Source organism: Myotis nattereri, assembly GCF_964212035.1.
Source record: "Myotis nattereri genome assembly, chromosome: 6".
Taxonomy (NCBI): Eukaryota; Metazoa; Chordata; class Mammalia; order Chiroptera; family Vespertilionidae; genus Myotis; species Myotis nattereri.
Genome location: NC_138081.1, coordinates 18,775,278 through 18,847,366, shown reverse-complemented (window position 1 = coordinate 18,847,366; position 72,089 = coordinate 18,775,278). Strand labels below are relative to the sequence as shown.

Genomic DNA, 72,089 nt, shown 5'->3' with positions numbered 1-72,089 from the left:
TCCACCACACCTATTGGTGGACTTTTACCTGGCCTCCCATATTCACATATTACAAATAATTCTGCATTGGATATATTTGTGTAGATGTCATTTTGTACATGAACAAGTATATCTGTAGGTGATATTTCTTAAAAGTAGAATTGCTGGGTCAAAGGATATGTAGGCTTTAAAATTTAATAGAGACTACTGACTAGTATATATGAGACTGTTTCCTTCCACCTGTAACAGTATCATCAACCCCTTTGATCCTTGCCCACCGGAGAGGTGAAAGCTAATATTTCGTCAATTCTTTATTCTTCATTTTTCAAGTTATGCTAGATGTTTCTTTGCTTTGTGTAGCTTTCAGAACAATTTTTATCCTTATTTTGTTTATTCAGATTGCTTTGTCCATGTGTCTCTTTGATTGTGTTAAAAATGAAAGGCAAACTTTATTTAATACTTCATGATGCAGACAGTCTCTATTCAGAGTTGCAAAATGGGGTGGGAAGACAAGAAGCTTTCATAAGATCAAAAATAAAAACAAGGAAGAGAAAAATACAAGCTATCTGATATGGCTGGGGCCACATAGTCTATCTGGTTTGAGGTGAGAAGGAACAAGGAAATAAGTGGAGAGCCAGAGCTGGCTTGTGTTTGGGAATTGGCTGACTGAATATACTGCGTTTCTGCTCAAGTGGAGCATTTACGGGACATAAAAGTTATTTAAAAATTTTTGGTTTGCTGGCATGGCACCCAATGCAGAGTAGCTCCATCTTGAGCCTAGAAAGTGATTTCAACAATTGTCTTTTTTTTACTGATTTATAAGAATTACATCTTTAAGGAAAAACTCATTAATGATATGAATTAAAAATATTTTTCCAGGTAATTATTTATATTTGGATGCCATTCATTGTATTTTTTACCAAGAAGAATTTTTCCCCACTTTTTATTTCTTTTGATATTTTGGCTAAGTTTTTTCTATTTGTGATGTCTGGATTATGGTCTTACTTTAGAAAGGCTTTGTTATTAAATCAACAAATTATTTAAGGAATGCAACAGCAACAATTCCCTTGATTTCTTGTATCTTTATAGTTTTATATTTTACTAGAGGCCCCATGTATGAATTCATGAATGGGTGGGGTCCGGCCGGCCCTCCCTGATTGGGACAAGCAGCTGCACCGACTGGGTGGAGGGACTGCGGGTGGTTGGCAGGTCAAACTCCCTGTTGAACTGGTCAAGGGGACAATTTGCATATTAGCCTTTTATTATATAAGATTTAAAAAATTTTTATCCAGATGAAATGAATATTGGTATATGGTGTGGTGTACACAGTGATATAGTTTCTAACTGGTAACAGTGGGTGCCTTTGTAGACAATGATTATTGGCTGTGGAACAAGAGTAGTGGGAGACTGGTTTTTCAATAAATATATTTTTGTGATTTTGAGTTTCGTACCCTGCTCATGTGACATATACCCCAAATTCATTGAAAGAAGTAACTTTTGGGCTGTTAGGAAAAAAAGTTACAGAAGGTAGGCAGGCTCTACTCAAAGACTCAGCTCCAGTTAAATATCACCCGGCAAGAATATGGAAACTGTGTTGTCAGATCGTCCTACTTTTTTAAAAGAAGCTGAAATCTGGATTCTCATATGAAATCCCCTGATGTTTAAATGTCAGCAACTAATTCAGAGTTTTAAAAACATTGCATGGGCCAAGAAAAACACATCTGCATGCCAGATGGGGTGCACAGGGTGCCAGTTTTAGACCTGTGGTTTAGACATTTCTTCCTCTCATCCTCAAAGATTCATCTACGTGCCTTTTCTATGGTATATAGTGGGCTACTCTACTATAATGTGGTCAGCTCTTATCACAATGCATTTGAACTGATTGTTGGTGGGCCAGTCTTTCTATTAAGGTATAAGATCCTAGAAGGCAGTATTTATAGGTTTTTGAGGTCCCCAGGGCCTAGTAGTGTCTTGCACCTAGTAGACAATTAATATGAATGTTTGTTGAGTGAATAAATAAATGAATAAATGAATTCCACTGAAAGTTGAATCCCTGCCAAACATATGGGCAAAGTAGCTCAAGGTCTCAGAGGTTACCTGGTTTAGAGCACGCCCCTCCCTGCCAAGTCCCCAGTACACCATCCATCTAAACCATTCTACCCCACAGCAATTTAGTAAACAGTTGTGAATCTTGGCCACTAGATGTCTCCCTTTGCTTAAAGGACATTCCGAATCCCTGGGGTTCATTTGCAGTTTGCTAAAAAGAAACAATACTTAAGAAGAATGTCTTAATCTCAGGCCACATCCTCTTCAGATGTGTGTCCCCATGAGGAAGTTCAGTACAGCACAATGTCAAAGAAAAAGTGCTGGGACAGCATGAGAATTATTTTGTTCTGGGAGAGCTTTTCATCCGCCAGAATGCACTGTGGGGAACTGAGTGGCCTAGTCTGTTGGATTTTATCCTCAGACCCAGGACTGTTCTGAAGCCTGTTCGGGGTTACTTTTCTCTGCTGCTTTAGGCCAGCTGTGCAGAATTGCATGTCACTGTAAGGGCCTGGGACTCTAGACATGTCTATTAAAAGCAGGATTCTTGTGAGGTCTATCAGACAACTTCTCCGCTGAGGGTGCCCTACCCCCATGTGAGTTCTGTGCATCATATGAACATGGGGTATGTGTTCAGTTGCCTGTAGTTGTGACTTTTGTGCCACCACAGAACGGTTTGCTGAGCTTGGAGAGGTGGGCTATGGGGTGCTGTATAATTCTTATTTTAAAGACAGGTGGAATGAAAAAAAAAAAAAAAGCAGCTCATTACTTTCATAGTCCATAGCTTTCTCTTCTCTGCATTATCTCTGATGTTTAAATACTGTATGTTCTGGCGCAGAGAACCCCAAACAAAAGGAATCCAAAGAGGACCACACCAAGACACATCATAATTAAAATGCCAAGAGCAAAAGATAAAGAGAGAATCTTAAAAGCAGCAAGAGAAAGACAGTCAGTTACCTACAAGGGAGTACCCATACGACTGTCAGCTGATTTCTCAACAGAAACCATGCAGGCCAGAAGAGAGTGGCAAGAAATATTCAAAGTGATGAATAGCAAGAACCTGCAACCAAGATTACTTTATCCAGCAAAGCTATCATTCAGAATAGAAGGTCAGATAAAGAGCTTCACGGATAAGAAAAAGCTAAAGGACTTCATCACCACCAAACCAGCATTATATGAAATGCTGAAAGGTATTCTTTAAGAAGAGGAAGAAGAAAAAGGAACTCTTACCATTTGCCACAGCATGGATGGAACTGGAGAGCGGATAAATACCACAGGATCTCACTCATTTGTGGAATATAATGAACAACATAAACTGATGAACAAGGACTGATCCAGAGACGGAGAGGCATTGATTGGACTGTCGGGCCTTGGAGGGAAGGTAGGGGAGGGTGGGGGCAAGGGGGAAGGATCAACCAAAGGACTTATATGCAAGCATATAGGCCTAACCAATGGACACGGACAACGGGGGGGTGAGGGCATGAGCGGGGGGGGGGGGGGTAGAGGGTAACGTGGGGACAAGGACACATATGTAATATCTTAATCAATAAAAAATATATTAAAAAAATAAATACTGTATGTTCTGAACTGATTCAAGGCAATAGATGGAATCCTGCCAGGCTCTGTTAAATCAAGCCAGGGCCTTGAATTTAGTGACTTTTGAAGTTTTACTTGTTGAATGAAATGGAAATGTGGATTCTGTAGGGTTCTGGTGGCTCTCCAAATTATTATGGAAGGATCAGATGATAAGAATGCTGTCTCGTTAGAACTTGAGACATAGCCTTGCCTTTGCCTTTTCTTTGGTTATTTTGAAAGGGTTGGATATTTCTACTTGTATTGCTCATCGGTCTTTGAGAAGCAGCAGAGTATAGGTTAGGAACACAGACTCTGAAGTCAGGCTGTGTTGGGGCCCTGGCCCATCAATTACTTCACCGCTCTGTTCCTAGATTTCCTCATCTATAAAGTGGGGATGATAATGTTGACTGCCTCCCAGGTTGCTAGGAGTATAAAAGCAGATGGAAACTGCTCAGACAGCACTTGGAACATAGTAAGTGTTCAGTAAATGTGAGCTAATACTCAGTGCTTGGTAGTTCATCTCTTTTTCTAATTGATTTCCAGGCCACTTCTCATGTCTATACATTGTTACCCTTGTCTCTGATATGGATAAGATTTCCTACAGTTTTGTGACCTTTCCCTTTGTTCATTTGGATGCCCTTTATTTAATGGTAAATAGCAAGACAATTACTATGCAAAAATGTTTCTATGTTACATTGACCAAGCTTTGCTGCAAAATAGTCTAATAATTCCTCATCCACCTCTTTAAGTCCTAGTTTTGAGTGTTAAGAGACTATATCAGTTTTGATTGTCTTATTATATTAGGAAAACCTCACTCTAATTTATGTTTTATACTCAATTCTTCCCCTCTTTGCTCCTCCTCTCAGGTTTCTTAACAGTTTTACTTGAAACATTTTTTATTGGATTTAACCATTTCACAATTATGGAATAAAGCCATTTGAAACAGTTTAGGGCCTAGCACACCCTTGAATCACCATATCATTCAAAGCGTCCATTTGTTTTTGCAGCCCCTGAAACAGAGCTTCTGTAGGACCAAGCTCTTCTGAGTATAGACATTGACATCCAGGGTCCAACTGCTCTGGGTGGGTTCATGCCCCCTCCCCCCAACCCCTCCAGGTGCACCTCCTGATCTGTCTAATTCAGATACTGCCTCACACCCAGTAGTCTCTCAAGGAATCTTGATTGACATGAGAAGAATCAGAGGACTAGTTCCTTCGGGGCCTTAGGTTTGTTCTGTTCACTCCAGTGACTCTGCTCATTTGCCAGGAAATCAAACAACCAGACCATTCAGGAACCCAGCACAAACAGATGAAGCTGGAAGGCTTGACGCTCTTCTTCAGCCCCAGGGCTTCCTTCTTGTTCTTCTGTAGCATCTGTTGGATGCTGGGCCTTGCCTTGCCAAGGAAGCTCTGATGTCAAGATCACCAGAGAAAGAGATGTGAAGTAGACCAGATGGACCAAAACGCATTGGTTTAGCTGTCATTGGTTTAGCTGTCAGTCATTGGTTTAGCTGTCATTGGTTTAGCTGTCATTGGTTTAGCTGTCATTGGTTTAGCTGTCATTGTGTACTCTGGTGAGTACTGTGCTCCTGCTTCATAGGTGAGTGTGTGTGAGATTTTGTGGCAGAAGGAGCTTTATAATCGCTAGAGGAGCAATGCTTCCATTGGGGCTCAAACTCATGCTGCTTCCCTTGGTTTATTTTATGCATTAGCATGTAAGCCACCTTGGCAGGGACTAAAGAGCCCCAAAACCTAACAAGGAAGCACTAAGAAATTCAGCATTGCATGCTTTAAGAGATTATTAGGAGGAAACTAGAAGGGGTGAGTAAGCAGTTTATTGGTGAGTCACCAGTAATTGAAAAGCATACCCTATTTGTGAAACAACCTACATATTGGGCATACTATGATCTCCTTCTATTAAATAAAGAATTCACAAACTAGTAAATGCATTCATTTGTGTGGATTTAGATTGTCACCCCCAGCCAGTATACTCATGGAAACATTGATGTTTACTGGTTGCCTTATTTTCTAGAATCTGCTAAAATGTTTTTGGGCTAATAAGAAACTGTAGGGATCCCTTTGGTTCTATGGGCCAGTCCTTAGGACATTGCTGGGCTTTACAACACAGTGAGCTGAAGATGAGAACCAGAGCTTCCATCTGATTTCAAGCCCTTATCACTTTAAGCTCCATGCTGATTAGCCATTTTGTCTGCCCCACTACTGGCTTATTCCTCCCTCCTGGCCCAATCCAGTTCCACAGCCACATTTCTCCCTAAGTAAGTAATAAATTATTTAGTCACATTTATAAACACATTCCCACTAAGGTGTCAGTGACTTCTGTGCTCCTCTATGAACTTGCATTTTAATAGAGACAATAGGAAAAGGGCAGCACTGGGCTGAAAAGAAGCCCTTGACCGACCTTTTGTATTGAAAGGATATATTTTATATATCAACTTACAATTGGTGGATCCTGAAAATAGGCAAAACCCAGTGGAAAAGGCACATGAGGAGAAAGAATGGAGTTCACTTGATTAAATTGTGAGATCAACTCTATTCTGCCCAGGCTGGTTGATGGACAAAGGAGCAATGGTTGATGCCCTTAAACAACTAGGGGTTGTCAAGAAGGCTGTGTTCTCTTTAGAACTTTCCACTGGACCAGACGCAGACCTGATTGTGAAGGGTTATCATATAGACCAAGGGGCTCAGCTGGTGTTGGGCACAAGAGGATAACATTGTGTTGAAGGCTGCTTGGCACTAAAGGTCTTCAACCTGAAATTATGGGCTCCTATCTTATTAGCAGTTCACACGAAAAAAAGGTGTTTCTATTAGAATTTTGTGCTCCAAGGACCATTTTCTCCTTCCTGAGAAGATGGATGCTTCCTCTGTTCTGATAAGAACAATGCACCCAATCAGCTTTCCCTTTTCTTTGACGGCTAGGAAGCTCCATTCCTAGAGTTGAGTGTCAAACTTACACAACACTACAGATAACTCATAGGTTTTTATTTGCATTCTTTTTCTTAATTGACTCGCTACTTTTATAGTTTTTCCCTTTTTATTATTTACTTATTTTATATAGAACTTTTATGGTTTGTGTTCCTTTATTTCTATTCTAATATAATTTTATTTTATGCATTAGCATGTAAGACACCTCAAGTAACTTGTAAATATGGAATGGCTTCAAGTGTAAGCCACCTCGATCATTTGCACACATGGAGTGTTTATTTTCAAAGTTGATGACTCCTTAGAAAGGAAGAAACTTTTATTAAAGAAGTTAATAAGGTTTAGCTCAAGGTTTTCTAAGGACAAAGAACATACTGAGAACATTCACCTGGGGGCAGACGTGCACACTGCTTTTCTCTTTTGCCAGCCTCCACCCCATATTAGCCCACCAGGAAGTCCGGGGTTCCTTTGTCTGGGAAAGTAGCAAGTTCATTCTTCAGCCTTGAATGAGAAAGTTGGAAAAAAAAGTCTGCCTCTACCCTCACCCCATTGGAATTACCCACCTCTCCTCTTTGGAATCATGGACTAAGGGCTGCATTCCTTTTGCTTTATGGGGTATGACCTTGGTATCCAGAGGATGGACATGAAATTTCAACAGAGTGGCATTTTGTAGAAAACTGATTTGAGGACAGAAGTGTTCCTCATTCCCCTAGAGCAGTGGTTCTCAACCTTCCTAATGCTGTGACCCTTTAATACAGTTCCTCATGTTGTGGTGACCCCCGATTTCATTGTTACAAATTGAACATAATTAAAGCATAGTGATTAATCACAAAAACAATATTTGATTATATATGTGTTTCCCGATGGTCTTAGGCGACCCCTGTGAAAGGGTCATTCGATCCCCAAAGGGGTCGCGACCCACAGGTTGAGAACCGCTGCCCTAGAGCATGTTCCTTCTGTGGTTTCAGAAATCCATCCGTACCTGCCGGGGGAATCATCAAATCTTGGGCTCTGAGCTGCTTCCGCTTACCTGGCTGGTATGGACTCAAAGCAGGAGGGAGAGTCAGCAGGAAAGTATTTCTCTGTTCCTTCTTGAAGGGGGTGTGTCCTGGGCTCCTTGGTGCACTAGGAGTTGTTCATGAATCAGTGACCTGTATGCATGCCAGAAGGCTGCTGTGATTCAGATATTAAGATCGTCTTTCCAACCAGCTTAAGAAGTGATTGAGCCACAAGTACGCCGGAGGAAGGGCTCCCTCGGGCTGTGATGTGAGGAGAGAATCACCAGGTAAGCCCAATAGCGGTGATTTGATTCCTTAGAACGTGTATTACTATCACAGGTACGACCTGTTTGAGATTAATTTTTCCTTCTGGGGAAGACTCTCAATATCTCATTTCCTGAAGGGAGGTGAAATAAAGGAACATGGAGTGGAAAGAGCAATGAGCAGCGATAACAGAGTTCCGTGTCTCGGTGACTACATAAATTGAGGTATTGGCTTGAGACTCAAACTCCAGGTTTTCAGGATCAAGGCACAGCCTTCTCAATTATAACACAGCACCCCTATTCTTTGGATGTGCTGGGAGGTAGATCAACTGGAATAAAGAGAGCTCCACTAAAGATAATTGTTAAAAATATTAATTGTAAGGATTTCACTAGTTAGAAATATATTGATCTTAGCAATCTGTTTAAAAATACACTTGAGAGATTTAAGTTTATTTTCAGTTTAGGGTGGATTTATTTAAGCTTTGACTGAATCAGTATACATCTGGTATACATCAATTTAACTCCCTTCCTGGACTCTGAAAAATCCCAAAATTGATCCTTATAACCACTTACCCTGCTATTACCCCCAAATAAATACAAAGCAGCACACTGTATTTTTTAACTGACAGGCCTTGAAAATTCATAATTTTTCTTTTCTTTTTTTCCCATGAAAAATCTATTTATGGCCTATGTAATCTACCCGTGCCAGAAACTAAATGATGGGAAGTTACTTAAGGAGGTATAGAAAGAAGGTCAAGGTGGAAGAGGTATGGAGAATGATGACTTTGGCTTTTCCATCGTGATATCCATTAAACTAAACCTAATAACAACACACATAGGCTGGAGATCACAGACATCAGAGAACAAAAAAATAGATAAAAATATATCCGATGATTTGTCAGAATATTAGCATAGCCTTTTGTTATGCTCCTTTTTGCCGCTACTAATTATTTATAACCATAACTAAAATTAAAAGCAGCTTCACAATAATAGCCTCAGAATACTTTATTCAACTATTAACAAATAATATAACTTTGGGCAAATTATTTCACTTTTCTTGCTTCGGTCGATTAATTTGCGACAAGCATGGAGATTTAAAATGGGCGTGTATTCATGTTGAGTCGTGGAAGCTTGACTTGCAAACACTCCCATTTTGTGTACAACCACAAGTTGATATAAGCTGTTACTGACGTGCTTCATAGGTTATATATGTCTTGCTTCTTTTAAAAAATGGCAATTTTAAAAAAAATCAGGGGCAGGGTCTACATTACAGGGTGTCTCTTGCTGTGCTGAGTGAGGGTAAGGGAAGCACCATGCTTTCACATCCATATACCCTCTGATGTAATTCATTTCACAATTAAATAAATGCAAATATCCTCCTAGAAAAAAATAAGTGGACACATTCACGAAAACTCGTGTATCAGTGACTGATTTTGGCACTTTGGTGTGAACCTTTCAGTGTAAATGGGAAGAAATGAGAGGGTGCTTGGTATCCAAGGCCATTAGCAGTGGGTGGGTGGGTGTCACAGGGGTACATGGCCCCAGAAGTGGAGGGTGGCCTCCCCTGGAAAACTGTCACTGCATTCCCAGGTTTGCCGAAGGCCACTTCTTGTAAAACCATGTTCCACCCAATCTAAACACATGTGTTTGCAGCTTTCAACACATCTTGCCTTGTTCCCTTTTAGTTCTTTGGCAGGAAATACCCATAGCTACCGAGAAGGGGAAACCCTATTCCCAAACATGTCATGGTGCTCTCTTAGATTGAGCTTGAGTAGCAATGTGCTCATGGGATGTCAAGGTCTTCACAGTTCTGGACTGGATAGCTACACAGTTGTAATAGCTGTGAAAATAATCGAGAGAACTGGAGGGATGGTGCAAAAGGTCTATAGCAAGCATGTCAAACTCAAAGGCTAACATGGGCCAAATAAATGAGGCCCGCGGCCTGCAGGCCATGAGTTTGACATGCTTGGACTCTATAACGTTGAACATGCACAGCTGGTTCTAACCTTGCTGAGTGCACAAAACCAGTGTGGAGCTGAGGCCCTCTTACTAAACCTGCTCCCAGCAAGCCACGGGTAATCTCATAAAGGCTCCTATCCAGTGGTAGATGGAAAGCTGGGCGCTGACATGCTAAGAAGGAAAATCCTTAAGAATTAATACGTGTGAAAGTGTCCTGGAATTTCATAAAGTTATAGTAACTTGCCTGTGCACAGTCAGTTGAATAAATAAAGTAGAAAGAGATGAGCAGTGGCAATGAGATATGTAGCCCTCAAACTGTGCAAAATTGAGGTAAATCTTGCTGATGAGGGTTATTAGGTCCCCGTGGGCCTTTGGGTCCTCAGTGCAAATGTCAGTTTTTAATTTCCAAAGGCCCACACGACTTAGATTTTTGGTTTTGGTTTAAATAAAGCCTTTTAAAATAAACACTTTAAATTAAATTTTTAAGATAGTTCATTTTTCTTATAAAATTTAAAAAAATCTGAGTTTCTTTATCGTTTAAGGATAAATAGGCATTAACTACAAATTTGTGGTGTTAGGACAGCTTGTCACAGTGGAACAGACTTACTCCTTCAAAATTTTGGATAAAGAGACTTTGTATTAAGCAGATTTTATTTTCTATGAAAACCTTTTGCACTAGTGTTTATACTTTAGTCAAATTTTGCTTGAAGACTTCCCTATGCTCAATCTCTTAGAGAATCAGACTAATTCTTTCTCTTTTTTAAATGTTGAATTTTCTTTATTTTTATTTTTTATTGTTGACAGTATTACAGATATCCCTCATTCTCCCCCTCATCCCCCCATTCCTTCCTAATAAGAAACTTGGTGATAAACCTTTTTGACATGTTTTTGACCAAGATACCAATTAAGCTAGTAACTGGCAAGAGAAATGGTACAGAAAGCAATAGAATTTTAAAAAATTATTAGTCATAATTTTATTATATGACAAAGTGGCCTTTAAAATTGATAAAAATTATCAAGATGATCTTGATAAAGAATATTTAGTCAAGAAACATAATTGGGAAAACTGGTTATTCATTTGGAGGAAAGTGAAAGTAAACCCTTAGTTCATACTAAAACCTGAAATAACTCTAGAAGGAATGAAAATTTAAATGCATTAAAAATTTAAAGAAGAAAATATAGGATGATATTTTTACAATCTTTTTATAGAAAAAATTTAAATCCATATAGACAGATTTGATTTCATAAATATTTTAAATTTTTGTGCAGAACAAACATAAAAACTTAAAAAAACCAAAGACCAATGATGACTAAGTATTTATAACCCATGACAGAAAGTTAATATTCACGCTATATAAAAAGCTCCTAAGAAGCAGTTCTTAAGTAAAAATGAACATCCTAATAGAAAAACTTAGAATGACTTAAATAGACAAATGGCCAGTAAACATTTGAAAAATTATCTTATTGAAAGCAAAGACATGAAATTTAAAACAATTAGAAAAAATTTTGCCTATCAGTTTGGCAAATATTAAAAAGATGTTGGGGACAGTGTGATGAAATAGGCATTTCTATGTCTTACCTGGGAGCATATACAAGTACAAATTAGGTGGGCAATTTGGACAGGTCTATAAAAATCCAAAATGTAGCCCTGCTGGTATTCCCAGTGGTTAGTCAGACCATAGAGTCTGAGCACCGAGGGTTTGAGAGTTCGATCCTCTCTCTCTCTTTCTCTCTTTCCCCTCCCCTCTCCCTTCCACTCTCTCTAAAAATCAATGGGGGGAAAAATCTCCAGGTGAGGATTACCAACAAAATATTTTTAAAAAACAACTCAAAATGTATAAACCTTTTGAAGCTGCACTTTCATTCTAACCTAGAAAGATACCAGTTTGCCTGGAATTAAGGATGTACAAGAAGAAGCTGCATAGGAGGAACATTTGAGGGCAGATTCAGGGAGTCCAAAGGATGAATTTGCCTTGATAGCGTGTTTGCTCTTCATCTGTACATAGTATGAGCCTGGAAGGTTTTGTGTTTTTTTTTTAAATATATTTTATTGATTTTTTTAACAGAGAGAAAGGCAGAGGAGGGATAGAGAGTCAGAAACATCCATGAGAGAGAAACATCGATCAGCCACCTCCTGCACTCCCCACACTGGGGATGTGCCCGCAACCAAGGTACATGCCCTTGATCGGAATCGAACCTGGGACTCTTCAGTCCACAGGCCGACGCTCTAGCCACTGAGCCAAACCAGTCAGGGCAAGCCTGGAAGGTTTTTGTGTATAGATTGACATGATGTTTGCAGGATAGGCGGGAGTGCCGGACAACTCATTCTACTCATAGAATCATTCAGGAATGAAAAACTGGCTCTACACAGTAGGAAAGTATGATGAAAATACTGTTAATATGCATAGAAAAACTTAAAGAATGTTTTTTGGTGTTTTTTTTTTTTTTTTTTTTTTTGTAGACTTCAAATAATTAAAGTTTAATCAGTATAAGCACTGCATGAAAAGTCAGGTATTTGGCCTTGGCAGGTTGCTCAGTTGGTTGGAGCATCATCTCCTACACCGAAAAGTCATGGGTTTGATTCCCGATCAGTTTACATATCTAGGTTTTGGGTTTGATCCCTGGTTGGGATGCATACCAGAGGCAAACAATTGATGTTTCTCTCTCACATCCATGTTTCTCTCACTCCCTTCCTCTCTCTCTAAAACGAATAAACATATCCTTGGGTGCGGATTTAAAAAGTCAGATATTTGGTTTACTCTTATTTAAAACAGACCACCCAAGAAGAGTTTGTAAAATATTTACCTGAGTGCTCACATATGAAGACCCCACAAAGCCTGTTCTGTTGGTTCTTTCCAGTAGGCCTGATGAATTGTGTTTTTATCTTAAAAGAGCTGAGTATCCTTAAACACACAATAACACTCAAATTTATTAGGAGATCAGCTTTGAAACATTTCTCCTCCTCCTCCTCCTTCTTTTAGCAGAGAGCTTATTTTTAAAGAACTAATGAAAATTTCATTAACAATTATGACTTTATTAAAATCATTCCCTGAACACAAAATGAACTGACCCATAGTCTAAGAGAAATATTAGATTTTTTTGGAGAAAGAAATTTAGGGAAATAGAATTTAAGTTGATCCTTCTCATTTTCTGCAAGTGTGAAAAGGAAATAACTCCCATGTAATTGGCAAGATTGCCAAACAATAGAACCAAGGCATATGAAAGCATTTTATAAATTAGAAAGAATTATTCTTATTTGTTCTTATTATAAAACTATTACCACCCTTGAGTTGCTGTTCAGATACTTTTTCAAGTAAACAATCCAAAAGGAAGCCCACATTCTCTGGGCTTCACCCATCCTATGTAAGCAAGGTGGAGTGGGGAAGGTGAGAAATGAGCCTCACCTGGGAGTTCTCGGGAGGCTAGGGCCCCAGTGCTGAGCTGGAGGCTTGGCTGGAAGAAAGTGCTTGGCACCTTCTCTGGAGGCCATTTATTATCTTTTAGGGCTTGGTGGTAACTTGTGCTCTACTGAACTGTGAGTGACAGGAAAAAATCTTCAGTTACAAGGGGTTGGAATAGAGCCAGCCCTTGAAGCTGGCAGGCTGTTTAGAAAGGAATTGAGCTGGACTCGTCATGACTTGTCGTCTGTGAGACATGGACTAGCTACTAGGACACCAGAAGAAGTACGAGGTAATAAGCTAAGAACAAAGTAGCATCCTAGGTCTCTTCTAAGCTACAAAGCACAGACTAAATAGATTTTAAAAAACATACCACCCAAATCCTTGTTAGGAGGGAACAGACAGCTGGCTTAGGCTGCCGGCTAACCCAGAAATGCTCTCCAGCTGAAGTTCCAATAAGTGGCAAAGGACACACAGACCTCTAAAATATGTACCTCAATTTTTGGGTCAAAAGAGGTCAGTTGAGGGGGGCGGGTAGGGTCACAAATTGGACTCTGAGGGAGAGCCATTCAATGAAACATCAGAGTTAAATAGGGACCCTGGAACAAAAAGGACTCCAGCAACCAGCGCTTGTTTTCAAAAGTGGGTCTGGATTGCTGCTTTGGGGTTTCTCTTAGTGGGTGGAGCTACAAGGAAGGAACACCCGCAGGAGGATGTGCCTAGCACGGCGCCTGGGACATTGGAAGCTCTCACTGTATAGTGGCTGACCAAATTAAAGTTGGGTCAAGTGTCACAGGGAAGGGACTGAACTAAGTAATTTCTTTGGTCTCTTCCAGCCTTATAATTCTAGAATTCTTAAAAATTATACCTCTATTCTCAACCCAATGACTTAATTCTTGGTAGATTCTCAGCCTATCTCGAAAGAGGTTCAAGAATTATATAACCACAGACTCATAGATACAGAAAATGAACTGACAGTTGTCAGAGGCTGGGTGAAAAAGGTGAAGGCATTAAGCAAAAACAGAACAAAACAAAACAACTCATGGACACAGCCAACTGGTGATTACAGAGGGGAAGGGGGGTCGGGGAGGTGGGAGAGGGTAAAGGAGTGATGGAAGGAGACTTGACTTTGGGCGATGAACACATAATACAATATACAGGTGATGCATTTTGAATCGTAGACCTAAAATCTATATAATTTTATTAACCAATGTTACCCCAATGTATTCAATTAAAAATTTTAAAAAATACCCCAGAAAAAAAAAGAATTATAATAACCAGTTTGAGAAGAAAACAGCAGTAAAGCCCAGTAAAAAGTTTTTAATCTTTCCAGGCTTAAATTTGATGACTGATGGACACTAATTAAAAGAACAATGAAATAAATAATGTGTAAAGAGAAGCTGAGAAATGGGCATGTAAGAATAGAATCTGAATGTGAATGGATCTGAGGTCCCCTTATTTTATAGGGGAAGAGACTGACTTTCACAAGTTCTAACAGATGAGGGACAAACTTGGGGTTAGGGTTGAATTCATTTTGGTCTCTTTCTACTGTTTATGCTATATAAGCATGCTAACACATGCTAAAATACAAAATATGTATTTAAAATTTACTGTGCACAAATGTTTGTGCAGACACTCAATAAGGTTGTAAATAGCTTTACATTATAGTCCTTCCAGAAGAAGTTTGTCTAGCTCATAAAATTGACTAAACTTCCAAATTTATTTTTTCAGATATAAAATTGGTTATCTTTTCTGTTCCCCATCTATATTTCCACCTGTCTTCTCTACTGTATCTGCCTACTTAAGAAGACATAAAGTCACTCTTAAAGATAAATGGCCCAAGGATTTCTATGCAAAGACAGATGTCTATGCAAAGACAGATGTCAATGAAAAGGTTACCAGCACATAAAATAAGAGGTAAAATAAAACCAAGGTTTTACAGGTCCTTTGCTTCGAAAACAATCAGCTCTATTTGAGTCATGATTTCGTTCAGATCCCAGCTGGAGACCTGCTCTTTCCATTAGCCTGTGACTGAGAGGAGAGAGACAACTCTACTGGAAATTCTATTTATAGGAAAAGAAACATAATCCCATCAATATTGATGCCAGGGAAGCAACCCCAGAGTTCAACTGGGCCTAAGATTAGATTGTTGCTAAAAGTGCTGGAAAGTGTAGGTGTGGGCAGTTCCAACCAAGCACCACTGTTGATAAGGAGAGGGCTGTTGACGAAAATAAGTGATGTTTGGAGACCATAAATCTATAACTGGAAGAATGGGGAGACAATGGGCAGCCGTCTCCAGGGGCTTAATAGCGAATTCTGATTGTTTTCTGTAAATTGAAGGACAGGGATTATCAGCAGTGAATTTACTTGAATGAATTCAAGGAAGTGGGCGGTGTGTGTGTGTGGTGGGGGGTCCTACCATGACCAAGCCTTCCCAGGAAGCCAGTGTCAACGCAGGCTCCACTGGCCCTGGGGGAGGAGCTGCCTCAGAGCGAGGTGTGACATACACATGCTTACTCTGATGACAACAGCTCCTCACCTGTGTCAAGGACACACAGATTCTGAGAGTTATCTATATATATATAAGCCTAAGTGACCATTACGGCCGGTCAACTGAATGACTGGTCGCTATGACGATGCACTGATCACCAAGGAGCAGATGCTCAATGCAGGAGCTGCTCACTGGTGATCAGTGCGCTTTCACAGACAACCTCCCATGGTCCCTCCCCCAGGCCAATGGGCCACAATCAGCCTGATTGGTCCTGATCACCGGCCAGGCTGAGGGACCCCACCCATGCATGAATTCGTGCACCAGGCCTCTAGTTTTTAATAATTAAGACTCTGCCAGTTTGAAAGGGAAGTACTGAAAATGCCATGGGGTTCACATCATCCCAGAAGCAGCTTTTATTTGATAAGTTCACTTGACTCTGAATTGAAGCCAAATTCTGACCCAATCCAACAAGAAACTATAAAAATACTAGTGGTAAGATTGAAATGCTAGTAATGCTAGTATTGATAGCTAATAGTTGGGGCTTAGCACCTGTTAGGTGCTGTTCTGAATACTTTATATGAATTTCAGAAAAAACAACAAATAATTCTGGACCATAAATAGTGTAACATTAAAAACTTACTTGTTATTTATGTGAAAATCAATCTTCCAACCCTATCCCAGAGGGAGTTGTATGCACCAAGGAAGTGAAGAAAAAGTTTGATTAGTTTAAGCTTGGGTCCCAACTCCCCGAAGGGAATTCAAATCACAGGGTTAACTTAGGTGTAGAACCCTTTTTTTCCTATCTAAGAACCAGTCTAGAATCAACTCTCAAAGCTACCAGAGGACAGCACTACTTGGGTAGCTTTAATAATGCATAGGGCTGGCACTGGGCTGTCTAGGATTTAGTATGTTTAGGGTGGGATGGGGGCACCCGTATTTTCTAATGGGCTCCTAAATGCCTTCTTTTCTTCTCTTCATGTTCCTTCCCTCCCTCCTCTTCCTCCCCATCCTCTACCTCCCCCTCCCATTCCTCCTCATGGCCTATGCTTTCTGCTTTCTAAAAGTGATGAAAATTTGTTTCTAGAGCAGTACTTTAAAAATAGTTTTGACCAGGCTCCATAGAAATAAATATATATTTACATGCACACACATAATAAAACATGTGCATATCAATAAATAGCTTAGTTCTTCATGGTAGGCCTACAGAGCAGTGCCTGGGAGTCGCTGGTCTGAAACCCTGATTGTAAATTAAAGTTTACCATTTCTACCCAGGCGGAAGAGACAGCTCAGAATACACCCTCCAGCATGGGGGGACAAAGGCAGAGAGTATGAGAGTTTCCTCACAGTGCCCAGCATTGTCACCAGGCCTTCTGGAGTTGGGTTTGCAGCCTCAGGCCTGGACTGCATGTGGGAGAAAGAAGACTGTTCAGAGAGTAAGAGATGGAGAGAAAGAGTCAGCAGAGGGCCAGGCCTCCCATTTGGAAGCAGGCCCTGGCACAGAAAGGGGACAGATCACACCTACACACACCAAGACAGTTACCTTCTTTGAAAGCTCCAGTACTAAGACCATGGCCCCAACAGTACCCAGGAATTCACAGTGAACATTTTCCCTGGGAGAGGAGGAAACCTGGGAAAGGGGCTGGAAGGAGCATCGTTCCCTCTCCAATGTCACTCCAAAAAGGTATTTGGAAATCAATTTAGTTAAAAAAAGAAAAAAAGAAAAAAAGAAATAAAAAAAAAATACAAAATATACAAGGGCATGTTTCAGAGGAAGAATTAAGCTATATTTCATAAAACTGTTCAGTTATTTTATGTAAATACTAGAGGCCTGATGCATGAAATTCTTGCAAGAGTAGGCCTTCCTTCTCCCAGCTGCCAGCACCGGCTTCCCTCTGGCACCCGGGACCCGGGCTTCCCTCCGGCTGCCAGCAGGCACCTAGGACCCGGACTTCCCTCACAGCCCCTGCTTCGTCCAGAAGGTCATCCAGAAGGACGTCCAGAAGGATGTCTGTCTAATTAGCATATTATGCTTATTATTATAGTTTATTATAGATACACACACATTTTATTATATGTATATATACATACACACACACACACACACACGTTTTATTAGGTGTGTGTGTATAGATACATATTTCTTTCTATGGGGCCTGGTAAAAAATATTGGAAAGACACTGCTCTAGAGACCAATAGCCACCACTTTTGGAGAGCAGAGAGCACAACCAGAGGCCACAGGGCACAGAGCAGGTAGGTTTTGGGATGCAGATCTGGAAGAATGAGGTCTGGAGCACAGGCTGCTGCCCAGAGGAAGTTAAAGCAATAGATCCAGGAGGAGTCTTGGCAAGGAGGGGTGGGGGCATGAGAGGCCTGCTCACCTTAGGGGGGAGGCAAATACGAAAGTGGCATGTGCTCCACCGCTTCTTTTCCTGTTTCCCTCGAAAGCCCCCGAAGAGGTCTGTGCTGACATGTAGCCCGTCTCTGGAAGTCAGCACCCTGCCCCTCATGTTTTTCTCTTGTCTTGTAGGTGTGGGGTAGCGCTGTCAGGGATAGCAGGGTTTGTATGATGTTTAAAGTGCACCAAGGGCCTGGCCGGCATGGCTCAGTGGTTGAGCGTCGACCTATGAATCAGGAGGTCATGGCTCGATTACCGGTCAGGGCACATGCCTGGGTTGTGGGCTCGATACCTAGTGTGGGGCCTGCGGGAGGCAGCCGATCAATGATTCTCTCTCATCATTGATGTTTCTACCTCTCCCTCCTTCTCCCTTTCTCTTTGAGATTAATAAAAATATATTAAAAAAAATAAAGTGCATCCAGGAAGCAAGATGAGGGCTGGAAGGGAGGGTCCAACTCTATGTTTAGTGCTGCCAATAAAAGGCACTTATTCTAAGATGGGTTATTGAGTTTGGCAATCACAGTTTTTTGTCTTTGCCTGTGGAGATGTGAAAGAATCACTGAGAGGCCACAAGGAAGTGATTCTTCATGTCCAGTAAAACTTAAAAAAAATCATGCTAAAAAACTCACATAACGTAAAATATACCAACTTAACCATTTTTAAGTGTATAAGTTCAGTGGCATTAAGTACATTCACATTTTGTGCAACAGATTTCTAGAACTGTTTCATCTGTCAAAACTGAAACTCATACCCATTGAATCACAACTCCCTGTTACCCCTTCTCCAAGGCCCTGGCAATCAACATTCTACTTTTTGTTTCTATGAGTTTGACTTTTTTTTAGACACTTTGTACAAGTGGAATTATAACAGTATTTGTCTTTTTTGTGACTGGATTGTTTTACTTAACAGAATGTCCTCAACGTTTATCCATGTTGCAGCATGTAATAGCACTTCCTAATTTTTAAAAACTGAACAATAATTCATGCCTAATAAAAAATTTGGCAATGATGGAAGAGTTTTGGGACTGTGCTACCTGACATGGAAGCCACTAGTCACATGTGGCTACTGAACACTTGAAATGTGGCTAGTGTGACTAAGAAATTGAATTTTTAATTTCACTTTATTATAATTAAAACTAGAGGCCTGGTGCACAAAAATTTGTGCACTTGGGGGGAAGGAGGGGTCCCTCAGCCTGGCCTGTGCCCTCTCGCAGTCTGGGACCCCTCGGGAGATAACGCCCTGCTGGCTTAGGCCTGCTCCCGGGTGGCAGAGGGCAGGCCCAATCCCTAGGTGCAGCCCCTGGTCGGGTTCAGAGCAGGGCCGATTGGGGTGTTGGGGTGCCACCCCCTGTCATGCACAGAGCAGGGTGGATCGGGAGGTTGCGATGCCACCCCTAGTCACGCTCAGGGTAGGGCCGATTGGGGGGTTGGGGCACCGCCTCCTGTCACACTCAAGGCAGGGTCGATGGGGAGGTTGCGGCGCCACCCCCTGTCACGCACAGAGCAGGGTGGATCAGGGGGTTGGGACGCCGCCACTGTCACACTCAGGGCAGGGCCGATGGGGAGGTTATGGCTCTACCCTGTCACACACAGAGCAGGGCCCGTGGGGGGGAGGGGGTGGGTTGGGGCACCGCACCGTGTCACACACAGAGCCGCAGAGCGATCAGAGGTTGGGGAGCTCCCCCGTATCAGGCACAGAGCAGGGCCGATCAGGGGGTTGGGGCGCCTTCCCCTGTCAGGAACAGAGCAGGCTGATAGGGAGGTTGTGGTCCCGCCCCCTGTCACACATAGAGCTGCAGGGTGATCAGGGGGTTTGGGCGCTGCCCCCTGTCACGCTGATCCTGGTGCCGGGAGGCCTCTTGGCTCCGCTGATCCCGGTGCTGGGAGGCATATTACCCTTTTACTATATAGGGTAGAGGCCTGGTGCACGGGTGGGGCTGGCTGGTTTGCCCTGAAGGGTGTCCTGAATCAGGGTGGGGGTCCCCACTGGGATGCCTGGCCAGCCTGAGTGAGGGGATGATGGCTGTTTGCAGCTGGTCACACACCCTTCAGGGTGGGGGTCCCCACTGGGGTGCCTGGCCAGTCTGGGTGAGGGGCTGAGAGCTGTTTTCAGGCCGGCGGGTGACTGAAGCTCCCAACCGCTCCTTTTTTTCTTTTTCTTTTTTAAATTCTGGGCCAGCTTTAGCTCTGAGGCTCCAGCTCTTAGGCCTCCGCTGCTGAAAGTAGGTATCTGGTTTGTTTCGGTTCGAAACAATGTATAACTCCAGCTCTGACTCCAGCTCTGAGATCCCAGCTCGCTGAAAGCTGGTTTCTGGGTTTTTTTTTAGCTTCTATATTTGTTAAAATGTTTCAAACTGCAGGCTCAGAGGCCTGCAAGGCAGGCGGGGAACGTTGGTTTCCTCCGTCACTAAAGCAAGCAAGCCTCATGTTAGTTTCAAGCTGCCTGGCTGCCGGCCGCCATCTTGGCTGACAGTTAATTTGCATATCGCCCTGATTAGCCAATGGGAAGGGTAGCGGTCGTACGCCAATTACCATGTTTCTCTTTTATTAGATAGGATTTAGATTGCCATGCATGCCTAGTGGTTAGCATACTGGAACAACAGTTCCAACTTACTGAGACTTTTTTCATTCACATGAAATAAGTTGGGTATAAGTGATTAATTTTGTGACCATGACTATATGCCAAGTTCTGTCCATATTATTGTGTGATAACCATAAACTTGAGGACAGTTTGTTGCACATTACATTAATTATAAAGAAGGAAATTGGCTGGATTGGTTCATGCTTATTTTTTATGCTTAAACACTTAGATTCTATCTTTATTTTAATGGTTCTAAGAGACTTTGATATTTTAATTATTTTATTTATTTATTTATTTATTTATTTATTTATTTATTTACTGAGATGAAAAGGAAACCTCAGGGAAATATAAAAGGCTGGATGTTAAATACACCTAATTGTAAAGTTAAGCAAGTTATGATTTTAAAATAGTGTAACCTATATAAATGTCTACCTGCTGTGCTGTACCCCTAAAGGTCATACAGAAAAGTGTTGAATACAAACTATAATAAAAAATGAAAATTATTATAAATAATATTTATAGAAATCTCAGATTTATAAAGATGTAGCACATATAAATTATAATTTTTATGGGTTTTAGAATTATGAATTGAGTTTTATTCTTATTTTTGTTTATTCCTATTTTCTATTTTTATACTGAGTATTACTTTGCAATAAACAACAAAGTTATTTTTTTGATGTAAGGGAAAAAATACAAGTTGACCCAGAAAAACAAAACCAAACCGTGTTTAGTCAAATTTGATCACCTACAGAAAAGCTCTCAAGGAATTGTCTAGTAAGTTTGTAAAGACAGAAATTTGCTACTTTTCAATGGAAATCACAGTATCTCAGGTTGGTTCCGTGAAAGTGGAAAAATTATTAAACACTTAGGGCTTTTGATCAGTTAGGCCCTACTATTGTGTGCATTAAATTTTTTAGTCAGAATTACTTGTTTTTGTGCCTCAGCCTTGCCTGGTACACCTTGTCTAGTCACAGACTGTGACCCAGCTGTTTACGTCCAGACCAGGGACCCGCTGAAGATGAGAGTCCTGGTCTTGTGGCTCATCTCCCTCTTCACAATCACTGAGGGCGGTGATGGCTTCTTTGGGGTGAGTTGGCTTATGTCCTGCTTTTCCTCCCTCCTCCCTCCCCTCTTTCCTCTGGCACTTCTAGAATCCATCCCTCTCTAGGTAACTGAACCCACGTAATGTAATAGACTTGGAACCAGAAGTTCTGGGTTCTTGTCTCAACATTAGCAACATTAGCTGGGTGGCCTTGGAGCTTAGATGACTTAACTGAAAAATGAGGATCTTGGACTAAACCACTGGAAATCTTTTCCAGCTCAATTCATCCACTCCTATGGCCTCTTTGATAGAGAACAAGCATAGAGATTGGCATTAGCAATCCTTGGACTATCTCATTCCTGTCTATACATACTTTCTTGATGCTTTTATCTAGGGCAGTGGTTCTCAACCTTGGTTGCACATTAGAATCACCTGGGAATCTTTTTAAAATCCTGATTTCTGGGCCCCATCCTCCAGAAATTCTATTTCTTTGTTATGGGGTGGGGCCACAACATTAGTAACAAAGAAACAGAATTTCCGGAGGATGAGGCCCAGAAATCAGGATTTTAAAAAGATTCCCAGGTGATTCTAATGTGCAGCCAAGGTTGAGAACCACTGATCTAGGGTCACAGTTTTAATATTCTCTATATTCTGATGACTCCCAAATTTATATTTCCATCTCAGGCATCTCCCTTGAACTCCACATTCATATACATACTACCTACTTGATATCTCCAGTTGGGTGCCCAATAGGCCCCTCATCTTAATATGTGCATATTAAACTCTTGACTTTTTTTCTCACCAAACTTACTCCTCATTTTTTATCTCAGCAAGTGGTATCACCATCTCTCCAGCTGCTTAGGCACAAAGTGTATTTTTATGCTTGATTTTTCTCATAATCCATATCTAAACCATTGGCTCTTTTTTGTTTGTTTTGGTTCTGTCCTTAAAATATATCCAGAATTTAAACACTTCTCACCACCTCCCTGGCTACTATGTTAATCCACACTTTCTCTATCTCTCACTGGTATTATTTCAGTAACTCCTGGAATGCTCTCGTTGCTTCTGTGCTTGACTATTCCCAATATGGCTGCAGGACTGAACCTTCCGGAAAATAAAGTAGAGCATGTCTTTCCTCTGTTCAGAACTCTCCAGTGGGTTCCGATCTCACTGAAGTAAAACCTAAGCCCTTGCCATTGCCTATAAAGATCTACACAACCTGCCTCCCCAGAGATGCTCTCTGACCCTACTTTCTGCCCTCTTCCCCTCACCCCCTCCCTTTAGCTACTCTGGCCTCCTAGCTCTGTCTTCACATGCTGGGCATGGTCTTATCTCAGGGCCTTTGCATGTGCTGTTCCCTCTGCCTGGAAAATTCTTTCTCCAGGGATCCTCACTTCCCTACCCCCTTCAGGTTTGTGCTAAAAACTTGCCTCAGTGAAATCTTTTCTTGCACCTCCCCACTGTCCCTGACTTAGATTTTAGGTGCAGGATTTCAGTTTATTGGGGAAGTCCAACAAGGCTTTATGAAGTACAATGTTACAAAGCCTTGCCATAATTATTCTTGTTTTCTTTTTAACAGAGAAATGATGGCATCAAAACAAAAAGAGAAGTCACAGTGAATAAGAAAAAGCACCCAGGTGAGACACTGCTGCCAAGAGAATGCGGTTCCAACCCCAATAGTGTTTCTGACTGGTTGTATGATCATTGGCACATTATTAAACACCCCATATCTATAAAGTGAAAATAACAGCAATCCCTTCTAGCAAAGCATTTGTGAGGATTAAACAATGTAATAGAAGCAAAGTATCCTGCACCATATCCTGCACCTGGCAAGTTGCTGCTCCATATTCTTCCTTTCCTTCCTTGTCTTGATCCCAACAGTGCCATTAATGGGCAGAGCCTTCGGTCTGTGGTCTGAAATTTAACTTGTGAGTCTGATGTTTTAAGGAATGTGTTTCTTCATGAAAACAGTGATGCACGCAGATGGTTGTTAAGTTCCTGGGTCAGTTCACAAGCCTTTCTTTGGTAAATTTGCCAAACAATGACATGCTACAGTGCCATAGAGCTTACCACCATGTGAAGCTGAGATTCTTCAGAAAAATTAAATAGAAATTTAAGTTGGACTGCTATGGATACATTTCCCCTGACAGTAATAATACAGCTAGTATTTATTGACCTATTACTATGTGGCAGGCATCATTTTAAACGTATTAGATGAAGTCAGTCCTCACACTGACCTTCTGAGTTCGTTGCAATGGTCATCTTTATTTGGTGAAATTAAGGTATAGTGTTAAGGAGCAGGGGGCATGATTCAGGCCCAGTCAATCAGCTCCAGATTGACATTTAACATTCCCTTAGTTTCAGGTGTACAGCACAGTAGTTGTATGACTTACATAGTGATCCCCTATGTCAGTCAATTTGGCTCCAGAAACACTGCAATGAGCCCCTGACCATGTGACCAAGGTCAACCTCTCTCTCATTCCATACTTCTTACCTGCTTGGGCTGTGGGGATGGAATCCTATTAGCTCCCCCTATGTGGGGTGACTCCCAAGGCCTGGGCTGAGGTTCCAGTCTGCAAGGAGATGGGAGCAGTAAGTGATGGAGCTGAGGCTCTATGGTGTGAGATGTGGGAGTTACAGCAGACAAGGGTCTTTTATAAATGTACTGGGACATGCCTCAGCCTCAGCTAGCTTCCTGCTACCCTCTTGATTGCCTTATGAGAAGCTTGAATTGAGTCAGCTGCTTTTCTTCACTATAAATCTCCTTTGTGCCTACCCCCTAAGAAACAGGGCAGTCTCATAAAAGCTCCTCATGTCATCTGTCCCTGCAAAAGCACAGTGGTGTTCTGAGAAATCTATTAGATTTCTAAGAAATTTTACTGCCAATGGCAATAAAACGAGACCAGGATAAGAGGATGTTCACTTTTGCCTCTTTTTCTCTAAGGTCCTTCACATCCTTAATTTTGGGTCCATAGAGGATCTTGAAATCCCATGGGACCTCGTGCTAATTTCATGTGACTGTACCTAAATCAGTCCTGGTGGGAGAAGACTCATAGGACTCTTCTCCCAGCCAAAAACACTTAACAGCCACTCCCTATGAAACAAAAGGTGCTGCTCAGAAATGATAAGGTGGACCTAGAGCAGTGGTTCTCAACCTTCTGGTCCTTTAAATACAGTTCCTCATGTTGTGACCCAACTACAAAATTATTTTCATTGCTACTTCATAACTGTAATGTTGCTACTGTTATGAATCGTAATGTAAATATCTGATATGCAGGATGGTCTTAGGCGACCCCTGTGAAAGGGTCATTCGACCCCCAAAGGGGTCGTGACCCACAGGTTGAGAACCACTGACCTAGAGGGTATTATAATGAGTGAAATAAGTGAGACAGAGAAAGACAAATACCATGTGATTTCACTTTTTTGTAGAACCTGAAAAACAAAATGAACGAACAAACAAAATAGAAACAGACTCAAAGATACAGAGAACAAACTGACGGTTGCCTGATGGGAAGGGGGTTGAATGGCTGGGTGAAAAAGGTGGAGGGATTCAGAAGTACAAATTGGTAGTTACAAAACAGTCCGGGGATGTAAAGTACAGAACAGAAAATATAGTCAATGTAATAACTACATATGGTGTCACCTGAGTGCAAGACTTACTGGGGTGGGTCATTATGTAAGTCATACAAAAATCTAATTACTATGATGCACAAGTGCAACTAATATAATATTAAATGCCAACTGTAACTGAAAACTTTTTTTAAATTAAAAAACACACCTAGGAAATGATAAGGTACAGATGAGGATATGTAAGGGCTCAAGTAAGGTTCGTTTTGGTTTTGAATTTGCTATACATACATTTTTACAGAAGGAAGGGTTCTTTGGAGTGGAAAGTGTGAGACTGATGTTTTATACAGATGATACTTCAAGGAGCCCAGAGCTGGGGGAGGTGAAGAGAAGAGTGGCTAGGATTTCTCACCTCTTCTCCCTTCAGTCTCGATGCCTTGACTCTGGATGTGTCCTGAGGAAGTGCATCAAGTCAGGAGGGCAGTGCAGGTGCGGGTCAGAGAGCGTGGGAGCAGCTGGCTTGGCAGAAGTGAGAGGGTGGACGTTGTCAGGCACCTGTGTGCTTGTCCTGGATGCTCCTTTTCAGTCAGTGTCTGGGTGGGCAGAAGTCAATGGCAAGCAGTGTGGCATCATCTGGACCTGCAGGCTGAATCTGCTGATAGTCCCTTGGCCACTGCTTCTGCAGTATTTCCCTCCCAGACTGAGAAAGGAGTGGTCTGATGGTCTTCCTGTCTTTATATCCAGTGCAGGAATATGAGCTGTTGCTTCAGGTGCCCTATAGAGATTCCAAGGAGAAAAGAGACTTGAAGAAATTGCTGAAGCTTTTGAAGCATCCATCATTATGGTTCTATGGGCCAATGAAGATCATCAGAGCGAAGGCGACCACATGTAAACCAGCTCTCTGGGGACAGAGATTGGAAGTGGGGAAGGTGGGCGTATCAGTGGGGATAGGTTAGCTTATGCTATGGAAACGATCATCCCAGCAGCATCTGTGGTTTACAAGAATAAGTGCCATTGCTTCTCCATACTATGTGTCCATTGCAGGTTGCAAAGGGGCTGAGACTGCGATGGTCACTTGGGGACCTAGGCTGATGAATCAGACACTATCTCAAATACACCCATTCTTTTTCTTTTTTTTATATTAAATCTTTATTGTTCAGATTATTACATTAGTTACTCTTTTTTCCCACCATAACTCCCCTCCACCCAGTTCCCACCCCACCCTCCGCCCTCACTCCCCACCCACTGTCCTCATCCATAGGTGCACGATTATTGTACAATCTCTTCCCTCACCCCCCCCCCCCGCCCCAAGAATAGTCAGTCCATTCCCTTTCTATGTCCCTGATTCTATTACAATCGCCAGTTCATACTGTTCATTAGATTATTTATTCCCTTGATTTTTAGATTCACTTGATAGATGTGTATTTATTGTTCATAATTTGTATCTTTAACTTTTTCTTCTTCTTCCTTTTCTTAAAGGATACCTTTCAGCATTTCATATAATACTGGTTTGGTGGTGATGAACTCCTTTAGCTTTTTCTTATCTGTGAAGCTCTTTATCTGGCCTTCACTTCTGAATGATAGCTTTGCTGGATAAAGTAGTCTTGGTTGTAGGTTCTTGGTATTCATCACTTTGAATATTTCTTGCCACTCCCTTCTGGCCTGCAAAGTTTCTGTTGAGAAATCAGCTGACAGTCGTATGGGTACTCCCTTGTAGGTAACTGATTTTCTTTCTCTTGCTGCTTTTAGGATTCTCTCTTTGTCTTTTGCTCTTGGCATTTTAATTATGACGTGTCTTGGTGTGGTCCTCTTTGGATTCCTTTTGTTTGGGGTTCTCTGTGCTTCCTGGACTTGTAAGTCTATTTCTTTCACCAGGTAGGAGAAGTTTTCTGTCATTATTTCTTCATATAGGTTTTCAATGTCTTGCTCTCTCTCCTCTTCTGGCTCCCCTATAATTCAGATGTTGATACGCTTGAAGCTGTCCCAGACGCTCCTTACACTATCTTCATCAAATACACCCATTCTGAGAAAAGAAAAAAAGAAAAAAAAAGAAAAAGGGAGCATTAGAGGGTATAACATTGGCCGTTGAATTTTCTAACTCAGGAATGACACACATTAATTCTGTTCACGACTTATTGGTCAAAGCTGGTGCCATGCCTCCACCCAACCTCAGGGGCCAGGTTATGCAATCATGGAAGACAGCAAGTAATATCTGGCAAACAGCACGAATGACCACAACTGTGGGTCTCAGCGAAGTTAAATGCTTTGTCGAAAGCAAGAGTTCTCAAAGTGTGCTGCCCCGTCCAGCAGTAGCAGCAGCAACAGGGCTCCATCTTTCTGCCCTTTGATGAGAAATACTTGCTTCAGATTCTAAGTCAGAGCCGAGCATCAGAATTCAGCACTCAGTAGTCGATTCATTAACCAGGCCCTGTGAAACCAAGCTCTGTTTTTGTGTGTGCAGACTGTGGCCACCAGAATGGGGTCCTCCGGTGTGCCTGTGAAGATGGCTATACCTGGTTTCCTCCTGCATGCCTTGATCCCCAGAAATGCTACCTTCACCCGGCTGGATCACTCCAGACTTGTGACTGTCATCTCAAGAACCTCACCAGGAGTGTCAGTTTCTGTGAGAGAACAAGTAAGCACGTAAGGATACCAGGAGGGAGCTCTGGGCCGGGGTCTCTCCCACCCCAGCAATGACAGAGAGGGAACTCTATCTAGCTCTTTGCCCATGTGTTTCTCTGTCTCCCCGAGCAGAGCTAGTGTTTGCAGGGAGACTGAAGGACACTGATGACATCCCCGCTAGGTTTGGCTGGACACAGGGAGAGCTGCATTGGTGCAGAAATTTCAGGAATGCAAGTTGATGTTTGGGCACCGCTTCAACCTTGCTCCTGCTCAGCTCAGCAAATATATGCTTCTTTGGAGATTTAACAAGATTCACTTAAATCCCAAGTCGGGGAACTGCTTGAGTAAATACAATTTTTCTCCCTGCTTTCTTTTCAGCTCTTTTGCTAACATCAATTTTCAGAACAGAGAAGTTTAGAGGTATGAGAGCAAGGAGGAATGCATAGTGATTATACTGAAAGTAATGCTCGAAATTGCCAATGAATATGTGTACTGAATGCAATGCCAAAGCAAAACAAAAATTTAAAAGTCTAGATTTCGAAACCATGGGAAGCCGAGGGAGCTCCTGTTGGCTTAGGTGTATGTTCAGTGGATGACGAGGTGAGCTAAATGATGTGGGCTCAGGGCTTGAAAGACTTTCAGAAGTTTTCCCAAAGTCTAGTTCAGTTCTCCCGAAGCTCTGGCTTTTGGTAGAGCTGAGCAAAGAGTGAGAGAGGACATGAAATAGCCCAGTTTCCTGGGTATCCCTGCTCGCTTTCCCAGGACTGCAGCAATTCAGGTTAAGGCGACATGCATTTATTAAGCACCATCTTTATGTCCAAATTGGGGGCAAATTCTGGCAGGTCACTGAAGCATTTATCTTGCGATCGATGAACTTGCAGGCTACATGGGGAGGTCAGGATGTCGATGTGTTACGGCCAATGGTAAACTGATTGGGGGGGGCGGCGTGAAAGGATTAAGGAATGACAGACAAGAGAATGAAAGCTGGGTCTCGGTGGGACGCTGCTCCCTGATGAGGAGACAGCACCAGCGCCCACAAGCCATGTCTTTATTTTATAGCAGATGCCACGAGGCAAAGCAGGGGTGTGATCACGTTGTTTACAGCATTCTTGTGAGCTCCAACCCTACTCAACTACATGCACCTGAACTTTACCACAAGGCACGTGGGGCTACGTGTTTGGACCATAGGATCAAGCTTACAACCACAGCCATTGGCTATAATTGTGCTGGGAGGGCCTTGCCCTCCAGCTGGGACTTGCACGTGGCAATGAGAGGACCCTGTCCTTTCATTAGTCTGAGGCTTGAACCTGGCCAAAACACCGTAATCGCACCCCACATCGATGCAAGAAAGACAATGTCATTTCTTCAGCAATGTTGAGGAAAGCCTACGTTTTGGTCCATATCTGACCCATCATCAGACAGGAGTCACATTCATAAAGAGCTTCCCAGAGTAGAGCAAGGGCACACATACATGAGACATGTTCACAAATATATGTGCAGGTGCAAGAGGTGTAGGGAGCTATGGATAAAGTCCTGTAGGAGGGAAAGACTCTGTATCTGGGGAGCAGGGAAGGCCTTGGAGAGGAGATTCTTTGACTAGGCCCTGAATGAAGGATAAACAGAAGGAGATGGGAAACAAACTGTCCCAGGGCAGAAAAGCAAGGTAAGAAAAAGATACGTAAGCAAAAGGTATGTTTGAGTTAGCAAGTAGTGATTTTTTTAAAAAAAATTTTTTAATAGGGCATTTTTTAAGTTAGATGGGGATATATTTCAGTGTGAAGTGACTGCCTATTTATTTATCATTATTATTTTCTTAAAATATATTTTTATTGATTTCAGAGAGGAAGGGAGAAGGAGAGAGAGAGATAGAAACATCAATGATGAGAGAGAATCATTGATCAGCTGCCTCCTGTATACCTCCCGCCCCCCACTGGGGATAGAGCCCACAACCCAGGAATGTGCCCTGTCTGGGAATCAAACCATGATTTCCTGGTTCATAGTTTGACACTCAACCACTGAGCCATGCCAGCCGGGCTATTATTATTATTTTAATCATCACCCAAGGACATGGTAGGAGAGGGGGGGAAGAGGAGGAGGAAGAGGAGGAGGAGGAGGAGGAGGAGGAAGAGGAGGAGGAGGAGGAGGAGGGGAGGAGAGAGAGAGAGAGAGAGAGAGAGAGAGAGAGAGAGAGAGAGAGAGAGAGAAAATGTGAGAGGGAAACATTGGTTAGTTGCCTCCCGTGCGCTCTCTGACGAGATCAAACCCGCAACCCAGATATGTGCCCTGACCAAGAATTGAACCAGCAACCTTTCGGTGCACGGGAGGACATTCAACCAACTGACATACTCCGGCTGGGCTGACTGCCTTTTTAAATCACATATGAGTGGTTGCGTGTTTTCTTACTTATAAGGTTGCCTGGATGATCAGTACTTTCCCCATAATGTTCCAAATCCACGACTGAAAATTCTGGTTGTATGCTTCCTATATCACTTTAGGTGAACATTCATTATAAAAATACATTGAAAGATTAATGTTGAAAAAATGGGCTCCAAGTTATACTTCTGTAATCCTATGCTATAATAAAATCAAGTGAATAATTCTTATATCTATATATTTTTCTGTTTCTCATAGAAGTTTGGGGCACTTTCAAAATTAATGAAAGATTCACAAAAGACCTTCTGAATTCATCTTCTGCTATCTACTCCAAATATACCACTGAAATTGAAATTCAAGTAAGTACCTTATACTTATGGTGTAAGAAATTGTTGGCTAAACATAAGTTCAGATGTTTTCAATTCAACATGTTTATTTAATACCTATTCTTAATCATTCATTTTCAATAAATTATTACATAGTAGTTAATCATTCTGCCCACAGCTGACGTACTTTGAACATTTTCTTTCTAGGAGAGCTTAGCAATTGAATACTTTTCACGTCTTTTGTGTTCAGTTTTGTTCTTTTACTTGGGTAATATTATGCCAAAGCTTCTTGGTTATTTTCTGTTTTTTTATCTGTCAAAAGAAATTTTTTATGATCTAAGCTCAATTGTCAGCATCTGGGATTTATTCCATAAAGAAGCCTTTCTTGTTAGAAGCTAGACAGAGTTACTGAGCAAAAATTCTGGACTTTATAACGAAGTAGCATGAAACTAGATCAGTGTGCCTCTGCTAGGATGAGGTACAGTGTGGGTTTCACTGAAGACATGCACAAATCCTTGGTTCAGTTTAAGCATCTATAAAAATGGCTCATTTGAGGGAAGGATAAAATAAATTTTGGCTGAATTTGTAATATTATCTGGCATCCAATTCATCCTTGAGTCTAAGCAGTTGATTCTTCATTATTTATTAGCAATCTCAAAAATAAATTATGTGCATACATTCTCAATTGTCATTTTAACGTATTTTTGTAACATGCAACTACCTCCTGCTGTATGCTTTTCCTTTGCTCAGTGTTTGTTAGTTTATTTAACGTCTGCATCCATGTTTTGCTCAAATGTTTTCCTTGAGTGAGGACAAAAATCAACATATCTACCTTTGTCTGTTTGTGTGTTTTTTTGTAAGCTTAAAGAAGCATACAAAAGAATTCAAGGTTTTGAGTCAGTTCGTGTCACTCAGTTTCGGTAAGTACCACAACGCCCAGATCAAGGCCGTCCCTAGATTTGTGCATCAGTCCCGAAGAATGCCTACTGCTGTTTGCCAACTGTTTTTGACAGGATATAGGTCAGACCTGCTCTTTATAGTCTGATTCTTACCCAAACTGGATAAAAGTCTGAAGGGAAAAGTCTATATTCTTATGTAAGTGAGCTTAGGAACGTAAATATTAAATGGCATTTTCAAAGCTGTGGAGCAGAGAATAGAATTGGAAACCCCAATTTAGAATTTAGAAGGAAGCAGGAGATCTTGTTGTGTGTGTGTATGGGAAGAAAATTGGGTAGGGATGAGGGTTGTAGAGGGATGGATTTTCTCCTATAATCACAGCGGGGTATGGTGTATCATTGGGAACCAGTAGGGAGGCCTTGGGTAAAATCGTATGTTTTTGTGTAGGTATCATGTATTCGCCATAGCTCAAAACCCCATAGTCATTGTCTACAGCAAATAAAGAGATATTTAGTAAATCATTCTTTTGTTTGTATTTTAATTCCAAAGTTATTTGGTTAGTTAGCCATGTGTGCATTTGTAGTCTACTGCTATTTGTAGTCTACTTACTAGAGGAAGTGGCTTAGAGGTCAGAAAACTTGACTTCTTATATGACTTTTTCACAGTTAACTTGAACAACAGCTAGAGGAAATTTTCATTTGCTATAAATATATTGCCCTGGGCACTATCCTTTAGTTACTCATGACTTTATAATGTCTTTATAATCCAATGCTAGGGAAAAACACTACTTTTTTTTCTTAAATCTGTTTATGTAATTAATCATTTCCCTGTTGGACTTTGCTGTCAAACTCATTAAAACTGAAACATGATCATAACAATTTTTATATTCAATATTCATATTTTTCTTTTCTGTTGTCCTGGTTTTCCATTTATATTTCTAACACATATTCCATCATATATATCTTATAATCTGTCTCCAATAATTTGTAGACAAAATCACAGTTTAGGTAGGCATAAGTCTATAAAATACAATGATGTATGTTTTTCTCTTTACTATATGAGTTAGTTTCTCAATGTCTCCATTTAATTATTTGCTGAACAGGATTGTTAATATTTGTGGAAACTGATTTAACCTAATTAAATCAAATGAAATAGTAGGCAGAAAAATACTTTGTAAAGAATTAAAAGGGCCATACCAATGCAAGGATATTATGCCCAATCACTACATGAAAGGGTATTTGGATTTATTTATACATTGTGAGTGGTAATTCAATGTATTTGAGCTTTGGCATATCAGAGATTTTAACACATCAATTAATAAATTAATAACTATCTGACTCAAATTCCCCTTGGGACTCAGCTCCCTTATTTACAAAATGAGGATAATATAGTGTTTACCTCATGAAATTATTGCAGAATTAACTTAATTAGTACATGTAATCTCACTTGTTTTCATAATTTTATTATTATATTTTAAAATATATTTTATTGATTTTTTTACAGAGAGGAAGGGAGAGGGATAGAGAGTTAGAAACATCGATGAGAGAGAAACATCGATCAGCTGCCTCCTGCACACCTCCTGCTGGGGATGTGCCTGCAACCAAGGTACATGCCCTTGACCAGAATCAAACCTGGGACCTTTCAGTCCACAGGCCGATGCTCTATCCACTGAGCCAAACCGGTTAGGGCTGTTTTCATAATTTTCAACACAATCTGTAAGCTGATGGTTTCTAAAGGTCTTACTTGAGCTTTGGCCTCTCTCCTAAACATCTGACCTAAATATCCAATTGCCTCTTACCATCTCCACTGATTTTCTGGGAGGCATGTCAAACAGAATATGTTGAAAACAGGGGTCCTCCCACTCTGCTCCTCATAACCTTAAACCTACTTCTCCCATCTCAATTACAGCGATGCCATTTTCCCAGTTGGACAGACCCAAACCCTGGAGTCATTCTTTAACTTTTTATTGAGGTACAACTTACATTCATTGATATGCTCTGACCTTATATATATAGCTTAATAAACTCTGACAAATGGTGGCGTGGAGGAGGTTATGGGGGTGGGTGGGGGATAAATGGTAATAGAATAAAATAAAATGATTTGTCACTGTAAAAAAGAAAAGAAAAGAAACTGACAAATGCTTGTACAAGCCACCACCTATCAACACAAAATATTTCCATCACCCTCAAAGTTCCCTTGTGCCTCCTTCCAGCTAATCTCCATGCCCACCTCACCTCCCACCAGAAACAACCACTGATCTTATTTCAGCATAGGCTAGTTTTGCCTATTCTACAATTGCACATAAATGGAATCACTCAGTGCGTAATATTTGTGTGTCTGGCTTCTTTTGCTCAGCATAATGCCTTTGAGATTCATCCTTGTTGATTTTTTGAGTATCAGTGCTGCCTTTCTTTTTATTGCCCAGCAATCCTCCATTGTATGCATATACTAGTATTATAATTGGTCCATTCCTTGCAATTGTACTTGAAATCTGCTCCATTAGCAATTCCTGTGGCTCAGTCTTCAAATACAACATGAATCTGACCACTTCTCCCACATGCTGTTACTCAACTAGTTCTTGCTATCATCTCCTCTTTCCTAATCAGCCTTTCTGCTTCCCTCCCTTCTGTCTATTTTCTATAGCAGCCAGAGTGATTATCTTAAACAACATATCGGATCATATCACTGACTTTTAATAAAGAATAAAACCTTCTAATAAAAAATAACATTCAAACTCGAAGGACCTCGGCGATCTGGTCCCTGGCTACTTCTCCAACATCATCTCCTACTCATCTCTCTCTCACACATTGAACATTAGCTATGCTAGTGTTTCTTCCTTCCGTTCTTTTTTTATTTTGTCTTCTAACTTAAATTGACTTTATTCAGCTCTTAACTTACTCTCACCTGGGGTTCTTAAAACCCATATTGAAACCTTTTAGGCATTGAGAAGCACTCCCAATTGTTGAATTGAAACCTAGTCTTTAAATTCGTCACACTCATAGACAGGTTCCTGCCTCAGGCCCTTTGCATGTGCTGGCATGCCACACCAGTGGTCTTCTCATTATTCAGGCCTTAGCTGCAAAGACCCTCCACACAGAGAAAGCTTTCCTGACCAGTCTTATTGAAATGGGCCCCATATCCACCTGCTATTCTTATCACTGTACCTATCTCACATAACACTTAACAAAAAACAACATATATTACATAAATTAAATAAATGCTTATATAGAGAGGTTATTTGTCTTGCCTTCTTTGCCAGAATGTAAGCTCCATGAAAACAGGGACCAAATCTGTTTGATTTATTCCCATGGACCCAATGCTATGCCCTGAATGACTGAATAAATTAACCTCACTTTTCTTTCCACATAATCATTAAAGAGGTGGCAGCATCATTGCTGGGTATGAAGTTGTTGGCTCCAGCAGTCCATCTGAGCTGCTGTCAGCCATTGAACAGGTGGCTGAGAAGGCCGAGGAAGGCCTTCAGAAGCTGTTTCCACTGGAAGATGACTCCTTCAGAGTATTTGGAAAAGGTAACACTAAATTCCCATCCTCTGCCTAGGTGAGTCCTTTAATTAGTTGCTCATTCGTGTCTTTAGGAGGCAGATTGGAGAGGTTTCTGATACAGAATTATTCTAAGACTGACTTGCAGTAGAAACAGGCAACTGTTTATGATGAAACTCAACTTCAGCCTGATTAGTTCAGATCCTTGCTAATCGGCAATCTGATCTCCACTGTAGTAAATGTTGTGGAAGACTGATTTCACCGCAGGCTCTGATGGAATGATTCAGCAATAGTTTACTGGTAGTCATGTTGAAATATCTCTGGGGTTGGCAATGTTCCTGAGTAATAATTCAAGGAGCCAAGGAAAGAATGCATATATCTAGGTCTTTAACACTCACACAGACACACACATACACAAACAAACAGAGACACACACACACTACTTTCCTTCCGGTATATTTTCCCCAGTTACTTCTTTACACCCAATCTTAAACCTCTGCTATAAAAATGTGTTTCACTTTCAACAACACTCTTTCAATAAATATCTACTAAGTGTTTAAAGTGTCTAGGCACTTAGGACACAGCAATGGGGAAAACAAACCAAAAACACAGCTCTTTTTGGTTGTCCATTCAAGGTCTCTTTTTCCTTGGTCCCAATCATGGGAAGGCTGTATTATTAAGGGTCAGCTGCAAGAATAACTAGTGTCTGGTCACAATGTGAGAAGCTTTTGCAGGGAACAAAGTAGGATATGTCACCCCCAAATGGCAACTGCCCTGCTTTGTTCCATAGCATTTTGAAGATTTTTCTGGTTTTCTAGCACTCCCTTAAAGAGTAAAAATATTTCCTGGAAGTGGTCATACCCTGTCTTATTTTCACCTAACATGTATTAGTTGATAGCCCACTAAAAGTAAGATCGTTGGCAAAGATCAGACACCTGGAGGGAGAAGGGCCAGAATCAGGGAGGGTTGGGCATGGAGAAGGAGAAAAAGGTGCTGATAGGCTGAAACTGGGCACCAAAGACAAGCTTCTCCTGAATATTTGTGGGTATTGTCTCTAAGAATATGGTTTCTAATGCACAGATCTATGTTGCATAGAGGGTGCCAGGATATTCAGAGACATTTTCCCTCTCTGTTTCCGTTCTCTTCCAGTCCAGTGTAATAGCATTGCCTTTGGATTTGGGTTTAAGAATGATGAGTATACTCTTCCTTGTAGCAGTGGCTACACCGGGAACATCACAGCTAAGTGCCAGCCCTCTGGGTGGCAGGTCATCAGGGAGACATGTGTGCTTTCTCAGCTGGAAGAACTGAAGAAGGTAAAACATTTCCACTTTGCAGACTTGCCCTGGTTTTGAGTTTCACACTGGGCACCTACCACTGAGCATGGCCAGGTGGAGGGCAAAATATATCAAATTGTCTCATTTGTCAATATGCAGAACATGAGGGTGACATCAGACCCTGGTAAAACCAAGGCATTTGGGCATGAATAGCAGAGTCTAGGTGGCAGCTGAGAAGGTCAGAATTGATGGTTTTCATGTGGAAGGGTGCTGCAATAGAGTGAATAAATGCTGAAGGAGTCTGCAATAGATGGCAGAACAGCAACTAAGCTGGAATCAGAAATCCAGAAAGCTTGGGAATCAAAGACCCAAGTGAAGGTGTGAGTCCAAAGTTATAGACTTAGTACAAGTGAGAATGTCAGAAACCAGGGCAGGCGTTGGGATCAGCCAAAGGTGAACCATATAGAGCAATAGAACTGCAATAGATTCTAAGGGTCATCTGGTTTATCAAACTCCTTTTATAGATTAAGAAATGAAAGACTAAGGGACTAACAGTTGGTCCCTCTGGTAGCAATAGTGTTGAATTAGAAACATGGTCCTTTGACTTCCAGTCCAGGACTGTGACCTTCACATGATGCTGTCTTTGGAAAGTACAAGTACTTAAGACAAGGCAGATATATAGAAGCAAATGGTGAGGAATTAGAAGTCAAGTCACAGGAAAGAGGACTCCAAGACTAGTTTACAGACACTGTTCTGCAGATAGATCTCCATATTGAGCAGAACTTCTGTCCTGGCCCGAGATTCTGCTACTGCAGTAGGGAAACTCAGAAAGGTATATCTTAAAGGACTGTGGAATGTTCACTTCTCCCTCCTTGGACCTCAGTTTCCTCATCTGTAAACTGGGAAGGGAGATTGGACCAGATGGCCTCTGGGGTCTATCCTTGCTCTTGCCTTCTTTGCCTCAGATATGGACATGGGCCATGGTGAGGTTGAGGGCAGCCAGATCCCAGGTACTTTGGGCAGAGAACAGCACTGTCAGCCAAAAAGAGCTAAAAGGAAACCATATAGGATCTGAATTCCTTGATTGACTTGTTTTGACTGAAAGGGAATATCCCTTCTTGGCTGCCTTCCAGGCTAGCCCAGAGTAGTGGAAGCATCTGGAAGTTTTAAGGAAGAAGTAAAATTCCGAATGCAGTGGCAAAGTGTGGTCAAATCTCCCTGTATGTCCCTCTGTCTTCCCATCCAACAAGGATGTCTCAGTATAGTACAGTGATTCTAATAGAAGTTAGTGCTGCTTCCTAGCTGGGTACAGTTTGGAAAGTCACTGAATCTCACTGAACATCAGTGTCTGTATAATTAGGATAATAATTCATCTGAAAATGCGTTTTACTAAATCTCTTCAAGTTTCTATGTTCTTAATGGTACCTAGCTCAAAGGGTGGTATAAGAATTAAATCAGTGAATCCCTGGTAATGCATTTAGCACAGAGTAACAACTCTGAAATACAGAAAGCACTGAGTGAAAGCCATCGTGTTCTCATTGTTATATAATATCCTACATTATAATGCACCATACACATTAGTGATGTAGCCCAGAATTCTGATTTAAATTTGAAGAAACACAAGCATATGTGTTTTGTTTTTTCTAGAACTTAACCATTTTTATTTCTAGAATTTCAGTGTGATTGCAAGCAATGCCACTGAGGCAGCCATGTCATCCTTGGTGCGAAATCTTTCAGTCCTCATTCAGCAAAACCCATCAACCACAGCTGGGAATCTGGCTTCAGTGGTGTCAATTCTGGGCAACATCTCATCTCTGTCACTGGCGAGCCATTTCAGGGTGTCCAATTCAACAATGGAGGTATGTTCTGCCTGTGCCTGAAGGGCAACTTTATTTATTATTATTATTTAAAATTTTGTTTTAATTATTCAATTACAGTTGATATTCAATGTTATATTATTCTCAGGTGTACAGCATAGTGGTTTGACATTTATATAACTTACAAAGTAACCCCCAACACCATACATAGTTATTATAATACTAGAGGCCCAATGCAAGAAAATTTGTGCAAGAGTAGGCCTTCCTTCCCTTGGCTGCTGACACCGGCTTCCCTCCAGCACCCAGACCTGGGCTGGCTTCCCTCCAGCCCTGACTTCATTGGGAAGGATGTCTGGAATGACGTCTGGAAGATGTCCAGTCTAATTAGCATATTACCCTTTTATTATTATAGATTACTAACTATATTCCCTATAATGTACTTTACATTCCTGTGGCTATTTTGTAACTGCCAACTGCACTTTTAAATCCTTTCACCTTTTTCACCCAGCCCTATCCCCCCTCTCATCTGGCAGTCATCAGTTTCTTCTCTGTATCTATGAGTTTGTTTCTATTTTGTTTGTTCATTTGTTTTGTTTTTTAGATTCCACATATAAGTGAAATCATATGGTATTTGTCTTTCTCTGTCTGACTTATTTCACTTAGCATAGTACCCTCTAGGCCAGTGTTGGCGAACCTATGACAAGCGAACTCATTTTTTTTGGTTGATTTTTCTTTGTTAAATGACATTTAAATATATAAAATAAATATCAAAAATATAAGTCTTTGTTTTACTATGGTTGCAAATATCAAAAAATTTCTATATGTGACATGGCACCAGAGTTAAGTTAGGGTTTTTCAAAATGCTGACATTCTGAGCTCAAAAGGTTTGCCATCACTGCTCTAGGCCCTTCCATGTTGTTGCAGATGGTAAGATTTCACTATTTTTATGGTCAATTATTATTCAATTTTATATATGTACCACATCTTCTGTGTCCAACCATCTATCAATGAATACTTAGGTTGCTCCCATATCTTTTTATTTATTTTTAAAAATCCTCATTCAAGTATATTTTTCCATTGAGTTTTAGAGAGAATGGAGAGGAAGGAGGAGGGGGAGAGAGAGAGGGAGAGGGAGAGAGAAACATCAATGTGAGAGAGATACATTGATTGGTTGCCTCCTGCAGGTGCCTAGACCCAGGCCAGAGATAGAACCTGTGACCCTTCAGTCCATGTGCCAATACTCGAACCACTAAACAACACTGGACAGGCTGCTTCCATATCTTGACCATTGTAAATAATGCTGCAGTGGTCATAGGGATGCACATATCTTTTAAATGAGTGTTTTGGATTTCTTCAGATATATATCCATAAGTGGGGTTGCTGGGTCATATGGTAGTTCTATTGTTAACTTTTTGAGGAAACTCCATACTGTTTTTCATAATGGTTGCACCCATTTGCAACCCCACCAGCAATGCACAAGGGTTTTGAAGGGCCCACTTTAAAACTACTTCATAAAAAGGAATGACAAAATCCTGAGTTGGAGGGGTGCTGTTGAAAAGACTGAAAAGGCATGTAACAGTCTTTGTGTAATTCTTACTGCTTCCTCCGCCATGTGCAAGGAACTCATGGGATTAACCGTGTGAGTTCAAAGTAGCAGGGAGCATCATCCAGGAAGGTTGTCTGGGCAGCACACTTTAAGAACTTCCTCTTTTTTTTTTTTACTGGGAAATCCATGCTTTGATTTGGATTTTTAAAAATTAACTTAAGCCCTAGCCAGTTTGGCTCAGTGGATAGAGCGTCGGCCTGCAGACTGAAGAGTCCCAGGTTCAATTCTGGTCAAGGGCACATGCCTGGGTTGTGGGCTCGATCCAGTGTGGGGCATGCAGGAGGCGGCTGATCAATGATTCTCTTTCATCATTGATGTTTCTATCTCTCTCTCCCTCTCCCTTCCTCTCTGCAATCAATAAAAATATATATAAAAAAATTAACTTAAAATTACAGAAATAAGACTTGGTCACTAAAAAAAAAAAATTCAAATAAGCAAAAGGAAAAAAAAAAAAGATCTGTAATCCGGTCACAGTGGAATAGACACAGCTTACATTTTAGGTATCCTGTCAGTGCCTAGTGGTCGGCAAACTGTGGCTTGTGAGCCACATGCGGCTCTTTGGCCCCTTCAGTGTGGCTCTTCCACAAAATACCACGTGCGGGCACGCACTTACAGTGCGATTGAAACTTCGTGGCCCATGCGCAGAAGTCAGTATTTTGTGGAAAAGCCAGTATTTTGTGGAAGAGCCACACTCAAGGGGCCAAAGAGCCGCATGTGGCTCGCGAGCCGTGGTTTGCTGAGCCACAGTTTGCAACCACTGGGACACCTAGAGGAATGGCAAGTGACATGTAGCAGGTACTCAATAAATATTTATTAAATAAATATCCTTGGATGTATGCATTTTATGTTAGAGTACGTAGTATTTTTCAGAATTGGATTATATAATGTATAATGTTACATAATCACACAATTATACTTAACCTCATATAAGGTGACCATTGTGTCAAAATGACAATAAATATGAATAAATTAAACCCCCTGAATCAAAGGAAAGACATTTAAAAGATTTTTTAAAGTTTGACCACGTGTTGTTTGCAAGAGACCAAGTAAAACCAAATGACATAAAAAGGATAAAAATTAATTAAAGAGAAAAATAGAGCAGGCAAACAAAGGCAGAGGATCCTAGAGGCAGCAGAAGAAACGAGTTATGGGATCCTGAGCCAGAAGCCACAGAGGGCTCGGTTAGGGTAAATAGTGGCCCAGAGTGATAGACACTGGGACAGACACTGTCTGTTCTAAGAAAGACAGAGGATAACGAGGGACAAAGTGGCCATTTTTAAGCACTGATTTGGAAAAGGTATCTCTCAAACTAAAGCTGACCGTTAAAATCAACAGCAATTCAATACTTCCTTGTGCTTGCCTCCAGTTTTTAAGGATTTTTACTTTATATTTCTCTCTTCTATTAAACAAAAATAATAAGTACACATGAATTAAAACTTGAACATCTGTGACATGAATTTAGAACTTCTGATGTTAGCAAAACAAGCATAGCATGGGAAAGCAGTTAACAGTCATGTCACACTCTGAGTTGAGGAGTACTGCAGTCATGTTTGCCGCCTCCGGAGAAGGAAGTGCACACCACTGCAGCCCAATTGCAGGGTTCGTTCTCATCCATGCCGAAACCTTGGCATGCCCACGAATGCTCTGGGGCAATCACCCTGCAACTGACACGATCCTGTTGACCCAAGTTTTTTTTAACCCAAACCTTCCACTTGCAGAACAAATGAGCCGAATTTCACTGATGAGTTTTAATGTGATCATCACCTGAGCCAATTCTCAGGGCCATTTTCCTACCTTTAGTACTAATGACTATCCACGATTAGTCCCCATGCCCATTTATTCAAAATACAAACTGACTCGCTTCCTTGCATTTCAGGATGTCATCGGTATAGCTGACCACATCCTTAATTCAACATCAGTAACCAACTGGACAGTATTGCTGCAGGAAGAAAAGCATGCCAGCTCCCAGTTACTAGAGACACTGGAAAACATCAGCGTTCTGGTACCTCCAACAGCTCTGCCTCTGAATTTTTCTCGGGAATTCATTAACTGGAAAGGGATTCCTGTGTCCGAAAGCCAACATAAGACAGGTTACAACTATCAGACTGAAATGTTCCCCCTAAACACCTCCATTCCCATCAGAGGCCGTGTGTTAATTGGGTCAGACCAATTCCAGGGGACCCTTCCAGGAACTATTGTCAGCATGGCCTCATTGACCTTGGGGGACATTCTACCCATTACCCAAATTGGAAATGCTCAGGTCAATGGGCCCGTGATATCCACGGTTATCCAAAACTATTCCATAAATGAAGTCTTCCTGGTTTTCTCCAAGATAGAATCAAACCTGAGTCAGCCTCATTGTGTGTTCTGGGATTTTAGTCATTTGCAATGGAGTGAGGCAGGCTGCCACCTAGTGAATGAAACTCCAGACACAGTGATGTGCCGGTGTACTCACCTGACCTCGTTCTCCATGCTGATGTCACCCTTTGTCCCCCCTGCCATCATTCCGGTTGTGAAATGGATCACCTTTGTGGGGCTGGGCATCTCCATTGGAAGTCTCATCTTATGTCTGATCATCGAGGCTCTGTATTGGAAGCAGGTCAAGAAAAACCAAACCTCGCACACACGTCATATTTGCATGGTCAACATATCCCTCTGCCTCCTGATTGCTGATGTTTGGTTTATTGTTGCTGCCACGGTGGACGCCACGGTCAACCCTCCTGGGGTCTGCGTAGCTGCCGTGTTCTTTACACACTTTTTCTACCTCTCCTTGTTCTTTTGGATGCTCCTGCTCGGCCTCCTGCTGGCTTATCGGATCGTCCTCGTGTTCCATCACCTGGCCATGCCTTTGATGATGGCTGTCGGGTTCTGCCTGGGCTATGGGTGTCCTCTCATTATATCTGTCATCACCATTGCGGTCACACAACCTAGCAATGGCTACAAAAGGAAAGACGTGTGTTGGCTGAACTGGTCCGGTGGAAGCAAACCCCTCTTGGCCCTCGCTGTTCCCGTGCTGGCTATTGTGGCTGTGAACCTGGTGGTGGTGCTCTTAGTTCTCACGAAGCTCTGGAGGCCCGCAGTTGGAGAGAAGCTGAGTCAGGACAACAAAGCCACTACCGTCCGCATGGGGAAGAGCATCCTCATTCTGACCCCTCTGCTGGGGCTCACCTGGGGCTTTGGCATAGGAGTGATGGTGGACAGCCAGAATCCGGCGTGGCACGTTATTTTTGCATTGCTCAATGCATTCCAGGTGAGAATAACCTACCATGCCATCAGGTAACTGGAATAGTTGTAGAGACCTGAGGTTGGCAAGACACCTCTTGAAGCTATCTTATCTCCCTGCCTCCAGCAGAACTGTAACCAAAACTGCCTGGCAACAGTGAATAATAAAAAAAAGTTCCTTTTCCCCAACAGTTACTCTTATACTGAAGCAGAATATTAAGCTTCTTCAGTAACCCGTTCCAGCGCTTTAAATCTGCTAGGCTTCGCGAGCGAATGTTAATCTCTCTTGCTGCTGAGTCAGTCCTCTTTCCCCAGGGCGACCTGTGTGAAAGCACACAGGGAGAGGGAAATAAATCAAGAGCCCTGTTGACTCTGAACGGTGCAAAGGTAGTCCCCCGAGTGAGACAGAGCAGAAGCTGGCAAACTGCAGCTAGTGCTGTTTTTGTAAATAAAGTTTTATTGGAACAGAGCCACACCTCTTTGTTTACATATGATCTGTGGCTGCTTTCCTTATGCCAGCAGGGTTCAGCAGTTGTAACAGAGACTGTGTGACCTTTAAAACCTGAATATTTACTATTTGGTTCTTTACAGAAAAAGTTTGCCTACCCCTGCTGCAAAGAATGGGTTTTCCATGACCCAGTCAGAGAGTGTTTGGGGAGTAGGTGGACAGAGTAATTCCTAGGTTTTGATGAATCCGGAAGAGAGCCTTCAATCCTGGTTCAGTGATGGTTTGCTGGGTCACCTCTGCACAACGACTCAGGGATCTGGGTCGAACCTTAGTGTTGCACGGTCTGCGCTGAGGGTGCTCTGACTGGGAGGAGGATCTCAAGGTCCAAGAAAGCCTCTGCCAAGGGTACCCCACCCCAGGGACTTGATGGAAAGGGTGCTGATAGAGGTGAACTCCCTCCACCTGGCCTTAGGGTGGGACCACAGTGCCTCTGCCATCAGAGAGGCTTAGCAAATGTTCACTTACTGCCTGTCCTAAAGAAAGGCTAAGATATGGAAGCAAACGGAATTTATTTGTTTTGGGTTGAGGATGACACTAAGGGGAAAATGAAGCGCTGCACGCATTTAAAACATTATTCCCTCAATTTATTTATTTATACATTTGACTAAAAATTTTTGATTATTTTGTGGCATGCTAGGCATTGTGGAGGCCACAGGGTATCCTTGCCTTCAAGGAGCCCTCAGTCTAGCGGGCAGACAACTCCAATGTTGGGTGATAGAATAGAAGATAGTATTACATATGCTTTCTTTTCTGGAAAAAATAAAATGTGATTTATTATTTTTTTTAGGGTTTTTTCATCTTATGCTTTGGAATGCTTTTGGATAGTAAGGTATGTGTATTCATTTCTCTCTTTATCCCCTAACTGAGGCAGCTAACCTTTCCTCTTTAGTTCTGGCCCTTATTCATATAACAGAGCCAGATTATGGGAACTTTTGTAATAAAATTCAGTAATTTTACAAAAGGCAGGCTCAGTCAGGCGACCAAGGAACTAAACACTCACTGCTGATTATAAGCTATATAGCACTAATCACAATCTGTAATGTGACGTTATAGAAAGAAGCAGAAAAGTGTTTTTACTTTAAATTTTTGTAAATTACTAGTACATTATGGTTTGGCAATCATTAAAGAGCAAAAGTACTTTCCTTGTGGGGAAATTCCCTTTTGTTCCTTTAATTTATCCATTTACTTAGAATATACTGAAAGACAAAGCTACTTCTATATATCCAGAGTTTTAAATGGTAAATAGCTTCTAAAATTAAATAACCTAAAAAGGATGACCAATGTAAGTAAAAGATAATAGAAAAAAACTTAATAATCTTGTTTTATTATTTTTCCCAAGCATTGAGCAGTTCTGTTGAGAGCGGTAAATGTAATAAGCTAATAGATGTAGGCTTTTTAAAAAAATAAGAACTAAAGAATATTTTATAATTAACACATGCACAAAACTGCTAATTACAGAAAAGCAATTTGCTGTTCTTGATTGGCCTAAATAATTCTCTCATTTGTACAAAGCACATGGTTAGCAAACTCTTCAACTTCAAAGGTAAATTTCAGTTTAGCAATTATTTTCAATTATGAATGTCTAGAATTTGAATTATTATGGCTTTTGCTTTTGTTGTTCTTTGTTTAACTTTAGATTTGTTTACAGATAAATAAAATAAATAAAGGAAGTAAAAGAAGATAAATCATTTCATCAGATACCCATGCTTATAGTCTGTTAGCTTCCAGGAAATACTACTCTAAACTACAGTTTCAATCTGCAGTTTTGTTCTTGCTTTGCCTATGTATGTTTGTATATGTGTGTCTTAGTACTTCTCTGTTGCCCTTACAGCTGCGACAACTGCTGTTCAACACGTTGTCTCCTTTAAGCTCTTTGAAGCAACCATCAAAGGTAATTATCTCACACTGCCATGCATTCAAGGCACGAAGGTCCACTTTTCCATTTTCCTTTTTCTACAGCCTCACAGAAAGGCCACTTTTGTGTAAACCCCTTGAGTTTCTGTCACCATTATATTCTGGTTATCTGTTACAGTGCCCAGCACATGGTCAATACTCATTATAGAGTTGAGTGAGAGAGGAAATGAATGAATGAATGAATGAATGAATGAATGAATGAATAGACATGGAAAGCTTCAGGACATTCAAGGATCCAGGTCTGTGGGTGCAATTGTGAACAAATACCTTTGAACAATCTCATTTGCTTTAGTCTGACTTGTCTCCCAACTGCAAGAGTCAGTAAGGCCCTTTTCTCTGCCTGTTTGGCTTTCCTATAAACCATTTTCCTTCTCTAGGAACCTAAAGGGTGAAGTCTTGACTAACTTCTAATATATAAAACTATATATTAGAATTTCCTCTCTTAAGCTGGTATAACTGACTTTGTCCCATGCAGTTCTGGCTTTTACGTCTACAAGCTGACATTTGTATGGAAACAGAGGACTCCTGTTTCATGCTTCGCCACAAAGGTGTCACTCACATAAGGAGAGTATACTTACAAACAAAAGTACTCGCACGCATGTTTTGTATTTATGAAGTTAATTTTGACGTTCATCTTTCAGCAAAATACTGAGGGCTTTCAGAAAAGTATCTAAAGAGATTTCTGTGTTTGATAAAAGTCTACTGACTTAAGTGCATAAAAACCTATGTGGATGTTTAGAGATTTTTACAAGGGACAAAATAACCTTTGAAATAACAAACAGTGAATTAGCTTCTGACACTAAACATTTTTTTCTAAGTGTGCATTTCATAGTAGATGGAGAGCATTGCTATAAATTAGGAATCAGGGGACCACGGGCCAGCAGACCTCCCCTGTATTTCTTCCCCCCCCACTTTCATTTCCTTTTATTATTATTTTTAAATTTAAAATAACTGGTTACTAACATTATATAGGTTTCAAGTGTACAATTCTGTAATACATCATCTTTGTATTGCATTGTGTGTTCACCACCCAAGGAGATCAAATACATGGTGACAGAGGAAGACTAGACTTGGGGTGGTGTGCCTTGTATTTCTGTAACTGGTGGTACAATCTTAGGAAAGTCATTTAGTACCTTTTGGTTTCTACTTTCTCAACTGTTAAAACTAAGTGTTTGACTAGTACCTCAAAGCAGAAGGGCTAACGTTCTGTGATTTTGCGTTTATGTCTTCAAGAATTGAAATCCTCTGAGCCACACATGTGAAACTAATAAATAAGTCACTGCTCTTACGAAAAGGAGGGAGCTACAGCATATGCGACTGCATTGAAGGAAAACCTTACCTTGATAAAGTGAGACAGGACACTCTTCGCCCTGCATCAATGACAAAGGCATTATTCACAAAGAGATTTGAATACTAAGAGGAGGCAGAATAAAACAAAGCTTTACTGGAGACCATTTTTTTTTACTAGAAGTATTGTTTTCCCATGATAGGTTTTTCTAGTGATAAATATGTGAACCAAGAAATGTAAGCCTGGCATAAAAAAGGATAATATATCTTTAGAGCTGTTTTTGTAGTTTGTTGTTAGAAGTTCCAAGAATATACAGGAACAAAAATTCACTTAGAAATAAGTTTTAAGCTTTTCAAATTGATTAAAGCAGAATAAAGAATAAAGAAGCGAGTATTCAAATTTCTTAAAAGGATAATAATGTGCTATGTAGATAGAAAAAAGGATTGTTAATGACATCCAGAAGTTAGGAAATGTTCACTGTCGCTGAAAGGATACTATTAATGCCCAAATGACTCATTTTTCTTTTGTGCAGCAAAACTCATCAGAATTATCTGCCAAACCCAAATTTGCAAAGTCTTTCAACCCAGTGCAACACAAAGGTGAGTCACAATAAACCAAAGGATATAAAAGGTAGGAAGAAACTCTGAATACATCAAATAAGGAAAACTCAATGGCAACTTTTAAAATATGTATATTTTTTTATTGATTTCAGAGAGGAAGGAAGAGAGAGATAGAAACATCAATAATGAGAAAGAATCATTGATTGGCTGCCTCCTCCACACCCCACACTGGGGATCCAGCCCACAACCCAGGCATGCGCTCTGTTCAGGAATTGAACCATGACCCTCTGGTTCATGGGTTGATGCTCACCTACTGAGCCACGCTAACTGGGCTCAATGGCAACTTTTTAAAAATTCACTTGAGAAGTGTGAGAGTATCAGCCAGCTGTGTGTCCAGAGTTTGTCTGAAGGGTGCTCAGGGTTGACACAATAATACAGTATTGGGGATGTGACACTCCTGGGGATCAGCGACTATCATGTTTAATTTCATCACAAAACACTAGTATCTTCTCAATTAGACAGTGTATAGATCTGTGACGTTGATCACTGAGGCTGTGGGATGAAGAAGTGTGGTTAAACTGACATCATTTGTGTCCTTACCAGAGAGTCTCTCCTTCTGTGCCAGCTGCTAAGCAGTGGGCACGGGCCAGGTGCTTATGCCCTAGTGTTGGACATATCCTCCTCCCTAGAGTGTTCCTGGAAAAGGAGGAACCACTATCTGCTCTGGGGAAGAGAGCACTGTCCCCTCTGCCTATGACATGCCTTGTTTCTATGCTCAGATACTGGCTGTTGTGGATGACATTGAGCTCCCAGAAGACTGGGATTTAAGCATTGCAGATAGTTGCAGCATTGCTGGAGGAGAAGGGAGCATGTAGCATCGAGGCTGAGGGAGGGACAGCACTTTACAAGTTAAGCTGAAGTCATACTTAAGAGTCTCATTTCATGTTAAAATTACATTGGTACCTTATTAAGGTAGGGAAACAGGCAACTCAGTGAGATTCCAATCAACATTATTTGAATTCAGTCACCAGGTGAAGTTCAAGTGTCTGCATTTGAGGAGATACTTCTCTCCCAAAATGTTTAATGTGCTCATTCAGGAGCCTTGGGTCCCAATATTACTGCCACCAACCAGCCTGAGGGCTTTTGACAAACTTCTTTACTTTTTGGATTTTGTTCCTCATCAGTAAAAGAAAAACAAAACAAAACAAAAAAATGAAGAGATCGCTAAGGCTCCTCCCAGCAATGACATTCTGTGATCTCAAATCTGCCTTTTCTCATTTCCCAGCAATATCTGAAAAGCATGGTGCTTCTCTTGTCAAATGAGAGATGTCTGACAAACCCCAGTTTCTGTGGCATTAACAAAATGCTGTTCCTTGTTGGCCAGCTATATTCTAGAACTTTCCCTACTGTCTTCCTAAAACTGTCCAGAGTTGTAAGGAATTGCATCGGCTTCTTTTCATTTTGGTCTCATGCTTCGTTCCAACTTAGTAGCCAGAGTTCTAACCATCTTTTTCCTCTCTTAGGCACTTATGCATTTTCTTAGACTGTAGGATCCTCAAATGACGTCATGCCAACTCAGTTTTTATCAACTGAATAAGGCTGGAAACCATTAAATCAAGAAAAAAAGTTTTGGAGCAACTTGACATTTCTAGCTAAATGTCAGGGAAGAAATTAGCTCAATATTAGATGGAATTTTCTGATTGAAAAGTCTGGGACTAAAAGTAGGAGGTTTTAGCTTTGTCACTGCCCTCTTTATCTTCAACGAAATGGAAAGATTGATTTTCATGTGGTTTGAGTCAAAGGGATTGCTACATAAATGTAGGTTTTGTCGGAAATTATGTCAGCTGTACCAGTCCCTCACTGCCACAAAGCTGCCCGTCCTTCTTCATAAAATAGCACTTTTCATAGGGCACGTCCAATCCTCTGAATCAGAGTAAGAAAATGTCATAAAATTGCCTTAGATACATTGATGGGCCATGTTCACATTCTTATCAAAAAGTCATTGGTATAAATTTCCCTCCCACATTTTCCAGTTGGATCTTATGCTTACTTTTGCGTTTTAGGTTCAGTTATTCAACTTTGAAAGTTAATCAGAAATAAAATGAGAACTTCCATTTCATACTTAATGCAGTATTTTTCAGTTTGCAAGGCACTTTCATCTGGTTCCCAATCCAGTGATGTGAGTTGTGCAGGCAGACCTAGTACAGAGGTGAGGGCATGGAAGCTTGGCCAGGTGACATGGCTGGCCAATGACTATAAAGCCAATGACAGGTCATTGGGGACTTTTAGGACTTTTGCTTCGTAGTCCTTTTCTACGGTCCCATAAGAGCTTTGAAAATTACCTGCGATCCTAGAAAGCTTTATGAGGTTATACATGTGGTTCATTACTTCCAGAATTTTCTCTATGTAAGCAGCAAAATGTGGGAGAGTTTGGTTGTTCGCTTCAGGGAGATACCTTAAAACATCCTGGACTTCTTTCATAATACATTGGAGGTACTTTCTGGAAGTTATTTACACATATGGCCAGTGCCACTTGTATGTGAAATACAGAACAGCAGGTGAATAGACATGGTGTGAAGTGACATTTTCTTCCATATTTCCACCCCTATTGGCTCACCTGAGTCCCAGCCCCAGAAGAACCAAGAACCTTTGATGCCTCCCTGTTTCTAGAGTTTCCTAGAGATTTGCATTGTAGTTTTTAAGGCAAGAGTTGATTTCTTTTAACAATAATTGTGATGATGATGGTGGTGGTGGTGGTGGTGGTGTGATGGTGATGACAATGATGGTAAGAAGTCAAAGAAGAACCAACATGTATAGAGTACTCACCATGTGCGAGGCACTATTCTGAATGCTTTGCATAGATTAACTCACTGTGTTAAAAGCAGGCTGGAGTAAGAGACTCTTTTGCAGGTGTACGGACATAAGTGGTCATGTTGAAGAATCCCATGTGACAGGGAAGTGAAGGTGACCATGAGGGTCTCAGGTAGCCTCTAACCGAAGGTCAGCAAAAATCCAAGGTTCTTAATCTCACAATTGCAATGAAATGAATTCTATCAACAACCCGAATGAGCTGTAAGTGAGTTCTTCCCCGGTTGAGCTTCCAGAAAAGAGATGGTGCTTAGAGCCGTGGGACTAGGTATCACACAGCGGATACAGGGAGAGAAGTAAGAGGGTCCAAGCACTGGGCCAGGCACCCCATCATCATGAGGGAGGGAGAGGAGGAGGACCCAGTACAGGGGAATGAGAAGGAGCAGCCTGTGAAGTAGGTAGGGAGCCAGGGGAACCTGCTGTCCCAGAAGCTAAGAAGAGCATTTTGAGAAGGATTTCAATTGGGTTAAATACTGCCGAGTCAGGGGAGATAAAGCACCCAACTTGCCTATCTCAATTTGAAACGTGAAGATCTCTGATATCTGAGTTTAATAGGCACTTAGAGGAAGAAACCCCACTGTTGGGGTGTTTTACAAAAGAATGGAATCATGTTTAGACTTTGCCTGGCATTTTATCAGATAAGCTCTTCCAGATCTGTAACTTGCTATTTTAGAAAGATTAATTTCAAGTTTTTCTCATGCTTCCAGCACAAATAAAGGGGCCGACAAATAGTCATTCGATGGCACCTAGAAAGTTTTTCAGACTGATGCAGATTTCTCTAAAAGCCCCAAACCTATTGCCTTCTGAACGATTCTTAATGGGAAAGACTGCCTTTTGTTAAGAGGGCAGAAGGGCTGTACTGTACTTACCTTTATCAACCTTTAGGGGGCGAACTCGGACCGAGAAATAAATCCTGGACAACTTGCTGGGAGAGTAGACACACCTGCGGTCCACTCTGGAATTTGGGGGTTTGAAACACATTTTAAACCAACTTCTCTAATTAGGAACAATTTACAGTGTTCCTGCTATGATTTGTCTAGTAAAATAAATTAGGGAGTTAGAGCATAATAGCTCTGTTTCAGAACAGCAAACAATACCTCTGTTTCCTGGGTTTATGCCCAAGGATACTGGTAAACAGTGAAGGCTGTTTCTAAGCAAAGCAGGAATTAGCCATGGCTGGTGTGGAATTTTCACCTGCTAGGAAACCAGTTAATTCAAGTACAGGGTGCAAAACAGATTGGGAGCACTCTGGGGATTTTTTATTTTTAATTTTTATTCATCTCTTCCTTTGGGAGAAAATAGTTTGGTAAATTGTATAGTTTTGTCAGACACGAGCCACACTTCAATGACTGAGTTCCCCAAACTCTAGAGATTCCATTTTGTACCCAGGGTCTCTAGGAGGGAGAGAGCAAAACAGAACCAACCAACATAGACCAGTGACTGCATTTAGAGCAGGGATTCAGTAGGTCCTCCAAAGGCGGTCAGGAAGGACCAGAGCTGATTGCAATTTGCTGCTCAGCCCTCGACTTCCAATGAAGAGTCCCAGAGGTCCCTGCTACCACAAATTCTCCGGGAACTGGTCTGCATTTCACCTGGCTTGATCCTAACCCAGTGTGTCCGAATGGCTTCCTGTGGGGCTAGAGTGGAGAGTTCTCTCCAGGGTGGAGTCCTTGGGAGGCCCGGCCTCCACCTCGCCTCCATCATTCCTCAGACGCTTTCCCGTTTCCCATCAGTAAAACCTGCATTTGTTAGATAAGCTCCGAGATCCTTCCAGTCCTGACTTTCTCCGGTTTTGTGTCTCTTCATAGGTAATACCCTGGGAGAAGAGAAATTTATCACCAAAGAGTACCAGCCCAAGTAGGTTTGGCAAGACCTTATCTTGCTGGGTAGGAATCACAGATAAAGCATTGCCAACAGCGACATTTATGCCAACCAGATGGGAGGCAACACCCCTTTGGAATTCTGACCTGATGCTTGAAACCAGAGCCAAGGAGCGCCCCAGTGTGATGTGTTGCCAAGGGACACACTGCTTTTGTGGATAAGATTTCCTGGTTGTTAGATCTCAGCCGTGTCCCCCAACAGGGCACGGGCAAGGCAGCCGTGGATTCCATGACAACACGAGCTGGGCACTGCCAAGGACAACGCTCTGTGCTGCAAGCTTCGCCTGGTGCTGGCGATAATGTGGTTTTGTTTCCCTGAAGTCAGCTGGGTGGGGAAGCCAGCCCCACCTGTCCTCTATTTCACCTGATCATGGAGAATATTATACAGCCCCCTCCTTTCTGTGAATTAAGCAATAAATAAATAAGTTGCATTTATGGAATCACTCCTGGAATTTATGTTGACAATTTTTTTATACAGTAAAGTTTGCACTACACGAAGTGCTCATGTCCTGCTTTTTCTTAAATTAATGACTATCTAATGTATTGCCCAACCCCCACCCCTCAGCAGTATCAGCCTGAAATGGAAATTGTTAGAAATGCCAATTCTTGGGCCTACTCCAGACCTCCTAAATCAGAAATACAGGAATGAGGTTCAGGGTCACCTGTTTTTTGTTGTTGTTTGTTTGTTTGTTTTATTCCTCACCTGAGGATATGTTTTTATTGATTTTAGACAGAGGAAGGGACTGAGAGAGAGAAACATAGATGTGAGAAAGAAACAAAACCTATATGCCATGAGTGGGGATGGAACCCTCAACCAAGGTGTGTGCCCTGACCGGGAATCGAACAAACCCTCCAGATGACTCTAATGCAGCAATTTTCAACTGGTGTGCCACAAGAATTTTTGAAATATGCAATACCTAACCTTTTAGTCTAGGACATGGACCTCTTTTTCCTTAGATTGTCAAATTTAAAAAATGACAACAGCCAACACAATAGCCATCTGGTGTGAATGAATCAAAATTATACACTTTTTTGGTGATATTGGTAAAAATCATTATACATATATTTAAATATATTTTTATTGATTTCGGAGAGGAAGGGAGAGGGAAAGGGAGAGAGAAAGAGAGAGAGAGAGAGAGAGAGAGAGAGAGAGAGAGAGAGAGAGAGAGAAATATCAATAATGAGAGAGAATCATCGATTGGCTGCCTCCTGCATGCCCCCCACTGGGGATCGAGCCCGAAACCCAGGCCTATGCCCTGACCCGGAATCGAACTGGGACCTTCTGGTTCATAGGTCAACGCTCAACCACTGAACCACGCCAGCTGGGTGCATAATATATTTTTTGGTGTCCAGCAGAATTTTAGTAATTAGGTTATGTGTACCACGAGACAAAAAAGTTTGAAAATCGCTGCTCTAATGGCTGCTCAAATTTGGAAACCCCTGACTTAGGGAACCCAGAGAGGGAACTTTGAGACAGGCTCCTAGCCTCCCCTGTTTCAGGAGGGTGGGGAGGGGTGGGAGTGAGGACCTCCTGCAGTTTCATTTCCTGTTGCCAGCACTTCTGAGAGCCTCAGGAATGAAGCTAGTCTGCGGAATGGTGGGAGCAGAGACATGTTTGGAGCTGGATGGCAGCACTCTGGGCGCTGTACTATCACTCTTAGGAAGGAAAGGGTTGGAGGCCTGGCTCTAACACTTACTCAGTTAACTTGGTTACATGACCAAACCTTAGTCACTCCATCTGTCAGCGAAGTCATTGTTGGGAGAACATGAGAGAAGCCTGAACATTCCCAGCATACTGCCTGGTATTTGGTAAGCATCTAACAAGTAGTGGCCAATGAGAATATTCAGAATGCCAATAACAAAGCACGGAGTCTCTAGGTAGGACACTGCTACTGTTTCAAAGCAGTGAGCTTAGAGGAAAGATCCAGTCTTCGGGGACCATCGACAAAGGTTCAGATCTCAGTTCTGTTACTGACATTTCGGCGGGCTACCTGATCTCCCTCACCTGGTAAAATGGGACAGTTGACAGTCACCTTGCAGGTTTCCCTGGGAGGCTTCGGTGGAGAAGGAAGTAAAGCAGCCTGAATACTAGAGGCGTTCAATACTTTTTCTTTTCTCTTCCTCTTTTTCTGTGGGAAAATACACCCAAATGTTTAGGAGTATGAAGGTCAGCGTGCCAGGGATGTCCTCAAGCAAAACACATTGGGGCATTCTGTCCAGATGGCTTAGAAAATACCCGTTACAAGGTGAGGGGAAAGACTGTAGGGGGCCGTGAAAGAGGCAGGAACCCCTTTGTATATTTCTCCTTCTTGCTCATTATCCTATAGAAAATGTAATGACCCTTGACAAGTAGAAAGAAAATTAGCCCAGGCAAAGAAGTTTGTACGAGGAAGAACACTGAAGCCCGACTAACCAAAAGACATTTCTAATTATTTTTTCCTTATTAGCCTACAATAGAACTTAAAGTATATCTAAGAGCATTGCTGTGGCTTCGAAAGAGGGCATTTCCAACTGTGCAGCGCTCCCAGGTTCCTAAACGCCAACCCCTCTGGCCCCTGTCTTCCTCTGCCCTTTGTTTTTCACTTTAAGGAAGACCAGCCACCAGCCTGAGATGTCCTTTTCCGGCCTCTCTTCCTTCCGCCCCGCCCACCACCAGTGTGTGCACGTTGCCTCATCCGGGCCCTGCAGCTGTGGGGAGGGGCTGTGTAGTACAGCAATATTCGTTTGATTGAGCGTTTAAATGAACCAAAGTTTACATGCAAGTATAAGCACAAGATGTATAGGAGGGTGTGACTATGAGGTGGTGAGACTGACTCTTTGTTTCCGCAAAAGGAATCTTAAGTTGCATTTTTTTATTTATTGAGGAGGTGTGGTACAGTGGCCAGGAGTATAGGACCTGGACTCCACATTTGCGTTATAGCCCTTACACTTAGCCTAAAGTCCTGAGGCAGGTGATGGAAGCCCTCCAAGGTCTCGATTTCCTCAATGGTAAAATTGAGACAGTGGTGGAAACTACCCTTGGGGTTGTTATGAAAATTAAATGCAATAGTGCATCGAGCAAAATTCCTAGAACATAGTATGAGCTCAATAAATATTAGCTATTATTATAATAGCTAATCAAATTTATTTTATTATAAATATAGAAGTATTTAAGAAAGAAAATAAAAATTATTTTCCTGTCCTAGCTGGTTTGGCTCAGCCGGACTTTGGACTGAAGGGTCCTGGGTTCGATTTTGGTCAAGGGCACATGCCTGGGTTGTGGGCTTGATCTCAGTAGGGGGTGTGCAGGACACAGCTGGTCACTGATTCTCTCTCATGATTGATGTTTCTATCTCCCTCTCTCTTCCTCTCTGAAATCAATAAAAAATATTAACAAAAATAAAAATTCTTTTCCTTATTATATTTTTGCCTCTCTAGTTTCCCCCACCATCAAATAATCATCATTAAACATTAGAAATAGATCTTTCACGAGTTTATCCTGCCACATAAATGGGACCCACTTTATACAATACATATTCTGCCTCGTAAACTTATATTTGTTGTTTATTTCAAAAATTCACAAAAGAAATTTGGAAATTTTCTCTGAGACTGAACCGTGTATGAAATACAAAGGGAACAGATCTCAGAACTTTAGAGTATTTATACCTAATTTTCAAAATAAAAACTGCCTTATTCCACATGGCTATTTCTATTTATACACACACAAAAAGTGGGTCTGGATGAATTTTATTTTGTCAAAAAATTCACAACCCTCCCAAAGCTTCTGAGAGTGATCATAGCTGATATGCAGAAGACTGTGATGCTGGCCCTGAAGGTAACTGGAAGGGAAGTGTTAAGTCTGCACACACCACGCTCCTCCCTATGTCCCTGCCAGCTCGGAGGTGCTATAATGCCCCATATATCAGTGTTAACTCTGGGATTCTCCCCACAGTGCAGCCGATCACCCACCCTCATGTGCAAAGATACACAGCAGACACAATATGGGCAGTGAGCAACTCTGTTCAGAATCTGGCATTATCTGCCCCTTGGTAGGGACCAGCAACTTCTACTGCCGAGAGGTGAAACTTCACCATTGAATTCCAGCTTTGCCTTTGCAAATGCCTCTTCCTGCTAAACAAAAGTATATTATAACACATGGTTCCTACACAGGCTGTTATCTTAAACCTTTCCCAGGAGGAGGAATGGTAGTGAGGAGTCCGGGAGTTAGCGTCCATCCACATATATCACTTTAAGACACAGCCTTGGCTCCTGGTTGAGTGTTGGCGTAGGTACAGGTACATTTTCCTTGTGCCACACTAACTACCAGTAAATGCTCATGCAGATCATCTCCACCTTGTTCGGAGTCCACTCCCAGCACATCTTACTGAAGATCAGTGCCTTTTAGGCTGAACAAGCCTGTGACAGATCTCTGTGTCCCAGCTACTGTCTCAACACTAGATTCTTTACACAGAGAATGTCACTCAGTCTTCTTTAGCATTCCCCTCTCAGTTCTACTGAGATCAAAACAGAAGCCAAGTTCATCGAGAAAGTGACAAAAAGTGAGTAAACCCAGGGATCTCTTACCCCAAAGCACATAGTATTTCTGCTCCAAAAACTACTCAAGATTCCAGAATGACTGAAGTGATGGTGAGCGGGTAGAGGTTACCAAAATGCCCCTTGATATCTATCACATTATTTACTTTAATCTCTTCCTATCCCCCTGTTAATTTAGTCCTACCAGGAAATGTCATCTCTTAGCCTCTAAAATACAGGTTATGGAGTTCACGGTTGACAAGTTTTTTTTTTTTTTTTTAAATATGTTTTATTGACTTTTATATATAGAGAGAGGGATAGACAGAAACATCAATATAATTCATTGATTGGCTGCTTCCTGTACATCCCCCACTGGGGATCATGCCCACAACCCAGGCATGTGCCCTGACCGGGAATCGAACTGGTGACCTCTTGGTTTCTGGGAAGAGGCCTACTGCTGGGTCTACCTATGTCCTTTGCAGGTGGTGTAGCTATTTCAGGAGTTAGAGGCTGTAATCTTTGCTTCCCCAGCCATAACTTCCACAATCTATGGACAATGAGAATGTCAGGAATGTCAAACAGCCTCCCAGGAGACTTCCTAGGAGTGTCAGTGAGAACACTCTCAGGAAGCCCAGCTTCCAGGCTGAATTTCTTGAATGGGGAGATAGCTGTTCTTTCTCCCACAGTGGAGAAGTCACAAGTCACGTCACATGAGAAGCCCCTCAGAAATCCTCCATGTTCATTCTCAGCCCATCTTCAGGGGGACAGGGGGCAGGGAAGACCTGTCCAATAAACAAGCAAGAGAACAAACAAATAAGTAAAAAACAAACAAACAAACAACTTTATTGGATGTTAGAAAGCATGAAGGCATGAGGGCCAGAAAAAAAGTAAAAAGGAGGAGAAAAAGAAATATGTTATATTTCTACCGCTACTGAAAGCATGTTGTGGAGAAATTACAAAGGGTTTTATATTCCTAGAAGGCAAACAAAGTGCAGACAGTAAAGGTTACTGTCTGAGGGACATTGACCTTCCTATTTTCCCGAAGGGCTTATGAGACCACGCAAGGAAAAAAGAGATGCCTACTGAGTTGGATCTCTTTAATTTACTCTATTTGTCTGACGTAAAGGTCAGGGTGGAAGAAGTGGAAAGCATGAGAGGAAAAGGGCCATTTTCAGACAAAAGTGACATATCACAGTTACCCCCAATTTATAGGATAAAGAATAAAACGTATTCTGCTTTCTATTTTTATCAGATGAAATGACATCTCAACTCATTCCACTTTTCTTAGTTGGAGTATGTTCTTTCTTTGTATGTAGTTGGAACTAAATCAGGGGATTTGAGGAGATTTGAAGCCATTACGCACAAGAAACTCTACCACACCTAGTCACTCTTCAGCCTGCACAGATGAGACAAGCAGAATAAATATCTGGCTTGTTTGTAAAGGGCTGAACACGGTGACCTTTAACATTGGTAGTCAGGCAAACTTTGGAATGAGCAAGCACACTTCAGGCTTCTAGGCAGGGAACAGCTGGGCTTAGCAAAGAACCTGACCCTCACACACTTCTGAGGGGGAAGAGAGCATTCCTGGAGTTCTTTCACCTTTACTCGAATGGGGAAACGGGCCTGTATTTTTAGCAAACACCATTAAACTCATTCAGGAAAACAAACAGAGCGTTAGCCCTGCACGTCTCTGCAATGGTTCTGCTGGGAAGTGTGTGAGCCTGGGTCTCACTTGGAGCCTTTCCAAGATTCATTCATCCACTCAACAGAAGTCCAGGCACATTCTAGGTATTGGGGACACGGTGGTGAACAAGAGGAACAAGCCAGATGAGGTTCCTGCCCATATGGAACCTATGTGTCTCTCACCCGTCATGCGGGTGGTTACAAACCCGTCACAAGTCTACAGCTTTTCAGCTTGCCTGGTCGGTTTCTTCTTCCTCTCTCCTACCCTCTGCTATCTTGCAAGGTGAAATTTTTCCTTCTTTGGAGGACTTAGGTCCTGTCAATAAATAACTTGGCATTCATTGACTTTTATGCTCCAGTTCCAAAAAAGAAAAGAAAAGAAACCACTAGCCATGTTGTTTCACTCACCTTGAAAGCCCACCACACCCTTTTCCCTTTGCAAATCTCCCTGGTTTTTCAAGGTGCCATGGGCATCTTACGTCCTGCATTGAAGGCATTCTTGCCTGCTCCTTCCTCCATCAACTCCCCTTTCTTCTGAACCTTGTGGTGCTTAAGTAGCCACCAAGATGTTACAGGAGGGTATTTATTGCCTACTTTTTCTATCATTTGCTGTTTTTCATCTCCATCAATCTTGTTTCACCTGCTAGAATATGCATTCCTCACTAGTGAGGACTGTACTTTAATATTGGATAGTAGAGCTAGCTTATTGGCATTCAATTTGAATATGAATTGTGTACATTTGAAATGCACCTTTTCATATATTACTTTAAATGCTTTTAATCATTGAGATGTTCTGAGTCATATATTTATAAATACAAGGGGAGCACCTTGTATTTAAATATATATATGAATATATATAAATAAATATTCATATATATATATATATATATATATATATATATTCACTCAACACATTCTGAGTTCCTATTATGTTCAAAACAATGTGGTGCTGTGGTGGATAGGAAGGAAGTTGAAAACACAATATATGCCCTTGAGGTGTGCATGTTCTCCTAAATGAACCAAGAAAGGCCAAGAAACAATTCAACAATTTTGAAATTAAAAATAACACCATGCTGTAACTCTTGGCTTCAGTAACTATAAATTGCTTGAGTGTATGTATGTATGTAAGTGCATCCATGAGTGTGTGTGGTGTCTATCACACTTGGTTTGTAAGAGGAAAGGTCTGCTTTGCAATATTTCAGAGAACTTTTATATTATGCTGAAATTGTCCACAGGGGAGCTAGATGATTGAGTAAAAGCTAGAAAAGATTCAGTTGGCCATCCAGATGTTGAAATGCAGAGGAGAAACCACCAGAAGATTAACCTGCATTTTCTCAACAATTACCAATTAATTTGTGAACTAGTTCCAATTCATCAGTTGTTAACAGACATTTCCTCTTTGTGCAATTTGAAACATGGGCATGGCTCTGCTCCAAACAATTTTGCCTTCTCTATTATTCATTTGTAAATCTGGTGTAAGAAAAAAGTAGCTGTGGATGTGATAAAGAAAATGTGGTTGGAGGAGATGAGGATGGGAGGGCCCATTCATTTAATATGACTCTATATCGACCTCAACACACCATGATCCAGAGCTACTCTCATCTCCCTGTTCTTTTTTTAAGCAGACGAATAAGCACATCAATTAGCTTTTCGGTATTTCCCCATCTCAGTTCTTCCCTTGTTTGCCAAGCCCTTCAGGACAAAGCCAAAACGACATGCATTTCCTTCTTGGTGGTTGTTTGGTCTGTGGACCTGTGTGCGTGCGTGTGCTTGCGTGTGCACTGCCCGGCTGGCAGGTGGACAGATTCCCCACGCCCTGGCTTTGAAAGGAGCAGAAAGTGAGCATGTTTGTTGACCTGGTAATAACAATGCTGACTAATGGAGTGCTTTGAGAAAATACCAAAAGCTGCATCGAAACCAGCTGACGTAGATGTTATACATAGCGGCTGTGAGTGTCATTAAAATGGGGCCAAAGTCCATTTTTATGGGTCCTGGGACCAAATAACATTGGGGGGTAGAGGCAGATGCAGTGTGCGAGGGGATGGGAAGTGACATTTTTTCCCCTAAGCGAGATGTGCTGATTTTGTTCCTGTATTTCTATAGTCTTTTTTTTTTTTCTGATGTAGTCTTTTCTACTTTGTGTGTACACCTGTATATAGAGGGTGTCCCAAAAAATGTATGCACAGACTTTGAATAATTATAAAGACAGTGTTTATTAAAATACGTTTCATTTTCAAAATTGACTTATCAGCTGTTAAAGTGTGTATACATTTTGGGGGGGCACCTTGTATTTAAAAATATTTGTAATTTATTCTTTCACTCAATCAATCCTTTATTTTGATGGAAAATAACTCATGTTTTATTTCATACTTATTCATTTTGTTTATTTTGCTCTACAATAAATGACAAAGCCAGAAATGGTTCCAGGTAAATTACGGTGAAATAACTAAAGATTAAGTGTGGAAACTTTGGAATCATTTGAGGCATTTCCTGTAGGTGTCTGTCCTGCTATTCTAATGTCTTGAATAGCAATGTAATGTGCCTTTTGAGTAGGAAAGTTGAAAGGGGAGCAAGTGGTCAAATTCCAAAGTAAATAGAAGGAAAAAAAGATAATTGGATTCTGAGTCCATGAGGTGGCAGATGCCTGAGTCCCCGACTTAATACCATGCCCTAGGATCTGTCTGTGACCTGGAAGGAGAGTTCTGTGGTAAGTGCCCCACCTCTATGGCTCCAGCTAGAGTAGAACTCTCCATTGATTGTCCAAGTTTCTAGATCACAACATACTGAAGCACTGTGGGTTTTCATGGGGTTAGAGGATACCTTTATCATATATGGTAGCTTACCTTTTATATGTCTCTTTCTGTCACCAGATTCCCAGCACTTTGAGTATAAGACCGCATGGCTTATTCATCGATATGTCCCCATTTCTAGCATTTCTAGCACAAATCTATCAGGTTTTTTCAATGAATGAAAGAATAAATTCAATAGGCAGAGAAACGAGAGAATTCTTAGGGAGAAACTCTATTCTCTCTACAACTGACTTTCCAAGGTAAATTTTCTTCTTTGATGTTAAACTTTATTACCACAGGCCTGCTTGGGAATAAAGGTAATAGGATGGTAGGAGGAGCCTCTGTTATTCTGTAAGAAAATACAGAACCTGAACGGGGAATAAAAATTCATTTCATGGAAACTACATGTGCACAACTGAAAAAAATCATTAAAGCAGAATAATGCAATTGTATTATTGGTTAGCTAAACGACGTCTCTCACACACAGGTACACACACACACAATGTAAGAGATATGCATAAGACTATGCTCTGCAAAATTCCCCAGGGCATAAGTAAGTTTCAAAACAATTGTAATGAGCTGCATGCTCTTCCATCATGCTGTTGTAGTTTCAATCGGGGATCTCTGTAGTAAAAAATTCATCTTACTCAAAGAAAGGTTTGGCTTTTTTTTTTTTAATAATATATTTTATTGATTTTTTACAGAGGGGAAGGGAGAGGGATAGAGAGTCAGAAACATCGATGAGAGAGTAACACCGGTTAGCTGCCTCCTGCACACCCCCTACTGGGGATGTGCCCGCAACCAAGTTACATGCCCTTGACCAGAATCAAACCCTGGACCCTTCAGTCCCCAGGCCGATGCTCTATCCACTGAGCCAAACCGATCAGGGCAAGGTTTGGCTTTTGACTTTGGCTCCTGGGAAGTTTTTCTCTTGGCTTTTGGGATGTCCTGCCTGATGCGAGTGTCTTCATTTACTTTAGGATCTCATGCCACACTGGACAATTGAACAATGAGATTTATGATAGGGGTTGGGCCATGCAGCATCTACTCTACTTCCAGAGGGGTGTTAATGAGGTAGGATATGACAGTCACACAGGAGTCAACCGTGTCTATGTGATTGAACCCCAATAATACTTTGAACACCCAAGAACCAGGGGGCCTTCTCAGGTTGAAAGTACTCTGTGTGTATTGTCACATACCATTGCCAGGGGGCCTCATGCTATCCATGATTCTATTGGGCGAGGACAAATGGAAGCTCCACATTGGAAATTTTCTGGGGTTCTGTCTTATGCACGTCTTCCCTTGGCTGATTTTACCTGTGTTCTTTCACTTAATAAACTATAACTGAAAATATAACAGTTTTCAGTGAGCTCTGCAAGTCCTTCTAGTGAATTATCAAACCAAGGGTGACCTTAAGAATCCCCAAACTCTGCAGCTGGTGGTTTCGTGAACTGTGCTCCTTAACGTCACAGGAGCATTAACTAAGTTCTCTTTGTTCTAAGTTGTAAATGATTTTTTAAAAAGAAGCTGAAGGGATTAGCCAAAGAACATATATGCATAACCCATAGACACAGACAACAGTGTGGTGATGGCCAGAGGGAAGCGGGGCAGGGACTGGGTGGAGGGGAGCAAAGGGGAGAAATGGGAATACCTATAATAAAAATACAGCATGGAGGGACCTGGACAGTATTATGGAGGGACCTGGAGAGTATTATGCTAAGCGAAATATGGTAAGCCAGTCAGAGAAAGACAAGTAATCTCACTCATAATCTCACTCATATGTGGAATCTAATGAACAAAATAAAGTGATGAACAAAATAGATCTAGAGACATAGAAGCATGGAACAGACTGTGGAATCTCAGAGGGAAGGCGGGTGTGGGTGTGGAGGCAGGTGTAGGATGGAGGGGGTCAATGGGGACACAGGAGGACATCTGTGATACTTTCAACAATAAAGATCAATTAAAAAACAAAACAATAAAGATAAAAATAGCATTTTCTAAAATAAAGAAAATATTACATTCAGTGTTCATTATTTGTAATATGCATTAGAAAGATTAAATGTGTGAAAGCATGGCTCTTAGTATTAAATAAGGAAAAGTATTTTAATTTTTATAATGTAAATCGTATAGTAATATGTAGTATACACATGTACATGTAACGTTGATCATTTCCTTTTATTAAATTAATAGTAGTAGGGCTAATGGGTTAAAAGGCCTGGACATCAGGCTTGAAGGATGTATAGCCTTTGTGTGTATTGAATGAGATGAGGGAAGGGAGGGAAGAGCCTTACTGGGGGGCCAGAGAGAAGAGGCAAAGGCATGGAGGCAGGGAGGCATACGTTTTTCTGGAGGTCAGTGAGAATGATCTGTGCTAAACAAAGTGAGATCTTGGGCAGGTGAGTATTTGAGTAAATGGATCATGCAGGTACATTTCATTACCAAAAGTGAAATAATCCAAGATACTTAGAGGCCTGCAAGGCAGGGGATATTGAGACTCTTGGGCCTTCTATACAGTTAGATGTCATCGAACTCAATCCACAAAGGATACGAAGGAGCTGATACTCCTATAAAAGGCTGAATTTAAAAGTTGATCATTTCAGAATGTCCAGAGGAAATAGGTAGCAAGCTGATCATACGGGCACAGGGTAGGCTCAGAGGCTTCTTAATATAAGGGTAATCCCTAAGAATTCGAAGATTTTATTGTTTTTACACACAATCTGAAACAATGACAGGTTCTCTTCTGAAAAATAATAGTAAGAAATTGGTTCTAAATCTTTGCTATGAGGAGTATTAACACTTTGAATGGAAGCTTCCGGCTAGCTCCCCAGCTTCCAGGATAGAGCATAGTGAATATTTGATAAAATGCTATATTAAATAACAAATTGATGGCTGGATGGAAGCTAGTACCCAAATTATAGACCCAGTATGACCTTCCAAAAGCATAGTGTGGGACTGGAAAAAGATGTGTGTCTTTCCAACAATTTGGTTCATCCTCAAGGAGAATATAGCCCTACTCACTGCCAGTGTAGCCCAGGAGACAATTCTGCTCTCTGGGTGCTCCTGCCTGGGCCAGCTTCACAGGTGTGGGCACTGTGAGGTGCACAGGGTCCTGCATTCAAAAGAACACATGCTCAGTGTAATGCTCTGCTGACACCGTCTTGAAGTTCTTTGAACAAGGAGCCGACATTTTCCTTTTGTACTGGGCTCAGAAGCTATGCACCAGGCCCTGGCCCTACTGAGAGGTGATCCTCCAAAGGTTTTACTGATTAGAGCAGCTGAAAGCTGTCAACAGTGCTAAGTTGTTAATAAGCATTTCAAAGTTGCTATAATCACATAATAGGATCTTCAATTAATACTTTGAAACCTACTAAAGGTTTTTGTTTGTTTGTTTGTTTGTTTGTGTTGTTGTTGTTTTTCCAGCCTCCTTCCTGCCATATCTTAATAGCTGAATAATTTTCACTCTGTTCTTATTTAGGTCTGCCTTCCCTTTCTTTATTCTTAGATTTTTTAATTTTCTTTTCCTTTTCTCTATATTTCTGCTTTCAGGATTCATTCTTGCCTTTACTATAGTGAAAAAAACAGTTATATTTAAAACCAAATTTGAATTTATTTAAAGAAAGTATTAACATTTCTCATTTTATTTTTTAAATAAGTTAGTATTCTATGTTTTTACAATTCCACAAAAACCTTAATTATAATATTTTATTGTATGGCACTCAGCTATATTTTTTACTCCTTAAATTTGGGATTTGCACTAAAGCAAAACTGTAATAAAAACAACAACAAAAAAGCAAACAGAAACAACAATAAACATTCTAAACAGAGCTAAATGATCTCATAATTCTTAAAAAAAGATGGTTCATTTTAGACGCTTAAATATAGACTTTTCTAGAGGAATATATTAATTAGGGAAAATACATACATATTGTCTCTTTGTACATTGGTTCATATCTTACCTCTTTTTGAAAAACACATAAAGAATACATTACTAGAGATACGTATCGGTGTTCTGTCACTTCATAACACATTTCCACAAATTTAGCAGCTTAAATCAATACCCATTTATTAACTCATAGTTCTCAATGTCAGAAGTCTGGCTTGGCAAGGCAGGGTTCTCTGCTCAGTCTGATGTCAAGATCAAGGTGTCAGCAACAAAATGGAAAAATATCCTGTGCTCATGAATAGGAAGAATAAACATAGTTAAAATGGCCATATTACTCAAAGCAATATACAGATTTAATGCAATTCCCATCAAAATCCCAATGTCATTTTTTAAAGAAATAGAATGAGAAATCATCAGGTTTGTATGGAAACACAAAAGACCCAGAATAGCCAAAGCAATCCTGAGAAAATAGAACGAAGCTGGAGGTATCACCTGACTTCACATTATACTACAGAGCTACGATAATCAAAACAGCATGAAATGGCAGAGAAATGGACACACAAATCAGTGAAACAGAATAGACAGCCAGATATAAAACCACATGTATATAGACAAATAATGTTTTTACAAAGGAGCCAGAAACACGAAATGGAGTAAAGATAGACTCTTCAATAAATGGTGCTGGAAAACTGGAAAGTCATATGCAAACGAATGACACTGGGTTACAGTTTGTCCCCATGTACAAAAATTATTTCGAAATAGATCAAAGATCTAAATATAAGACCCGAAACAATAAGTTACATAGTAGAAAATACAGGTACCAAACTTATGGCTTTGGTCGTAGAGAACATTTTATGAACTTGACCCCAAAGGCAAGGGGAGTAAAGGCAAAAATAAAGGAATGGGACTATATCAAACTGAAAAACGTCTGCACCACAAAAGAAACTGACAACAAAACAAAGAGGCAGCCAACCAGCTGGGAGACGATATTTGCAAACACCAGTTCCGACAAAAGTTTGATTTCCAAAACATATAAAGAATTTATAAAACTCAACACCAAACAACCCAATCAAAAAGTGGGCAGAGGACCTGAAAATATACCTCTCCCAAGAAGACATACAAACAGCCAATAGATATATGAAAAGATGTTCAACCTCACTGGCAATTAGAGAAATGCAAATCAAAACTATGATGAGATACCACCTCACACCTGTTAGGGTGGCCATTATCAATAAAACAAGTGTTGGAGAGGTTGTGGAAAAAAGGGAACCCTCATTCGCTGCTGGTGTGAATGTAGACTGGCACAACCACTATGGAAAGCAGTCTGGCAATTCCTCAAAAAATTAAGAATAGGGCGACCATACAACCCAGCAGTCCCTCTCCTGGGTATATACCCGAAAAACTCAAAGTTGTGTATTTGCAATGACAAATTCACCCTTATGTTCATTGCAGCATTATTCATAGTGGCCAAAACATGGAAACAACTAAAGTGTCCTGTGATAGAGGACTGGATAAAGAAGATGTGGTACATATACTCAGTGGAATATTAGCCATAAGAAAGGATAAAATACACCATTTGCAACGACATGGATGGACCTTGAGAATATTATGCTAACTGAAATAAGTCAATCAGAAAAAGCTAAGAAGCATATGATTTCACTCAGGTGGGATATAAAACTGAAACTCATGAACACAAACAGCAGTTTGGTGGATTTGACTTTGGATGGTGGGCACACAGTGCAATATATAGATCTTGTAACATAGAAACCCATACCTGAAACCTATATAATTCATGTTGACCAATGTCTCCCCAATAAATTTAATAAATTAATTTAAAAAAGAGCAAGGTGTCAGCTAGATGCAGTCTCATGTTCTTCTAAGGAAAAGCTGCTCTTTTCTTGCTGGCTATTGTCTGGGGTCTACTCATAGTAACTCAAAGCTATTTCAGTTCCGTGCAGGAGGGCTCCCTCCATCTTGCCTTTCGAATCTCTCTGACTTTCTCCTCTGTTCCCAGATAAAGAGAACTCCCTGTTTTTAAGGGACTCATGTCATTAGGTTAGGTGCACTAGAAAATCTTTCTTTCTTAAAGCTTTTCCATGTATAATAATCCGATCCCTGAGTTAGAGCACAAAGTGACACTCATGGCGGCTGTCTTGGAACTCAGTCTAGGGCAGGAGAGACTGGAACTGTTCAGAGAAGTACCCCAGAAAGGAGCATATAAAGACCTGCGGTGAGCCAGAGATCCTCAAAGCATGGTCCAGCTATCAGAGTCCCGGAGAAGCCCAGGAGGGCAAAACCATTTTCAAAACAATATTAAAATATAATTTGCCCTTTTTACTCTTATGTGCAAGGAGGCATTCCAAAGGCTGCATGGCGTGTGCTAGAAGCACAGACGGATACAGAAGCAACTATGAGGATGCTGCTGGCTTCTGTTGTAGATGATAAAGAGGTTTGCACCCTGAACCAGTGGCTCAGTTTATTGGAAGTCGTCCTGTACATGGAAAGTTTCTGGGTTTGGTCCCGGGTCAGGGCACGTGTCCAGGTTGTGGGCTGCATCCCCCAATTGGGGTGAGTGTGTGAGGCAACTGATCTCTCTCTCTCTCTCTCTCTCTCTCTCTCTCTCTCTCTCCCTTCCTCTCTTTAAAATCAACAGAAACATAACCTCTGGTGAGGATTAAAAAAATAAAACAGGTTATATTGCAAAAATATAAAACAATGCCACCCTCGTAACTCAATTTATTTTTATTTTGGAAAGCATGATTATTTTTTCCCAAAAATGTTATTTTTATTAACACATAATAGGTTTATTGTTGCCATTTAAAATAAATTACTAAATGTAGTTTTAGATTTTCTAACTTAATTCCCAATATGGCTAATATTTATAATGTTCACAGTATATTAACATAACATAAGCACAAAGAGTAAAGAGATCCTGAGGCTGACAAGTGTGAGAAACACTAGTTTCAATAAGAGAAATGTTTTGAGCAAAACTTACTAGGAGAAAATGTATTTTATCCCATTGGGTTATTTAGATAGACTGCCCCCCCCCCTCCGCCCTTTAGCATTATGGGAAAAAAGCTCATTCAACTGAGTTTCCCAGAATAGTGACTTAGTAAATACTTCCCCACCTGATGAGACAGAAAATAAAAATGTCATTAGCAGCCTGCACTCATCCTGGACATTGCAACCTTGAGAACCAGGAAGCACATTTGGAACCTTGGTCAAGTTTAAAGTGCTTCTACTCTGTGCTCCTATGTAGCCAGGGAGAAACACATCACCTTCTCAAGCATGTGTGTCACTTAACCAAGATCTCAGTCTCAAAGGAAGACCGTGTCTCCTCTCCGTTTTCATGATCATCTCTCTGTCACTTGAATGTATTTAAAGGATTTGAGAAGTGAGAGCTACATGAAGGCTGTGTGCGGAACACAACTGCTTGTATAGGAAGGTCACATAACCTAATGGTTCCCAGTTCCCATAAGAGCAACAACGTGGTTCAAATACCAGTTCCGTCACTAATCATGTGACTGACTTTGGGCAAGTATTTAATTTCTCTAAGTCTCAATTAAAAAATGCACATATTCACTTCCATCTTGAAAAGTCATTATTAACTTGAAATAAGAACATGTATGTGAAGTACTTATCACAGTGCTTGGTACACAGTATATTATAACCATTATAATTGTAATAATATTAAAAAAATGCATGGAGCATGATTTTTCAATTTTTGTCCAAAAATAAGCTATTCCACCCTGCAGGAAACCTATCCTTAGTATGTTTCACAAAAACTAAGTATTATGTCCCTAAGTCTATTTAAAAAGTAAATAATAAGTATAATAACAATATTAAAAATATATAGAGCACTTACTATGTGCTAAAAACTGGTTTAAGTACTTTACGTATAGTAACTCATTTAACCCTCACAGTAGGTCCATAGAGAGGTATACAATGTCTATCCCCATTTTGTAGATGAGGAAACTGAGGCACAGAGAGGTTGAGAAACTTGCCCAATATATCACATGCAGAGGTGGGGTTCCCCTGATAGGCTCCTTCTTTATTTCTGTCTACACAACTCAGTCCACAGCCTGGGTTTACATTCTTTCCAGGTGGAAAATCTTTCTGAAGTCAAGGCCTGTGCCTTACATGTATCTTACCTCTTACACAGTCCCAGGTGCAGTGGAGGGTTCTTGAATAATTGACCTTTTCTTGATGCTGTTTACATTTTAGTTTAGGAGAAAGTTTTGATATTTAAAGAAATACAGTAGTATTCCAAATAAATGATTACCTAGCCTAAGTTTGAAAATCTTTAAGTCCTCCCCCTCATACTTTGTCCATGTATTTCCCATGACCTCACTCTATTATAATTCTAGTTCATTCCACCTTCTTTGAATGTTGCTCCCCATTATGATATGCATTCCTCTCTTTTTTATTGATTTGGCTTTTCTACGTCAGTTGAGCCAGATCCTCAGTAGCACCCAAACAACAGCTGACGTTTCTTCTGAAATAAAAGCATCTGAATGCATCCTTCTGACAGAAAAGACAGCCCGTATGTTTTCGATTGGATGGGACTAGTCTTAGAATGAAGACCTAGTTCTCTTGGAGTGTTTGCTGCCCTATTTTTCAAATCTCCCCCAGAAAAATCTCAATTACTGGCAGTGTCCTCATTCTTAAAGCAACTTTGCTTTTCCTAGTCCTTGAAAATTAGCTCTTGTAGATCCTGCAACACTATCTTCCTCCCTAACAGTTAGGTGCCAGGAGACTGGCTATGGGGCATCAGAATAATCCAGTGTCATCGGAAGTGGCATGGCCTCCTATTGAAACTTTGATTCAGGGCACAGAGGCTATATTGCTGGGATTAAGGCTGAGTATGAAGGTTCCTTTGTGACTTTTTAACCAAACAGCAGAGGACCCAGTTTTTATAATGGGATTTTAAGACTTGACTTTTTGTTGTATATTCTTCCTCTTCTCTATAAATATAATTATTTATCTTATGCTCAAAGCACTTGCTTGTCTGCTCTAATCAATCAATTGGAAATTAGGCAAATAAGAGGGTTGGTAATGGATGCCCTTGTCATTCTCAAATACCTGGCAAATAAATAAAATGTCTACTTTATCCCATGCCTCTGATTTGTCTTCAGACAAATTTGAGATCAGACCCAAATAATCTCACTTACACTTTTCCCAAATATGTAGACTATATGAGCCTTTATTTGTGTTTTCGTTTTTACACTCTGTAAAAGTGTAAGTGAGATTATTTGGGTCTGTAGCGTAAGGGCTACAGTCACCAGAAGGCTTGGCAGTCTTCTTTTTATCAGCATGTGCATGTGAATAGAGTGAAAATAAAATATAGTCAAAATTAACCTTGAAAAATCCCTTCATAAGGTATAGATAGCTATGTAAATGCCCATCCTGACAGGTCAGACTGGAGACTGACATGACATATGTCACTTAATAAGTCCAGTGATTTCTCAGGGTTGGAAGTGACCTACTTGGTATCAGATGACAAAGCTGACTTGCATTTAGGAAAAATGCTATATGAGTTATGGGCATCCCAATCCTAAAAACATACCCAGTGTGGCAAGAGTCACTCTCAGTGTGAGTGCAACATGGGCACTAAGCCCAATGGGGAAATAACTGACTCAAATCTCCCTTCTCCAGACTCTACCCTGAATATTTGTGGAACTTGGAACAAAACCACAAATAAAGGCTCATACAGTCTACATATTTTGAAGTTATAAACCAAGAAAACAAACTGTTAAATAAAATGTATTTCATCTTTTTCTCCTTGACCAATAGACTTTCATAGTGGCCCGGAAGAGCAGTTTCAAATTATGAATTTGTCAGACTCCTGTAATTTTGTACCGGATTATGGCAGTGCTTAGAGAGTTCACCCTCCAGCTATACTTCTCCCAGGGCCAAAAGGACCAGCCCATTCAGAGCCCATGCTCCCTACCGTCTTTACTTAGCAACTAACTCCTTGCTGAAGATCCCAATCTAGTTTTCTGAGACTGTGTAGACTTCTTCCTTGGAATGGACTGTACCATTGGTGTGCACACCTCTAACCACAAAGGATGGTTATTTGTAAGCCTTATGGGTAGAGTTTAGATGTGCTGACCCTACCCAGAGGGATGTCCATACCCCTATGCATGAGACCCCTTGTGGTACAGGAGGGGACAGGAGTGGATACATCTCATGTGTGAGGTTGGGCAAGTCTCTTCCTGTTCATATCTAGATATGGTCATCTCTGGCTTAGTAGGAGGCCTATGTTGATTAAGATGGCAGGCAGAATCCCCTCAACTGTTTAAATTATTTCTCCCTCTTTATTCTTCTGATGGATGGTGTAGAACTGAATCAGTTTAACTTCAGCAGTTAAAAGACCCATCTGGCTAGGGCAGGCTGAGGGCACAGGAAGTGATGCAGGTGGAATATGAGGTATTGGGAGGGGTGGAGAGCTCACCTTATTTTCAGATTCTGTGCTAATGTCTTTCACCCTCACCCCCTATGGAGGAGGCCTTTGGTAGTGAGTGGAAGCATCTGTGATTCTTTTCTGACCTTAAACACCAAACAGGATCCTCCTTTTATTTTTCCTGTGTCAGGAAATGTCCCCATCATTGATCTTCTCAGCCCCTCTAAACAACTAAATCACGGTCGGTCTTTAACTCCTTCCTCTCCGACATTATACTTTCTCCCAATCAGTCTACCAGCAAATCCTCTTTACCTCCTAAATATTTCTCACATCTTTCCCCTCCTCCCCAGTTCAGAGAAGGACACTGGAATTAGTGGTATCAAGCCTGACATAGTTTAAGCTCAAGGTTCTCTAACTGAGGGCTAGTGATTACTAAGGTGGTCAAGAACTGAACAACAGTTCAAGGTTATACTGTTCTTGTTTTGTTCCATTGCTTTTTACAGGTGTGTTATACTGTTGTTTCTGCAAATATTTTGTATTATGTCAGACTGTGTATGATGGAGTCAAGTATAAATCATGCAAAATAATAAATGACTGTGAATATTTAAATTTTTTACTTTTTATTTAAAATTTTATACCATGCTGTTTGAAAACTCCCTTCCTTCAAACTAAGAATGCTGTGTAAGAAAAAATATCTTCTCTTTCCAAATTTTTACAGAGTCCCCAACATACCCCTGAATTTGCTCTTTTATAACTTTCCTTTCTAAGACTGATATGCACCTGAAAAATCAATTTTGTGTTGGTCACAATTGTATTTCCTGATGGCTTGGGTAAATATTTGCCTTAATGTTTCAGAAGGATAGGAGCAAAGTGTTGAAATAAATGTATCATTTACCTTTAATGTGAATTGCTCTAGTAAATCTCAAAATGTTTG

At 41.0% G+C, this 72,089-nt stretch overlaps 1 protein-coding gene across 1 annotated transcript; it reads left to right on the top strand.

Moving 5' to 3' along the window:
- Positions 1-21,638: 21,638 nt before the first annotated feature.
- ADGRF1 (adhesion G protein-coupled receptor F1) lies at positions 21,639-48,734 on the top strand (the record flags this gene model as incomplete). Its single annotated transcript, XM_081094742.1, is given in 15 exon segments — positions 21,639-21,707; positions 23,242-23,299; positions 25,974-26,117; positions 27,691-27,864; positions 30,483-30,583; positions 31,412-31,470; positions 34,826-34,977; positions 36,098-36,261; positions 37,893-38,081; positions 41,522-42,895; positions 44,163-44,204; positions 45,207-45,266; positions 47,110-47,176; positions 48,661-48,677; positions 48,681-48,734. Coding segments are annotated over 15 exon segments (2,724 nt in total).
- Positions 48,735-72,089: the final 23,355 nt, after the last annotated feature.